Source organism: Coregonus lavaretus (genome assembly GCF_964263955.1).
Source record: "Coregonus lavaretus genome assembly, chromosome: 10".
Taxonomy (NCBI): Eukaryota; Metazoa; Chordata; class Actinopteri; order Salmoniformes; family Salmonidae; genus Coregonus; species Coregonus lavaretus.
The window spans coordinates 12,480,197-12,541,144 of record NC_139997.1 but is presented as its reverse complement, the minus strand read 5'-3'; the positions used below and the strand labels follow the sequence as shown (position 1 = coordinate 12,541,144).

Sequence of the window (60,948 nt, the reverse complement as noted above, 5' to 3'; positions counted from 1 at the left end):
TGTCACCAGCACAAGGTGCACCCGCGTATTGATCATGCTGTTTAATCAGCTTCTTGATATGCCACACCTGTCAGGTGAATTGATTATTTTAGCACAGGAGAAATGCTCACTAACAGGGATGTAAGCAAATTCGTGCAAAAACATTAAGCTTTTTGTGCAATATGGAACATTTCTGGTATCTTTTATTTTAACTCAATAAACATGGGACCAACACTTTACATATGTTTATGTTTTTGTTTAGTATAGTCGACTAGCTTTAGATCAGTAGGGTCTGTATAATATTTTCTTTAGATTAATTTACTTAAGCGCCAACCATGTCTCATTGTGCTCCACCTTACATTTTAGTCATTTAGCAGACGCTCTTATCCAGAGTGCATTCATTTTTCATACCTTATACTATTTATCTTATATATAGTAATTCTCTTTAGTTTAGATTTTTCCCCGATATAGTTATAATTTAACATTATGCAAAGCTGAAAAAAGTATTAATTTCGCATCATACACGTTGCCACTTTTATTTTGAAGGCAAACTCGGAAAAAACGGAAGTCTAAATGTTGCTGCGGTTACACTAATTGGTCTTCGGCTCCATCAACGTGGTACACTTACCGAGGTATAATAAGAACGGGCACAATAATCTCCCCCTTCTTCAGGCACTTCCGGTAAACAGGGCTTGACCATTCTGTACAGTATGTATACCATGTGTGCAATCACATGCATGTACTCATTCACTGTAGGCCTACTGAACGTTATCTGTAGCAAACACAATTGGTGGCATACTTCACATTAGAGTGAACCCCCTGCCATCGGGGTCAACCTCATTACTGGAATCTACATGATTTCTATTCTGACACATTTCACCATGTTGCATCAGACAAAACATAAAATAGTATCTGAATAAAGTGAATCCCTCCATAGTAACATAAGGAAACCTGCATTTTTCATTTCCACTCTTTACACAGTATTGTGTGTATGCAAGCTTTGGTCCTGGCCACTCAAACAACCATTGTCCACTTTTTTAAAGACGTTATTTTTTTTTTATTCAGTTGCTTTGCTAGTAAATCATGTTTTCAACAATTCCCTACATGCATTTCAATTGACTTCATGAAACCTTCCCTGGCACAAGAAATTCCATTTCATAATGTTCTATTGTCAAGTCAACACAGTCTTCACACCTTTCTGAAATGATCAGTCACTCAAATGAACATACTTTGTAGTGTTGGACAAAGGGATAGGAAATGCTTATATCAATTTGTACTGTAGTTTCACAAGGAATCGAGCGCCATCTTTGTAGTCAATTTCACTATGGAAACCATGAGACCACCCAGGGCACTCCTATTGCAGAAGCCTGGAGAAAAACACAATCTCATCGTTAGTGTTAAGAGGGATGTCAGTTGACAGCCGTTTGAAACAAAACATAATAATATATATAATATGCCATTTAGCAGACGCTTTTATCCAAAGCGACTTACAGTCATGCGTGCATACATATTTTGTGTATGGGTGGTCCCGGGGATCGAACCCATTACCTTGGCATTACAAGCGCCGTGCTCTACCAGCTGAGCTAATAGAGGACCACATGCCACCATACTACATTTAAAAAGATACACAATATGCAACAAATAACACTAATAATTGAAAACATTGGAGACTGCACCATCATTCAAGTTGAATAATATTCCCTCCCAGACTTGGACTGGGTCAGATGGGTAATGATTATATCTAATCATTGACCCAGATCAAATAAACCCTATAGGATTACATCAGTGGAGGCTGGTGGGAGGAGCTATAGGACAGGCTCATTGTAATGGCTGGAATAACAGTATCAAACATACGGAAACCATGTTTGACTCCTTTACATTTATTCCATTCCAGCCACAATGAGCCAGTCCTATAGCTCTACTGATCACCAGCCTCCATTGGATCACACACACGAATATACATACACATACCTACAGAGTGCATTGCTGCTCAGCACTGAAGAGACCATTCTGTTGGATCTGTGCCAAAATTGAAATGATGGTTAAAACACAGTATAATCAAAGCCAGTCAAAATATGTCAAATTATAGGCTAATGCACATGTCCTCATAATAATGTAATAATAATCACTGTGGTTCATGATGTGAACAGCAGATACAGATTTTAATCATAGGACAAGAAAATGGCTGCAGTTGACTTCATTCATTCTTCAATACATTGTAAATGAGTGTTCAAGCTGACAGTGTAGCCAGTTTGACATCTTACCACGTGTCCTGTATCATTGTCATCCATCCTGTGACAGTGTATCGAACGACACTGCAGAAAAGGTAAACAAGTTGATGCATTATAATGTAACATGCAACAATCTTGGGTCAAGTATAGTCCAAGTTACCGACCACGTGCGCAGTACAGACTAGACTCCTGGCACAATAGGCCCTTTTCACGATGACGTCATCTAACTTCCGCCTTTCCGCGTAGCAGGTTAACTTCACTTCCGTTCGCCCGTAACCTGAGACTTCTCAACGAAAATACAACTGTTGACCACTAACTAGCAAGCTAGCTACTTGAAGAAATTCCAAAAGGTACGTTTAAGTTAAATTAGTAAAGTTAAGAGTAATAATGTTTACGTATATGCAATGGTTTGTAACTTGCTAACGTTATTGTTAATTCATAATTGTTCACTGCCTTAGTTACTTAAAAGTGGGCTAACGTTAGCTAACAACAACTTAGTACCAGATACCGATAACGTTAAAAGGTAGCGTTACATTGCTGCCTGGCTGTAATGTAACAAGTTTACTTAGCTAGCTATCTAACCCTTTGTTAGGCAGTTAGTTTATTCATGAATGTATAGTAACTCACCTATTCAAATACTGTTGTGCATGATAGCTAGATAAATATTGATTCCTGGTCAAAGCTGAATGTTAATTTAGCTGTTTCTTTTCTCCCGGTGTCTGTATCGCAACAGTATCCCATCCAACACCGAAGCATGGCACAATCTTCGAGAAGATGCTATTGCAGTGTACCATTTTGTTCAAACAACAAACAGAAATTCCCGTATCTGAGTTTTCACGATTTCCCTGTTGATGGAGAAATACGTGCCCGTTGGGTGAGGGCGATCAGGAGAGATGAGGGACCAAGTTTTAAGATTCTTCGTGGGAGCACCTTTGTTTGCAGTCAGCACTTTCCCCCTGAGGATAGATACACATCGGCCAGTGGACGGATCCGTATTAAACAGGGATCAGTGCCGTCTAGATTCCACTGGAATGATTGGGGTAAGGATAGGTAGATCTTTCCCAGTCTTTATTGCCGTCAACAACCCACATCGGTTTGTAAGAATTTCGTTGTGTATTAAGTTTAATGATACAAAATCAGAGCTCAGACTGAGAAACAAACTGATCCACAGTGGAACTTTGTGGAATCATTCTTATTAAATCTGCAACCGCAGCAAAACACAACAAAAAGAAAACTTATCTATCTTAACCTATCTTATCATAATGTTAGAGAACTGTTTATCTGAGAAACCTGAAGCCGATGAGCCTCCTCATTTTTCTTCATGGACCTGTAACATCGCCCTCTCACTGTCACCTCACCGTTAACTACACTTGAGACTGTTTCAATACAGTGATTGGGAGAAAGGGCGCAGCATTAGCCATTAATACATTACTGACTCTTATCTTACGGTCGATACAAACAGCAGTAATATTAAAAAGAGGCTGCAAAACAGAAACTCGTCAGCTCATAACCTTCGCTAGCATAGGGCTAATTTAAGCTAAATAAAGATAAACACATACCTTCATAATCAAACAGGTAACCTTCAACGAAGAACTTGTAGCCTTTATCAAGCTTCGATCTTGAAGTAAGGGACCACTTGTCAGCAAGTCGTTCTACGTCGTTAAGTCGTATTGGTGGCAGATGTGAAAGGGACTGGGTGAACTCCATAATGATGTGCTACTAGCTAAGCGTTCCTAAGCGACACCGGATGTAAACATAACCTGCATCGCGGCAGAACGGAAGTTGTCTGACGTCACGTGAAAAGGGCCTATTTTAAGATAACTATAGTTGTAAAAAAAAAAAAATGTAATCACAGAGATTCATGATGTGAACAGCAAAGATTTAAAATCATTGGACGATGGATAAGAAAATCTATGATATTGATAGCCAATTGGTCAGGACTGGCTATACATAGCTATAGCTAACACATATCATAGCTTGTAGTAGCTAGCTAGCTTGCTATATTACAAGACAAGACAACTCACTGAACTATAAGTCGGAGATATGCCTCAAATTCACTGTTATCTCGCCAACAAGGGCGAGGTCCTTCCTTTTCAAGACATTCTTCAGGTTATTATTTGCATCGGACTTGCCAGATACTCGCTCTTCTACTGATAAAAGCAACGAAAAAAACTCCTCATAATTTGCGCATGCGCATTATATACACAGCAAAGCAATGTGGGGAAAAACACGAGAAAGGCTGGATTTCTCTAAAATATCTAAATATCTTAATAAACACATTTAAAAGTGTTACAATTACAGTAGTGTTAAAGCATAGCTTCAATCACTTACAAATCAACTTCATGTTACTGTCTAAAGCAATCATCGGTATCAGAAATATGACAATATCTGATAGGCCTGTGCTATGTATTTAGTAAAATATGAATGCAATTTAGTGCAAAGATTGATACATTTTTATAGAACTGTATAAATTTAATTTGCTTCATAGTTTGCTTACATTACAGTCACAACATCTTACATAGGCTTTACTCAATATAAATCTGAAAATAATTAAAAGTACTTTAATTTTGGTGATACTGTGTTATAGTCAGGATAACATGAGATAAATAATTCCAGACAGAAAGAGATCTTTACAAGAATGATGACACAAGAAAAAAGACAAACTTGATTTCACCTAAAAAGTAATACAGGCAATGGTCACATAACATACAGGCAATGGTCACATAATCAACCAACCAAAATACAAGTACTACAGGAGTACTTCAGAGCCGTTGCACAGGGGCAGCAGGTAACATTACAGATTTATACAGATCAGTTCAGTACAGAGTCCCTCAGTGAAAAAAGCCTGGTATTGCAAACATCAAGAAGGTACAAAGAAGCATTCTTGTTTTGTCTAGTGTACAGATTATTACAAGATGTCATGGGTTAGGTTACCTGATAGAAGGCTAGGTTTCTCCTGAAATATGTAGATTTGATAGAAACTTTTCTGTTCACAGACAGAGCACAACTTTGCTGTTTAGTTTTATTGATAATATCAATAGCTTTATTATGTTACATTTCTCACTGTTAGAAGACAATCTAAAAACAATTTCCCACCACCTTTCAACATCAGATTGAGGGAGTGAGCTGAGCACTTTCAGAGCAGGGTTCTGTTTGTGCTCAACTATTGGAAGCCCTTTGAAACGTCCCACTTTGTGGGTTGACAATGGATACTAGGGCTGTATTCAATGAGGGGAGACTCAAATGTTGCAAATAGAAATGTAACATATAGTGCAGACAATTCCAATCCTCTACCTGAAATACCACTGTATTGGTTCTACACAATACATTTTTATCTGAACGTTCTGTAACATTGCACACTCCTGAACAGGCCCAAGAGAAATGTGTTTTATTAGGGATGCATCATGCTGTTCAAACACACAGACCAATTGTTGATGCTGTACAGCCATTTTCTAATACTTCAGCATCCAGCAAGATCATCCATACAATAAACAAAGTTCAGTGCATAGGGATGATTACAACTTTGAAAAGGATGTGTGATGTGTATAACATGGTCATTCTCTGACTCTTTTGGATAAGGGCAATCTATAACAACAAACGCCTGCTTTTTGATACATCTTGAATGTGTTTTAATAAGTATGTGTGTGTCTTCAACAACATTGGGGGAAACAATTGACAACGTAGTAAAAGTCCTTCAATGCCCTGAGCAGATTTGGGAACGTAAGGCGAAGGTATCCTGGGGGAAATAAAGCTACAACTAATAACAGTATTTTTAAAAAACAACACCCAAACACACAAGACCCACCCCAATATAAAAACATAGAAAGGGATTGGCTTTGTGAGGGGGAAATGTAGCCTGGCTGGTGTGACCCACATGACTCACAGCGCAGGGAGAGCTGTTGTACACTGGTCTGGAAATAAGGCCATTAATGCAAAATTCACTCAGAAATTGAGCGATGGCTTTGATTGGTTCAATGAAATGTTATTTTTTCCCCTCAGAGGTTGAGACCTCTCGTTGTTTTGAAAATCCAACCGTTGTAATGTAAGTGGCGGCGCTCGGGGCCGTGCATGTGGGTATTTTAGTGAGAATGACACGGAGGAGAACCAACCAGTAAAAGCACAGCCCCCTTCATTATTGACGCATTGTGCCGACATCGAAGAGCCATTCCAGACTCTGAAGTCAGTAACTTTGAGAGTTAGGTGTTAGCCAGAATAGTGGAAATGATACAAAGGGTCTTAAAAACACCACTTTTGTTATTCAAACACTACCCAGATGCTGTTGAACACACACTTGATGGGCAGAGTTACAGTGTGACACACAGAGGCCAAATCTTGTGTTACCTGGTAGCCTAATCCATGATGACGTTGTAAAACACAAAGTTACCATGCCCAATCATCAACTCACTGTAGACTGAAGGCACTCTGCTATGCTAAAATAGTTGCAGTGCTCCGGACATACAGTGATACTATGGCTAGATTCATTATCCAATCGAACAATCTGCCCCTGGCTCTTGACAGTGATCCAACATACATGTGTGTGCGCTATTCTACATACAAGCAAATTGTTATTCACAAAGTTAAAATAGGGGCACCTAGATTCCAATATTCATATTTACCTAATAAAAGTGGACAACTTTCATACCTTGACAATGAGTTTAGAGTACCATAAGCACTTTAGTAGAGCGAATAACTTGGATTTGATATTGTGAAACTTGACCCTACCTGAACGTGTCAAACAGGACTGTATGCTACCCCAAAACCCAGTTTGGTGAAAGTAAATTCAAATACATACTGAATAGTCATTTAAAATGGCAAATAGAATCGATATCCGTGATAAAATCAAAGTGGGAATTTTTAATTTGTTCCTAGACATTTTGCTAAGCTCTGAGCACAAGTTGAAACGGTGGTTGAGGAAAATAAATAGTGGCCGTATCTTGTGGGCTACAGTAAAATCTAGCTACTGTAGAGATATCGGCATCATGATTAGAACCTGGGTTACTACCTGAAGAATGTACAGTCAGAATGTGACTGCTCTTTCCTCCTCTGCATCCAGAATCATCAGAAATGAATAAAACATGTTAATATCACACCAGAGAGAAGGAGAGGGTGAAAGAGAGGGACATATGCAAACAGAGCCATGATAGGATGAAAGAAAAATACATAAGAAAAAAAAAAGAAAAAAACTGTAAAAATACCTATTATCAAAAAGTGTGCATGGTCAGCCTAAAACAACCCCCCTTCCCAAAACACAAACACTCTGTGCTATCCCACTCAATCAGTCAGAGGGTGCACCGAAACCAAGAACTGGTTAAAACCCAAATCCTGGTCCCTCTTTTTGTTTGCTCCCACATGCACTTCTTTCTCTGCCGAGTCTCTCCCACAATCCTTGTTTTTTCAGGCAGGCATGGGGACAGCCCCTCCCTTCAGCCAAGGCTATTCCCACTAACTGAAGAAGGAGCAGCACCAGCTCCATAGCAATGAATGTCCCTTTGTCCTCCCAACGCTAGAGCTCTGAGGGTGGGTAAGCGGTGAGCAGTGCACAGGGCTGTCCTTGCCTCCTGGTGCTGGCTGCTGGGTCTAGCTAGATAATAGTTGATGGGGCAGTCTACTATTCTCCCAATCCAATGTCTATGGGGATAGCTAGCCCGGGAGATAGAGAAACCAAGGACCTCCCAGGGACCACCACCACTCGCCAGTCCCAATGTTTAGCTCTGAAGCTGGGGGAGAGAGGGGGCCACCCTTCCCTTCCAGTCTCCCGGGCACTAGTTCTCTCTGGGATGGGTGAGAGGCAAATAGAGTAAGCCCATGGACCTAGCCTAGCAGTTGATGGAGGGACAGTCTGTCTTGCCCGCCGAGCTGATGATCCTCATGAGGCAGCGTCCAAACTCCTCCAGGATCATCCTCTCTGCGGTGGCCTGGGGCTGCTGGTTCAGCTCTGCCTGCTCAGCCTGCTCCAGCAGACACTCACACGTAACCTCCGCCACCTCCTTCGTCACAAACGTATAGGGCATCCTGGTGGAGAGAGGATGAGGAGATTAGCCACTGTTCTACAACAAGGCGAGAGGGGGTGAGACTGGAGAAGGGGAGGAGAGAGGGGGTGAGGCTGGAGAAGGGGAGGAGAGAGGGGTTGAGGCTGGAGAACGGGAGGCGAGAGGGGTGAGACTGGAGAAGGGGAGGAGAGAGGGGGTGAGACTGGAGAAGGGGAGGAGAGAGGGGGTGAGAATAGAGAAGGGGAGGAGAGAGGGGGTGAGACTAGAGAAGGGGAGGAGAGGGGGTGAGACTGGAGAAGGGGAGGAGAGAGGGGTTGAGGCTGGAGAAGGGGAGGAGAGAGGGGGTGAGACTAGAGAAGGGGAGGAGAGAGGGGGTGAGACTGGAGAAGAGAGGGGGTGAGACTGGAGAAGGGGAGGAGAGAGGGGGTGAGACTGGAGAAGGGGAGGAGAGAGGGGTTGAGGCTGGAGAAGGGGAGGAGAGAGGGGGTGAGACTAGAGAAGGGGAGGAGAGAGGGGGTGAGACTGGAGAAGAGAGGGGGTGAGACTGGAGAAGGGGAGGAGAGAGGGGGTGAGACTGGAGAAGGGGAGGAGAGAGGGGATGAGGCTGGAAAAGGGGAGGAGAGAGGGGGTGAGACTGGAAAAGGGGAGGAGAGAGGGGGTGAGACTGGAGAAGGGGAGGAGAGAGGGGGTGAGACTGGAGAAGGGGAGGAGAGAGGGGATGAGGCTGGAAAAGGGGAGGAGAGAGGGGGTGAGACTGGAAAAGGGGAGGAGAGAGGGGGTGAGACTGGAGAAGGGGAGGAGAGAGGGGGTGAGACTGGAGAAGGGGAGGAGAGAGGGGATGAGGCTGGAAAAGGGGAGGAGAGAGGGGGTGAGACTGGAGAAGGGGAGGAGAGAGGGGGTGAGACTGGAGAAGGGGAGGCGAGAGGGGGTGAGACTGGAGAAGGGGAGGCGAGAGGGGGTGAGACTGGAGAAGGGAGGCTGGAGACAGGGAGCGTGGAGAAAATACATTACAGAAGATGCGTGGAGGAGAGGGGGTGAGTAGAGACGGGGTGAATCTAGAAAGGGGGTGAGGCCGGAGAGGGTGAGTCTAGAGAGGGAGGGAGTCTTACCTCCCTCCTCCGCTGGTGATGGCGGGGGTGGTCCGTGTAAGCAGGTCTGAGATCTGTGATGACAGCTTGGTCTTGGCTGCTGTCTGTTGTTGAACTCTGACCTCAGCTGCGTCGGCCAGGTGCATCAGAGTCTTCCTCTCAGGGCTCTCCTCAAAGTTCTTACAGCCCACACACTTACAGGTAGACGAGCACATGATCTTGGCCTGGCAGAGAGAGAGTCTCAACAAATAAGCAAGTGTGACCAAGAATCGGGTGTGCTACTAGTTGGTTGGAACAAAAGCCTGCACCCACCCCTTCAGGGATAAGATTGGCCACCCCCAGAGTACAACGTTATAGTCACCCGTATAAGGACCACCCTGGACTTGACCAGCCTTTACGACCAGGTCCACCTCTACAAGGCAGTAATCACAACTTTTGCCAGGACCCTGAAGGACGTCACCCTCAACCGCAGCACCTCACACAGCACACAGGAGCAACAGAGCAATGGATACCCTGCCAAGACCAGCGAGACACCCTCCCAGACCTGCGAGACCCCCTCCCGAAGGACTTGCACCGAGAGAACCCACGCCAAGAGGACCGACACCCAGACCACAGAATCACCAGCTGAGACCGCCCCAAACAAACCCTGACCACACCCTATATAGGCCCCACCTGATACATTCAGCAGTTCAACACCTCTTACAAAAACAAGCAGTGATGAAGTCAATAACTCTTCCACTCTGAGCCAGGAGAGACTGACATGCATGTCATTAATGTTAGCTCTCCATGGACATTTAAGGGCCAGCCGTGCTGCCCTGTTCTGAGCCAACTGCAATTTTCCCAAGTCCCTCTTTGTGTCACCTGACCACACTTCTGAACAGTAGTCTAGGTGCGACAAAACTAGGGCCTGTAGGACCTGCCTTGTTGATAGTGTTGTTAAGGAGGCAGAGCAGCGCTTAATTATGGACATACTTCTCCCAATCTTAGCTACTGTTGTATCAATATGCTTTGACCATGACAGTCTACAATCCAGGGTTACTCCAAGCAGTTTAGTCACCTCAACTTGCTCAATTTCCACATGATTCATTACGTAGTGCCACCTAAGAGGCATGTATCAGATGCTCAACATGCTCTGCTCACACCTACTTTAATGGTCCGAGCCTAAACCACACAAACACAACACTAGACACTATGGAACACAAAGCTTTTACTATCGCATCCTGGCATATACAAGGTCTGAGGTCATCTGCCTTTGGCCTAAAGAGCAGGAACCCAGAATTCATCAAAGAAATTGGAAATACAGACATTGTCATCCTACAAGAAACATGGTATAGAGAAGACGGACCCACTGGTTGCCCTCTAGATTACAGAGAGCTGGTAGTCCCATCCACCAAACTACCAGGTGTGAAACAGGGAAGAGACTTAGGGGGTATGCTAATTTGGTATAGAGCAGACCTAACCCACTATTAAATTAGTCTAAAACAAGAAAATGTTACATCTGGTGCAGAGAAAAATGTCCTCCTGTGTGCTACCTACAGTTGAAGTCGGAGGTTTACATACACCTTAGCCAAACACATTTAAACTCAGTTTTTCACAATTCCTGACATTTAATCCTAGTAAAAATTCCCTGTCTTAGGTCAGTTAGGATCACCACTTTATTTTAAGATTGTTAAATGTCAGAATAATAGTAGAGAGAATGATTTATTTCAGCATTTACTTCTTTCATCACATTCCCAGTGGGTCAGAAGTTTACATACACTCAATTCGTATTTGGTAGCATTGCCTTTAAATTGTTTAACTTGGGTCAAACGTTTTGGGTAGCCTTCCACAAGCTTCCCACAATAATTTGGGTGAATTTTGGCCCATTCCTCCTGACAGAGCTGATGTAACTGAGTCAGGTTTGTAGACATCCTTGCTCACACACGCTTTTTCAGTTCTGCCCACAAATGTTCTATAGGATTGAGGTCAGGGCTTTGTGATGGCCACTCCAATACCTTGACTTTGTTGTCCTTAAGCCATTTTGGCACAACTTTGGAAGTATGCTTGGGGTCATTTTCCATTTGGAAGACCCATTTGCGACCAAGCTTTAACTTCCTGACTGATGTCTTGAGATGTTGCTTCAATATATTCACATAATTTTCCTTCCTCATGATGCCATCGATTTTGTGAAGTGCACCAGTCCCTCCTGTAGCAAAGCATCCCCACAGCATGATGCTGCCACCCCCGTTCTTCACGGTTGGGATGGTGTTCTTCGCCTTGCAAGTACCCCCTTTTTCCTCCAAACATAACAATGGTCATTATGGCCAAACAGTTCTGTTTTTGATTAATCAGACCAGAGGACATTTCTCCAAAAAGTACGATCTTTGTCCCCATGTGCAGTTGCAAACCGTACTACTCTGGCTTTTTTATGGCGGTTTTGGAGCAGTGGCTTCTTCCTTGCTGAGCGGCCTTTCAGGTTATGTCGATATAGGACTCGTTTTACTGTGGATATAGATACTTTTGTACCTGTTTCCTCCAGCATCTTCACAAGGTCCTTTGCTGTTGTACTGGGATTGATTTGCACTTTTCGCACCAAAGTACGTTCATCTCTACGAGACCGAACGCGTCTCCTTCCTGAGCAGTATGACGGCTGCGTGGTCCCATGGTGTTTATACTTGCGTACTATTGTTTGTACAGATGAACGTGGTACCTTCAGGCATTTAGAAATTGCTCCCAAGGATGAACCAGACTTGTGGATGTCTACAATTTTTTTTCTGAAGTCTTGGCTGATTTATTTTTGATTTTCCCATGATGTCAAGCAAAGAGGCACTGAGTTTGAAGGTAGGCCTTGAAATACATCCACAGGTACACCTCCAATTGACTCAAATGATGTCAATTAGCCTATCAGAAGCTTCTATAGCCAGGACATCATTTTCTGGAATTTTCCAAGCTGTTTAAAGGCACACTCAACTTAGTGTATATAAACTTCTGACCCACTGGAATTGTGATACAGTGATCTATAAGTAAAATAATCTGTCTGTAAACAATTGTTGGACAAATTACTTGTGTCATGCAAAGTATATGTCCTAACCGACTTGACAAAACTATAGTTTGTTAACAAGAAGTTTGTGGAGTGGTTGAAAAACGAGTTTTAATGATTCCAACATAAGTGTATGTAAACTTCCGACTTCAACTGTATATGCCCCCAATAGAATCTCCATACTTTCATGAAGACAGCTTCTCCATCCTAGATGGGGAGATCAACCATTTCCAGGCCCAGGGACATGTACTAGTCTGTGGGGACCTAAATGCCAGAACCTGACACCCAGCACACAGGGATAAAGACCTACCTGGAGGTGACAGTATTCCCTCCCAAATATACCCCCCTAGACACAACTATGACAAAACAACCAACAAAAACAGGTCACAACTCCTGCAGCTCTGTCACACGCTGGGTCTGTACATAGTCAATGGTAGGCTTTGAGGACACTCCTATGGTAGGTACATCTACAGCTCATCCCTTGGCAGTAGTACTGTGGATTACTTTATCACTTACCTCAACCCAGAGTCTCTGTGTTCACAGTCAGCCCACTGACACCCCTATCAGATCACAGCAAAATCACAGTCTACTTGAACAGAGCAACACTCAATCATGAGGCATCAAAGCCAAAGGAAATGCACAATATAAAAAAAATGCTATAGAAGGAATGAAAGTAGAGTAGAAACCTACCAAAAAAAACAATTAGGCAACAACAGATTCAATCCCTTTTAGATAACTTCCTGGACAAAACATTTAACTGTATTACTGAAGGTGTGAACTTGGCAGTAGAAAGCCTAAACAGTATATTTTACATTTCAGCTTCCCTATCAAAGTAAGTAACAGCACGTTAGAAATCAGCTCAATGTAATTGAAGAATCCATAGAATCTAACCACTTCTGGGAAAATTGGAACACACTAAAAACAAAACACCACGAAGAGTTACAGTTAATTTGGAAAGTATTCAGACCCCTTCACTTTTTCCACATGTTGTTACGTTACAGCCTTATTCTGAAATGGGTTAAATAAATAAAAAATCTTCATCAATCTACACACAATACCCCATAATGACAAAGCGAAAACAGGTTTATGGACATTTTTGCAAATGTATTAAAAATAAAAAAACAGAAATACCTTATTTACATAAGTTTTCAGACCCTTTGCTTTCAGACTCGAAATTGAGCTCAGGTGCATCCTGTTTCCATTGATCCACCTTGAGATGTTTCTACAACTCGATTGAAGTCCACCTGTGGTAAATTCAATTGATTGGACATGATTTGGAAAGGCACACACCTGTCTATATAAGGTCCCACAGTTGACAGCGCATGTAAGAGCAAATACCAAGCCATGAGGTCAAAGGAATTGTCCATAGAGCTCCGAGACAGGATTGTGTCGAGGCACAGATCTGGGGAAGGGTACCAAAACATTTCTGAAGCATTGAAGGTCCCCAAGAACACAGTGGCCTCAATCATTCTTAAATTTAAGAAGTTTAGAACCACCAAGACTCTTCCTAGAGCTGGCCCCCCGGCCAAACTGAGCAATCGGGGGAGAAGGGCCTTGTTCAGGGAGGTGACCAAGAACTCAATGGTCACTCTCCAGAGTTCCTCTGTGGAGATGGGAGAACCTTCCAGAAGGACAACCATCTGTGCAGCACTCCACCAATCAGGCCTTTATGGTAGAGTGACCAGACGGAAGCCACTCCTGAGTAAAAGGCACGACAGCCCGCTTGGAGTTTGCCAAAAGGCACCTAAAGGACTCTCAGACCATGAAATTAAATGATAAAATATACAGACCACAAATTCCAATTGGCTATACTTAAACTCTTTAACATCATCCTCAGCTCTGGCATCTTCCCCAATATTTGGAACCAAGGACTGATCACCCAAATCCACAAAGGTGGAGACAAATTTGACCCCAATGCGTCAACAGCAACCTTGGGGAAATCCTCTGCATTGTCATTAACAGCAGACTCATACATTTACTCATTGAAAACAATGTACTGAGCAAATGTCAAATTAGCTTTTTACCAAATTACCATACAACAGACCACGTATTCACCCTGCACCCCCTAATTGATACAAACTATACGTACCTCGGCCTAAACATCAGCACCACAGGTAACTTCCACAAAGCTGTGAACGATCTGAGAGGCAAGAAGGGCCTTCTACACCATCAAAAGGAACATAAAATTCAACATCCCAGTTAGGATCTGGCTAAAAATACTTGAATCAGTTTTAGAACCCATTGCTCTCCACGGTCTGGGGTCAGCTCACCAACAAAGAATTCACAAAAGGGGACAAACACCAAATTTAGACTCTGCATGCAGAATTCTGCAAAAACATCCTCCGTGTACAACGTAAAACACCAAATAATGCATGCAGAGCAGAATTAGGCCAATACCCGCTAATTATCAAAATCCAGAAAAGAGCTGTTAAATTCTACAACCACCTAAAAAGGAACCAATTCCCAAACCTTCCATAACAAAGCCATCACCTACAGAGAGATTAACCTGGAGAAGAGTCCCCTAAACAAGCTGGGCCTGGGGCTCTGTTCACGAACACAAACAGACCCCACAGAGCCCCAGGACAGCAACAGAATTAGACCCAACCAAATCATGAGAAAACAAAAAGAGAATTACTTGACACATTGTAAAGAGTTTACCCCCACCCCCCAAAAAAATTGGAATGCTATTTGGCCCTAAACAGAGAGTACACAGTGGCAGAATACCTGACCACCGTGACTGACACAAAATTAAGGAAAGCTTTGACTATGTACAGACTCAGTGAGCATAGCCTTGCTATTGAGAGAGGTCGCCGTAGGCAGACCTGGCTCTCAAGAGAAGACAGGCTATGGGCACACTTCCCACAAAACGAGGTGGAAACTGAGCTGCACATCCTAAACGCCTGCCAAATGTATGAACACATATTTCCCTCAGATTACCCAGACCCACAAAGAATTCGAAAACAAATCCAATTTAGATAAACTCCCATATCTATTGGGTGAAATACCACAGTGTGCCATCACAGCAGCAAGATGTGTGACCTGTTGCCACAAGAAAAGGGCAACCAGTGATTAACAAACACCATTGTAAGTACAACCCATATTTATATAATTTCCCTTTAGTACTTTAACTATTTGCACATCGTTATAACACTGTATATAGCCATAATATGACGTCTCTATTCCTTTTAAACTTTTGTGAGTGTAATGTTTACTGCTCATTTTTTATTGTTCATTTCGCTTGCGAGAGAGAGAGAGAGAGAGCGAGAGCGAGAGAGCGAGAGCGAGAGAGCGAGAGAGAGAGAGAGAGAGGGGACCCACCTCGTAACACTCGCAGTAGTTCTTCAGGCAGCCTGATCGTTTACAGTTGCAGCCTTTGCTGTGCCTGCGGTCCGACTCGCCCTCTTTACCTTTCCCGATCTTCGGCTTGAATGCCTCCGGGTTACGGTCCAGACAAGCCTGGGGAAATTATACACTCCTTTTAAAACAACTCTTTACACAAGGAGTCAGATCCAACTGCCAGTTACTTATTACACAAGGCCAAATCATAACACTAATCAAGGAGTACATTTATCACACCAAGCTTTTCTTTCACACAAAAGCCAAGGCAAATAAGGTGAGAGAAATACAGTTGAGTCAAATCTGATTTGTCTCAACTGTATGGTCTCCCGAGTGGCGCAGTGGTCTAAGGCTGTGCCACTAGAGATCCTGGTTCGAATCCAGGCTCTGTCGTAGCCGGCCGCGACTGGGAGACCCATGGGGCGGCGCACAATTGGCCCAGCGTCGTCCAGGGTATGGGAGGGAATGGCCGGCAGGGATGTAGCTCAGTTGGTAGAGCATGGCGTTTGCAACGCCAGGGTTGTGGGTTTGATTCCCACGGGGGGCCAGTATGAAAAAATAACAAAATAATCATGTATGCACTCACTAACTGTAAGTCGCTCTGGATAAGAGCGTCTGCTAAATGACTAAAATGTAATGTAAATGTCTTGTGGCTGCGTCTTGTTCCTCACCTTGATGGCTTTAGCTCGATCTGTCTCGTGTTCCAGGTTGTTGAAGCAGTTAGTACAGTTACAGCTCTGACAGAACTCCCCGTTGGCAAAACAGTCACAGTACCTGCAGAGAGAGCATTCAGACAACATACACAGCTAGAGGTTAGGCCCATCTCAAATGACGTCTACATACAGGAGATTTCTTTTTTAAAGCTGGAATCCTGTTACACATGAACAGTTGAGTAGGTTGAGTTCCCTGTAAGTTAATATAGTACGTACAGTTTGAGACACTGAGACTTGGTGCAGTTACAGGGCTTCCGTGGCCTGAAGGCAGTGCCTGATGTTGATAAGCTGTGGAAGGAGGGAATATGCTTAGAATTAGTCAGTGCATTGAGTTTATATAACATTTCATATCAAAAGGGATTTAAAACCCATCAAAACAAAGGTGCTTTATCACAAACAGTGTTTTTACTGACAAGGACTTATTTTCCACCAAACCACAGATCATATTTCAGCTGGGGATTTCCCCTGTGTGGTGTTGTGCTTACCCATTGAGAGGCAGTCTGGCCTGAGTCTGAATGTCTGTAGGGGTGGAGAACCCAGAGCTGCTGGCCAGAGTCACATATGCCGACTGCTGGAGCTGGAGAAGGGAGAGATAGACGTGTTAGAGCACCGACACACACACACACACACGTTTAAAATGCATTCAACACACATCCCAGCCCTGTACCTGTGTGACGTATTGTGCGGGCAGCACGGCATAACCCATGTTTCCAGAGCCAGGGGCAGGCGCCAGCACGGTGCCCGGGGGTAGGTTGGTGAGGTTAGGCTGAATCTGGGGCAGCGATGTGGCGGGCATGATCAACCTCTGCTGGGTCTGAGTGGTCAGCACCTGGCCCGACGATGTCAAGGGCTTAGGCACCACCTGAGAGAGGGGGAGAACACTGAAGGTTAGTTCAATTACACTGCATGTTGTCGTGGCTGAGTGAATGACTGAGTAGGGGGGCAATTAAATATGTAAGCAAGTAGTGTGTTTGTGTGTGTTTCACCTGCTTCATTGTCTGTGCTGGGACAATGGGGACAGACATCCTGACTTGGGTTGTGTTGACCACCAAGGGCTTGGCTGTGGAAGGAAAACAGGTCATATTAAATACTGTTGCATATGCTCTTGTATATTTATGGCACTGTTTGGACCTAAAATCCTTCCCCTGCCACTCTGTATGGATGGTGAGTTGCGAGTCTGTCTCCTACCTGTCATGGATGAGTTGGTGATGGGGCTGCCGGCCTGTCCCGTGCTGCTGCCCGTGGTGGCAGTGACCAGCCTGACGTAGTGGAAGCGGCTGCCTGGCACCTGGATCTGCTGCACGTTGGACGGAGTGGACAGGGGAAAGATGGTCTTAAACTGGGGGGCGCCCACCCCTCCCACCGTCACAGTCTGCACAGGCTTCATGGTCTGTGAGGAGAGGGGAGAAAATGGTCAAGATCATTTCCAAGAGCATCAGCAGTAGCATGCCTGATTATCAAGGTCTTGGTGATTAGTTGGCTAGTTGAATCAGGTGTTCCAGTGTTTGAATTAAACAAAATGTGCAGTCCTGGGGGTCCTAGAGGACCAAAGTTGAGAAACACTGTTATAGAGGCTAGTTGTACCTGCGCAGTAGAATGGCTGGAGACTACCTTGGCTGGGGAGGTGGCTGTAGACTGTTGTACTAGTATCTGATGTCCAAGGTGGGCCATGTTGAGAGGCAGAGATACTGACTTCTGAGGGGAGTTGGGGACCTGGGAGGCCACCGACACCACCGTCAACTGTCACACAAAGAGAAAACAGAATGATATGTTTACTAATACATGTCAATAGCTCCATGTTGTCATCCAAACACAAAATGGAAGAAAACTCAGGTTCCAACTGCAACTTTTTTTTCTCACTGGCCCGGACATGGTGTAGTTTTTAAATGGATTGGGGTCATGCAGGGCCTATAGGTTGGCATGCTTTCTCTCTATATGCAGCTATTAAATATGCTACATTTGGTTATTATGATATGTATTAAAAACCGGTGTAATATACACTGTGTACAAAACATTATGAACACCTGCTCTTTCCATGACAGACTGACCAGGTGAAAGCTATGATCCCTTATTGATGTCACCTGTTAAATCCACTTCAATCAGTGTAGATGAAGGGGAGGAGACAGGTTAAAGAAGGATGTTTAAGCCTTAAGACATGGATTGTGTATGTGTGCCATTCAGAGGGTGAATGGGCAAGACAAAAGATTTAAGTGCCTTTGAATGGGGTATGGTAGTAGGTGTCAGGCGCACCGGTTTGAGTGTCAAGAACTGCAACGCTGCTGGGTTTTTCACACTGTATCAAGAATGGTCCACCACCCAAAGGACATCCAGCCAACTTGATACAACTGTGGGAAGCATTGGAGTCAACATGGGCCAGCATCCCTGTGGAATGCTTTCGACACCTTGTAGAGTCCATGTCCCAACGTATTGAGGCTGTTCTGAGGGCAAAAAGGGGTGCAACTCAATATTAGGAAGGTGTTCCTAACGTTTTGTACACTCAGTATAATTTATTATTATTATAATAATAATAATAATACGCCATTTAGCAGACGCTTTTATCCAAAGCGACTTAGTCATGTGTGCATACATTTTTACGTATGGGTGGTCCCGGGGATCGAACCCACTACCCTGGCGTTACACGCGCCATGCTCTACCAATTGAGCTACAGAGGACCACTTTTTACCACCAATTTAGCAATGCAAGTCATTACTCTATTCTTTAGAATTGAAATGTATTAACTGCATTCATTTTTGTTTCTAAAGTATGTCATTTTGAGAATAAAAAATGTTTTCATCTCAAAATAGGACGCTGCTCCTTTAAGACAATTGGGTTCAAAATATATGGACCTGGCTACAGTAGGCTAGCCAAGATAAATGCTAAAGTGTCTTTTTGCAGACTATCAACAGCAGCCAGCATATTTGCTAGTATGTTCACTATTGTAGGTTTACTTTTGTAAATCACTTTCCTTAGTTAAAATAAATAAACTGAACGAGTAGATTGATGGGCGCTTCATTTTGCTCAGGACATCTCGCGTGTGCCGTGTGAAGGCATCAACTCATGTACTGCTCGAGTGCTCAAGAAGTTGTGACTCACGGGAGCGTGGTGGTGCTTTAATGAACGGCCAATCATATTGCTCAAATACAAATAACATGACTTTTACGTATGTAGTCTTCAATGGTAGACTGCGACAGATCAGGTAAATGTTGAACTGGAAATCAAAAAGTAGATCCACTGGCTGGAAATGCGTTTACTGGCCCCGGGCGTTAATGTCGGCCCCTGAAACTGCACTGGTTCTCTCTCCCTCGCTCAAAGTGGGGTCAGAGGGATTGAATGGCAGCATGTCCGACCTTGCTGGGCGACTTGAGGGGGGAGATGGCGATCTTGCTGCTAGAGCTGGAGCTGAGGGTCTCAGAGAGGGTGATGGTCCGCGGGGGGGTCACTGGGCTGCTTGTGGACAGGACTCGACCTGGGTGGGTGGGGTTAGGGGAGGGCACAGAATCACAACAATGAGGTCAGAACCAGTTGGGGCAGGGATAAAAGTCTATATACATTTCTATGGCTCAAAGCAGTTATAACACAGGCTGAACTTTCAATGTGGCACATTGCAAACCAACCATTATTTCTATGAAGATGTCAATATGAAGAGCATGTCAGGGGGATTACCTGTAATGACATTGGATACTGATGTCTGGGCAGTCAGACCTTTGTTGTTGACAGCTTTAGTGAAGACGAACTTGATTGGTCCAGCCGACGACACCTGGGTTTTCTTAGCAATCTATTGAGAAATATGTTAATTTACCTTCCATGCACAAACTACAGCTTAGAGATAAAGACCAGACCTATAAAGCCTGCCAACATCATCCACCATAAAAATTGTTTACAGTATTTGCTTCTAAATAAAGTTTTGAATAGGTTTTATTTAATCATTTCAACATTTAGGTTTGGACAACTGCCAATAAAAAAAAATCTGCAAAACTTAAAATGTTTCTGTAAATAGCAATGATGTGGAATTGCCCAGCTCCTTTCACCAACCAAGTAAATGCATGGGACTGTACTTGAAATAAAGATGATCACATATCGTGTTTGTGGAGGGGTGATGGTGGGGGTTACAGTTGGGCATTGATTTCCAACCTTATAAGGCTCTTCATGACAACACATAGCTAAATTAATCTCCACACTACAAAATGTGAGCACAGCAGAGCAAAGGAACTGAATGCCTTTCTGATGAATTGGGAAGAATTCAGACCCTTGAGACAAAAAGGTAAACAAGTCAATAAACAAGTAAACAAACAGGTCTCACCTGTACAGTCTTCAGCTGCTGGGCCTGCAGGGTGGACACCTGACTGGCCGAGCTGACCGCCTGCCCCACCATGATTGGTTTCAGGTCCGTCCTCACCCCTCTTGTCACCACCTTGAAATGCTGCGGGTTGGCTTTGGCCTCCCCCAGACCCTGCACTGAGCCAGGCTTGGAGCCTGTGTGGGGCAGCTGCAGCACAATGGGTTGGCCTGACTTCCCTATGGCCGTCACCATGAACTTCTGGCCCCCTGGAGTAGTGGTGGTGGTAGTGGGGGTGGTGGTGCCTGGGGACCTGGTGGTGTCTGCGCCCGGGGATGAGGCCACCTTGTTTAGGATGATCTGGTGGTTGGCTGAGAGGGTGAAGGGGGCTGAGAGCTTCTGTAAGCCCCCCGAGGTGAGACTGACCCGGGCCAGGCTGCTGGTGGTTTTGGGGGTGGTTGAGGTGAGGGTGGAGGCTGTGGCGGGTCGCAGGGTGAGGGAGGAGGATGAAGCCGTGGAGGGGGTGAGGAGGAGCTGGGTAGCAGAGGTGGTGCTACAGAGGGTGGAACCTGTGGTGGTGGAGGTGGTCCCGGCTTGGGTCCGCTGGGTCGGAGGGGCGTCCGAACACAGGCTTACGATCTCTGGGACAGCGGGCACATCCGTTTCCATGGGGACTGGTGCGTCGTCACTGGGCTGTGATTGGCCAGAGGCTGCAGGGGACTCGGAGGGGGGGTCATCATCCATGACGATGGCCTCTGTGTCCATGATCTCATCAGGGAGGAGGCTGTTCAGCTCTGGCGACACCACGTCCATGTCTGCAGGTTTACACTCAGCTCAACTCAGTCACTGCTGGAGACAGAACACAAAGCATCAGAATGTCAGTCCAATAGCTCCACCAAGCTATTAGATGTGTAAAACAACTTTTCTTTCAGTAGAATGACTGACAGGAAAGTACCAGTACACAAACAATACATATATATATATAGCGGCTCCTTCTGGGATATAAACATGCATTTCTAACCAGAGGTTTTTTGCTTCCTGCTTGGTGCCCATAAACAATTGTTAGGCAACCAAGAACAATTAGAGAAGTATTTTCTATGTAAAAAAAAATACAAACAGTGAGATGCCTAGTGGGATGACTAAACCTGAATGACCAATTCCTGGATATGATGTTGCACACACACACACCACTGCAAAGACAATGAAAGGCGCAAAACCCATCACCATGGATTTGAATGATGTCATTGTCACAATATACAGCCAAAACATGCAGTGTGTGACATTAGTGAATATATTAGATTTATACATCTACTATCAAAAACACAAGCGCAAATACACCAAATAGTTTCAAAGACGGCAATGAATTCATAAGCAATGAAAAAGGTGTTACAGAACACATACACAGACAACGCAACATCAAGTACTTGACCTTACAGGTTAAATTCATAAATAACCTGTTTAGCTAGCTAGCATTAGCAATGTTGCAATGGATTTGTAGCGGTAACTAACAGTGCTATCTATGGTCGCGAACACTAGCTAGCTAAACTCACGACGTTGAATACGCTAACGTTAGTTTAGCTAGCCACCAAGAACAATAACAACATTTGTTTATGCAACGACATTATGATCCTAACTTTGATTGCAACACAACTAGATAAAAAGATGACTTTGCAACAAAATCCGCCTAATCTCGAACGGTGCAAATTAAATAGCTTAGCTAACATGTCATGGATTGCATAGCGGAGGTGTAGATAGCTGGTTAGCTAGCCTTGCTAGGCCGCTTTGGACATCCCAGAAAATAAATATTTGTCCTACCTCCGCCATACGCAAAATAAGACAGATAGGATACTATACAAGTTGAAAAACTATGGGGAGGGGGAGGGGGGGTCGATGTTAATCCCCTCAATTTTCGATAGGATATATGATCGGCCCTGCTTGTTGTTTTCTCAACTATCAAGCAGCCTGTCAAAATCATGAATTTGTGACAGGGACAGCACTGTGAAAACGACCAGCTATAGTTTGCTAGCTACATTTCTATATTTTCAGGCCGGGTTGGATTTCGAAATATCCGCCATTTTCACCTCGTCATGAGTTCAACTAAAGAGATGAGAGGAAGAAAGAGCAATAGATATGAACGCCCATGTCAGGAATCTTGTTTACCAATGAAGTAATGGGGGCACAGTTTGCAATAGATTACCTGGTAGTGCAACACAGTAATAATATTAAGAGTACTCCGCCTTTTGTCACCTACTGTAACAGGCCATATGAACCTGCAAATACTTGCATGATACTCTGTGTAGAACTATACAACTTACGTAAATAACGTCACGAATAATACATCTAAATTCTCTCAAATGTCCACATTTGTAAACAACTGGTGAACTGATATTTTGTGTTTTTGGTAAACCTATTCAAATGTAAAATAAGCACATTCATTAGAACAACGCTTAATACAGTCGTTTGTCACAGAACAAACACCCAGAGACCTAAATAAAATGGGGATATGACTTCCCTTTGGAAGAACGAAACCTTGAGAGGAACCCTCGACGTAATCATCTGACTATTTGACCATCAAAGCCCCAGCTGCTTTCAAGCCATTTCACAAAGCAGACACACAGACTAGACTATGAAGGTATTTTTTCCCCCGTCTAGCCAACATTGAATAGACAGGATTACTACAGTAGCATTAACCCCTGAAAGCTAAACAATGACAGGCCCTGATGGCAAACTGGCCTAGCAAAATCAGAAATTGCTGTCCATCTGTCGGGGTGCTGGAAACAAACTAGAGGGCTGAATTTGCAATTAATTTGATGTCATTATAATCACACAAAGTTACAGGCTGAATAATCAATGTATCTCTCAAACATCAACAAAATAATAATTAGCTATGAAATCTATGCAACGTTGATAATAGTTTCCTTTATTTTACATTTTTTACATTTTAGTCATTTAGCAGACGCTCTTATCCAGAGCGACTTACAGTTTGTGAGTGCATACATTTTCATACTGGCCCCCCGTGGGAAACGAACCCACAACTCTGGCGTTGCAAGCGCCATGCTCTACCAACAGAGCTACAGTGGACTTTATCTGAATGAATGGTGAATAAAGTTAATGAATATTTTCCAACGTCTTCATATCGCTCCAACAACATGAATCCTATAACAGTACTAAACTACGTTAGCTAGTTAGAATAAGGTATTTCCACAGTTTCTGAGTACATAACTACTGACTGTAACGTTACTATATTTTGTATCTTCCTATGCTGCTAGCTAGCTGTCTGCTAACTGGCCAAATGGATATCATCAGCTGTTAACGTTATCTAGCTAGTTAGCAAGCATAGCCAGCAGTAACAAAAATTATTGCCCCTTTCACACAGCAAACAGATTCTTACGTGGTTTGTTTTTTCCCCTTGAAGCAATGATTTTAGTGTCTCGAAACGCCTTAACGCACATACTCCTTCGCCGCTCCGTACAGACGGAGAAACGCAGACGATTGTTCAAAATACCGCGCCGATCGCCATTTCACCCCTAACATCCCATAATAATGTCACGCACTCCTTGACAACCACATGGCGCGTCATTGAACGAACTACTTCCGGCCTCGCTCTCAGCGTGTGATAGATCTACACAACTAGCTACAGGTAACTGACAAAATAAAGGAAACACTTGAGTAAATCAGGGATACAGAGCGAGGCAAATTGTATTAACCTGAGCCGCGGTGCACCTAATGATTTATATATACACTATATTACTATTAGGGGGCGCTGTGTTGAAGCCACCGTGCCTCCATAATTTATTAATGTCTACATTCGTTTTTGCCACAATTATTATACTACAGACACCTTAATGCATACTTTTAAATGATATTATGTGAGCTAAACATGAAAAAAAAAATAGAAAATATGTAAGTATAATTTTTGTCCTTGAAACATGAACTGCTCTTACTAGGGAGTGCTGTTGGCTCCAAAGCCAAAACATAACATCAGCAATTCAGGGTTTATATACACTACCAGTCAAAAGTTTGGACACACCTACTCATTCAAGGTGTTTTCTTTATTTTTACTATTTTTTACATTGTACAATAATAGTGAAGACATCAAAACTATGAAATAACACATATGGAATCATGTAGTAAACAAAAAAGTGTTAAACAAATCAAAGTATATTTTATATTTCAGAATCTTCAAATAGCCACCCTTATTCTACAATGTAGAAAATAGTACAAGGTCTATTCCACGTTGGTTCAACGTCATTTAACTGACATGAAAAAAACATTGATTCAACCAGTGTGTGCCCAGTGGGCCCAGTGGGATACTTTGTATTCCATGTTATAGAGCAGTTTCTCGGGAACACGGAACACTTTATTTCATGTGGATAGGATTTACCATTGCTGAGATTATTTTTGAAGTGATCGGAAAAGGTCAAAAAGGTTGCAGACAGGTCAATGATAATCCGTTATCAATAAGGCACCTAATCACCTGTCTGTAATCTTAAATTCAACACTTTTTGTCCAATATTTCCAGATAGGGTGGTCATATTGTTATGACATCTTCAGGGCTGATGTACAACATAGAGATGATTCATATACAAGTAAAATGTATTAAATGAATATGCGTATTATGCAAATTGTGAGTTAATATGCTAATTAGACAGTACGGAATACATAATTACAGTAACTCCAGCCCAATAATTTAAGGTAGGGTGGTCGTATAATTAACAAATTCCTCAGTGTCCACATCACTAAGGAATTATCATCGTCCACACACACCCACACAATCTTGAAGAAGGTACAACAACGCCTCTTTCCCCTTCAGGAGGCTGAAAAGATTAGGCATGGGCTCTCAGATCCTCAAAAAGTTATACAGCTACACCATTGAGAGCATCTTGACTAGCTGCATCACCGCTTGGTATGGCAACTGCTTGGCATACGACTACAAGGCGTTACAGAATGTAGTGCGTACGGCCCTGTACATCACTGGGGCCGAGCTCCCTGCCATCCAGGACCTCTATACCAGGCAGTGTCAGAGGAAGGCTCTAAAAATGATCAAAGACTCCAGCCACCCAAGTCATAGACTGTTCTCTCTGCCACCGCACGGCAAGCAGTACCAATGCACCATGTCTGGAACTAACAGGACTATAAATTGCTTCTACCCCCAAGTCATATTACTGCTAAATAGTTAGTTAAATAGTTAACCAAATAGCTACCCGGACTATCTGCATTTACCCTTTTTGCACTAACTTTTTTGACTCATCACATACGCTGCTGCTACTGTTTATTAGCTATCCTGTTGCATAGTCACCCTATTCCTAGTTATATGTACATATCTACCTCAATTACCACGTACCCCAGCACATCGACTTGGTACCGCTACCCCGTGTATATAGCGAAGTTATCGTTACTCATTGTGTATTTATTATACAATTTATTATTACGTGTTATTACTTTTCTATTATTTCTCTATTTTCTTTCTATCTGCATTGTTGCGAAGGGCCCGTAAGAAAGTACAGTATTTCACTGTTAGTCTACACCTGTTGTTTACGAAGCATGTGACGAATACAATTTGATTTGATTTTTGACTCGGTACTGGTACCCGGTGTATATAGCCAAGTTATCATTACTCGTTGTGTATTTATTACATGAGTTATTATTTTTCTATTATTTCTCAATTGGTCTTTGTGCATTGTTGGGAAGGGCCCGTAATTAAGCATTTCACTGTTAGTCTACACTTGTTGTTTACGGCACATGTGACAAATAAACATTTTTAGCCTGTGCAAAGTCCTCCCACCGGGGTAACCTGGTGCTTCGGCACAAGTGTGGTTTCGTAGTTAATTAAGTAATTAACATCCCATCATGCTTAGGCTCATGTATAAAAATGCACAGTTGCCCATTATTTTCAATTTGGCTACCATGGCTACAAGAAGAGATCTCAGTGACTTTGAAAGAGGGGTCTCAAAGGAGCATTGAAGCTGTTCTGGCGGCTCATGTTGCCCAACGCGCTATTAAGGCCCTTTATGCTGGTGTTTCCTTTATTTTGCCAGTTACCTGTAGATCAGCAAGGCTGTACAGTTCACAAAAACAACGATTTTGAATATAAATCAATCATTACTTATTTGGTCACATTTAACCACTGATGTAACAACATGTACATACATACAGTAGTCTTAATGTAATTGATTAAATCTCAAAACACTGAATTCGGTATAGGCTAAACACCATCTTTAACGTTCCCAGGCTGGGGCCCTGGGGCCTCTGTCCTCATGGTCTTCCAGGCTCTCTGTACCACACTGCTACTGTGACAGAGATAAAGAGATGGGCCGCGTCTCAAATCAAAACAAATTGTATTTGTCACATGCGCCGAATACCACAAGTGTAGACTTTACAGTGAAATGCTTACTTAAGAGCCCTTTCCCCAAAATGCAGTTAAAAAGTATAAAAATGAACAAAGACAACAGTAACACAATAACATAACACAATAAAATAAACATAATGAGGCTATATACAGGCAGGCACCCTATTCCCTTTATATAGTGAAAAACCTTTGACCAGGGCACATAGGGTTCACATAGGCATGTATTTTGTCCGTCCATACTAGTATGCAACGTTTCTTTAGAAAACACAGACAATACAGGGAATGAGGAGGGTGTTCAAATGTAGATGTGAATTTTTTTTTAAATCAGTATTCTGCTGAAATGCAACAAGACATTTTCACAGAAAGAACACCTGGAAGATGCTTTGGTCAAATTCAAACTATTGTTGTTGCTAGTCAAGTGCACTGTATACTGTAATGCAATACATGTGTTCTTGTTAAAAAATATGACCCTTCCTGAGGCATTATGAATTATGATGATGATGATAGATGATGATGATGATGATGATGATGATGATGATATTGTCCATAGATGCCCCTCATTTGTTCTACTTCATCTAAGGAAGGCCCTAAACATTTTCAAGGACTTCAACTACCCAAGTCATAGACTGTTCTCTCTGCTACCGCACAGCAAGCGGTACCGGAGTGCGAAGTCTAGGTCCAAAAGGCTCCTTAACAGCTTCTACCCCCAAGCCATAAGACTGCTGAACAGTTAATCAAATGGCTACCCAGACTATTTGCATTGACCCCCCCCCCCCCCCCCCCCCCCCTTTTTTTACGCTGCTGCTACACGCTGTTTATTATCTATGCATAGTCACTTTACCCCTACCTACATGTACATATTACCTCAATTACCACAACCAACCTGTAGCCCCGCACATTGACTCGGTACCGGTACCCCCTGTATATAGGCTCGGTATTGTTATTATATTGTGTTACTTTTTTAAAATGTATTTAGTAAATATTTTCTTAACTTAAAACTGCATTGTTGGTTAAGGGCTTGTAAGTAAGCATTTCACGGTTGTATTCAGCGCATGTGACAAATACATTTTGATTCGATTTGATTTGATTTGATCTAAGGGTCTGTCCCAAATAGAACTCTATTCTCTATAAAGTGCACTGCTTTTGACCTGGTCAAAAGTAGTGTACTACATAGGGAATAGGGTACCATTTGGGACATAACCTAAGAGCTAACCTTTTACCTTTCAGCTGGCAATTAGACTCTTGTTGTGCCTTGTCACATTGTTTATGTTTTGGCATGCAGTCATTCTTTTCTCATGTCTGCCATTTAGTTGTTCAGGTACTGTATGGGCTACATCTAAGGTGTGTTGTGTTAAATCACACCTGTGTTAACATGAGAAAATAATGACAGCTGCCAAAGCATAAAAAATGTGACAAGGCACAGGAGTCCAATTAGGTAGGTCATAGTGGGATTGAGTCGCGTCACATGAAAACAAACATGTCTGACTTCAGTGTTTGAGGGTCTACATGACAAAGAAATCAGTACAATTTATCATATTGGACGTGGGGGAAATTGGAAGAGTAGGGGGAGTCGGAGGAGAAATGTCGTCCCTAGACAAGGCAAGAACTTGATGTATGTCAGGAGAAGTGCAGTACTATCATAAGGAGACTTATACTTGGAATACGGAGGAGGAATGGAAGGAAAAAGAGAGGCAGAGGAGGTCTAAGAGAGAGAGGGAGGAAGAGGGTGAACTTGAGTCGGTTAAAAATGGCGGGAAAAGGGAGATGGTTTGTTAAAGAAGAATGGTAGAAAGTGTAAACAGAGTGAGTTGAAGACAGGGGGAGAAATGGAAGTGAATGAGGGCAAAGTATTGGAGGTGGTAGCTGTGGTGAAGTTCTCGGAGCCCGAGGTTTGCACCGAGGGTCAGGATAAAGATGAGTCTGTGACAGTAGGAGTGAAGTTTTTGGAAAAAGTGGACCCTTGCCTTTTGGCTGATCCATTTGTGGTTTCAGGGTTGGTGAAAACAGAGTTGGGTGCTGTGAAATCAGTGAGGGTAACCAGAAGTGGTCTGGTGATAATTGTTTGTGTTTCTGCTGGTCAGAGGGAGCAGGCGCTCCGTGTTAAACAAATGGGGGCAAGAAATGTGAATTGTTTTGCTCTCAAGAAAAGGGCGCCATTGGAATGCGTGATTACTGCGGTAGCGGTAAATGTGAAAGCTGACCAACTGAAGGGGAAGATTCCCCGTTTTTGTGATGCTCGTCGTTTGGTGCGATGCAGACAGGGTGGCGTGAGTGGAGAAACAGAAGAGTCGTTGTCTGTTCTTTTGAATTTTGATGTTGAGACTTTGCCCGACAAAGTGATGTGAGGATATATAAGTTATCCGGTACAAGCTTTTGTGCCGAATACGTTACGTTGTTACAGGTGTCAAGATTATGGGTATGTGGCAGCAGTATGTAGGAGGGAGGTTCCTAGGTGTGAGAAGTGTGCAGAAGGGCATGAGACAAAGGAATGTGTAGCATTGGGGAAAGTAGTGATATGTGTTAATTGTAGGGGTGCCCATGGGGCTGGGGATCCGAAATGTCCGGTGCGAGAGAGGCAGGTTGAGGTTTCCAGGGTTAGAGTAGTGCAGAAGTTGTCATATGCTGAGGCAGTGAAGAAAGTAGAGGAAGATGGGTCAAGGGGGAGGGATCCTGAGAGGAATGGTGTGAGTAGTAGATCTGTACCAGTACAGAGGGATAAACCAACAAGTGATATATGTTTCAGTAAGATTCGATTTTTGGCATTTATAACAATGGTTATGAACTGTACTGCAGGGATGGAACGTAAGTTAAGTGGTGGTGTCGCATCCCTGCAGGCTGTTGGCCTGAAGTAGGAATAAATATATTTAAATAGTGGAGTATGGTAGTTATTATTTTTTTTATTTTTTTTGAGTGTAGTGTTAGATGGTAGGGTATTTGTGGTATTTTTATTTTATTTTTTAAAGCGAAGTATAAGGGAGTTATACTCCAGTCTAGTAGGTGGCGGTAATGCAACATTTATTGGATGCCAACCGCTGTTAAACTTAATCGAAGAAGAAGAAAAGGCGTCTAATTCTTTGGAAAATACAGACGTGAAAAATAACTTTTTATTCAGTAAAACTTTGTTAGAAGTTGCACTGTTACAGTCAAATATTAAAATGTCTCATAGTAATATCAGAAAAGTCTAAAGAGCAAACTAAACTCAGTTTTAGAGACCAACATGAGAGCTGTACAGATCTGTTACTAGTCTTGGAGGACCTTCTAGGCGTTCCCTGTGTAGGGTGGGCAGCATACCCTCTTGTCGGCTGAGAATTCTAGTTGTTGACACTTCGTCGGAGAAAATGGCGACTGGAGTGAGACAGGAGCTTGCACAGCTTATGAATTCAAGCGGATCTCACAAAGATCTCGCTGGAAAGTATGTATTGGCCAAAATGGATGAAAATATATATGCATGGAGATATACATTACTTTAGACCTGAGTGTCATGTTTACAGTTAATTATAAATATGTCAATGAGCAGCCCGCCGATGCTAGCTAGCTAGCTAGCTAGCAACAGCTATTAGCATCACACTGCGGCTAGCATAGGTAGTTAGACGTTTTACCGGTATGTAGCTAACTACCGGTATGTTAGCTAATATTAGTTAGCTAGCTAGCTAGACAGTGTCTGTGGATAAAAGTATTGCCAAATGTATTGTGTTGTCAACAGTGTGCACTGGTCGATTAGCTACAGTTAATTTTATTAACGTCAGCTAGCTATGGCTTTTAGTAATGTAGCTAGCTAGCTTAAGATAGCTAACCCATTTAGCTAGCTAACTGTAGTTGGCTTTTGATTTGATGTGTGTATTGATTTGCATTTGGTATTGCAGGCTTGCTATTCCATTTCCATTGTCATTTCAGAAAGTGCCTTAGTGAAAATAATTGTCAATTCTTAAGTCATGAATATAATTTCTCATTTAAGATAGCTAGCTAGCTAATACACCCCTTGTTTTATCAATTGTAGATATCGACAGATTCTTGAGAAGGCCATCCAATTCACAGATGCAGAACAATTGGAATCATTAAAAGCATTCGTTGAAGCAAGTACGTATCCTGTATAAAGTAAAGGATAGAATAAGTCCTGCTTACCATTTACTAACCTGTTACATAAAGTCCCCCTTTTCCTTTGTACAATCATTACTCATAAATCACATTACTGTAAATCCTTTCTAACTGTAATACTCTCCTGTCCTGCAGTGGTCAATGAGAACGTCAGCTTAGTGATCTCTAGACAGCTGCTGACAGACTTCTGCACAAACATACCCAGTCTTCCTGACAGCACAGCCAAGTCAGTTTACCACTTCACACTAGAGAAGATACAGCCCAGGGTCATCTCATTTGAAGAACAGGTGAGTACTGTAATCATTTCCTCGGGGGCCTGAGTATCTGCTGGTTTGACCTTTTGTCTGGCACTTGATTGCTCACCAAGTGCACAGTGCACACACCTGGTTTCCCAGATCTAGCCTAGACACTGGTTTGAAATAAATAATACAAATGTCTACCCTATGTCTAAATCCCATGTCTACCCCCAGGTGGCCTCCATCAGACAGCACTTATCCACCATCTATGAGAAGGAGGAGGACTGGAGAAACGCTGCTCAGGTTCTAGTGGGCATTCCTCTGGAGACAGGACAGAAGTAAGTCAATTTAGTCCAGTGTTTCCCAATCTATTGCTGGGCGATCCGCCGGGAGTGTACAATTTGGTTCTAGCTGAGCACTAACACGTCTGATTCAACTAATCAACCCTCTTGTCCTCTTGTTCAGGCAGTACAATGTAGACTATAAGTTGGACACGTACCTGAAGATTGCCCGTCTGTACCTGGAGGATGATGACCCTGTTCAGGCCGAGGCCTACATCAACAGAGCCTCTCTGCTCCAGAACGAGTCCACCAACGAACAGCTACAGGTACACTACAAAGTGTGCTACGCCAGAGTGCTGGACTACAGGAGGAAGTTTATTGAGGCGGCTCAGAGGTACAACGAGCTCTCCTACAAGTCCATCGTCCATGAGACCGAGCGTCTAGAGGCCCTGAAACACGCTCTCCACTGCACCATCCTGGCATCAGCAGGTACCTGACACTGTTATTACATTGGTTTGTCTATTGTCTGTCACGACATCGTGAAAGGCGTGTAGTCAAAGCCACTCTAACTGTGTCATTACTTTTTTGGCTCCAGTTTTTTGTTGCACTGTATTTAGACTGCAAGGTAGTAACAGTAAAGTTCAATCTCCCTCTTCCTTTTCCCTTCTCGACCTCTCTCTCTCCTCCCTCTCTCCTCTCTCTATCATCTCTCTCTCCTCCCTCTCTCTATCCTCTCTCTCCTCTCTCTCTCCCTCTCCTCTCTCTATCCTCTCTTTTATCCTCTCTCTATCCTCTCTTTTATCCTCTCTCTATCCTCTCTCTTTCCCTCTCTCCTCTCTTTCTCCAGGCCAGCAGCGCTCCCGTATGTTAGCTACCCTGTTTAAAGACGAGCGCTGTCAGCAGCTGGCGGCCTACGGCATCCTAGAGAAGATGTACCTGGACCGCATAATCAGGGGGAACCAGTTGCAGGAGTTTGCTGCCATGCTCATGCCCCACCAGAAAGCCACCACGGGGGATGGTCAGTCTCCCACCTCAGCCTCTCTCCATAGTCCTTAGTTATTTCATTGATTGTGTAATAAGAAAATATGCTCAGCTGCATTACTGTGGGCTTCTGTTTCTAGGCTCCAGCATATTGGACAGAGCCGTTATTGAACACAACCTACTGTCTGCTAGCAAACTTTACAACAACATCACGTTTGAAGAGCTGGGGGCGCTTCTGGAGATCCCTCCCGCTAAGGTAAGATGGATTTCAACGTACAAGACCCAACAGTACTTTCACAGGCGTACGTTTTTTTCCGGAGGGGTGTAGGTAGGTAGGTCTAGGGTTTTGGTAATGCGTTCCGTGACTTATTGTATTTGTAAATGGTGAAAATCAGGCCCGTTTTAAACTATTCTTTCATTTGTTACCAAGAGTGACAGTTTGCCTGTAGGCATATCATCTTATTCCTCAAGACATTAACTATCTGATGGAGAAAATCACTTTTCAGGGAAAGATGTTAGGGATGTAATTTATGATTAATGTAGTGTTTGAGGGCGTAACCAAAACCTTTAGTATGGGAGGTTGAAGTAAAAAAAAAATATATATATATATATATATATATATATTTTATGGGATTTTCACAGACATACAGTATTTATCCCAAAATATAAACGCAATAATATTTTGAGGTCTGTTATTATGAAAGTTGAAGTGTGAGTTTTAAAAGCAGCAACATTACATAGAAGGCTTGAATTTTGAATATATATGTTGTTGTGCAGGACGATTATCTCCATGGTGAGGTCCCTGGTTACAGATGCAGTCTGGTAGGGTACAAAATCACTACTTTACTAATGAATGAGGTGTGAAACCAAAAATGCAGAACTAAAATACAGTGAAATAAAAGCCTTATTTGGCTCTGTCGCTCTCTCTCTCTCTCAATTTCTCGGTTGAAGACAGAGGGAACAGGAGCGGAATGTGCACTCCCCTTATAATACCGGTAGTCTCCTATTGTTCATCTCAAGTGCTCAAAGCTGATGTTTTTGTTAACGTAAAGGGTGTCCTTGTCATTCTAAAGACTCATATTGTGTCATATTTAAGGAACTAGGCTACTTCAGATAATGGGATTGGGGATACAGTACTCATAACCATGTGAAAATGTAGAGCCCTATTTTAATATTTCGGTTATTCTTATTACCCAGTCATTCATCGCATGCCTATCTTATATCCCACAGTATGTGTTTCTAGTACAGAACGTTTCTGTCGCTATTCTCCCCAGTATTACTTTTTCAACTGTGCTGAATTGAAAATATTGTAGAGCTAGCTATGTGAACTACTCATTGGTTTATGTGTTAATGCACTAGGCTACAACGTCCATATAAGGAGTAAACCTATGAGATATTTGTTGTTGAAAGAATGTGAACGGCATGTCTAGTTACAGTGGACTTGGTGTACATATTGAATTGAAAAGTGGGATGGAGTTAGTCAATTATAACGGGAGTGAGACGCTATACTACATTTCTCCATTGGGCTGGGTGAGACCAAAATACATGAATTTGTAGGTAATGCATACCTTTACTGCTGACACATACAGGTAACTGCCAAAATAAAGTAAACAACAACATAAAAGGTCTTAATAGGGTGTTGGGCCAGAACAGCTTCAATTTACCTTAGCATAGATTCTATAAGTGTCTGGAACTCTATTGGAGGGATCCGAGAACATTCTTCCACAAGAAATTCCATCATTTGGTGTTTTGTTGATGGTGGTGGAAAACACTGTCTCAGGCACCGCTCCAGAATCTCCCATAACTATTCTATTGGATTGAGATCTGGTGATTGAGACACATACCCTTTAAACCCCCTATGCTCCTTTGAGACCAATCTTTCAAAGTCACTGAGATCTCTTCTTCTAGCCATGGTAAAACAATGGGCAACTGGGCATTTTTATACACCCTAAGCATGATGGGATGTTCATTTCTTAATTAACTCAGGAAACATACGTGTGGAAACACCTGCTTTAAATATACAGTACCAGTCGAAAGTTTGGACACACCTACTCATTCAAGGGTTTTTCTTTATTTTTACTATTTTCTACATTAGAATAATCATGTAGTAACCAAAAAAGTGTTAAACAAATCAAAATATATTTGAGATTCTTCAAAGTCGCCACTCTTTGCCTTGATGACAGCTTTGCACACTCTTGCCATTTTGATTTGTTTAACACTTTTTTGGTTACTACATGATTCCATATGTGTTATTTCATAGTTTTGATGTCTTCACTATTATTCTACAATGTAGTAAATAGTAAAAATAAAGAAAAACCCTGGAATGAGTAGTTGTGTCCAGGGATTTGACTGGTACTGTATACTGAACAAAAATATAAACGCAACATGTAAAGTTTTGGTCCCATGTTTCATGAGCTGAAATAAAAGATCCCAGAAATTTTCCAAAGGCACAAAAAGCGTATTTCTCTCAAATGTTGTGCACAAATTTGTTTACATCCCTGTTAGTGAGCATTTCTCCTTAACAAGATAATCCATCCACCTGACAGGTGTGGCATATCAAGAAGCTGATTAAACAGCATGATCATTACGCAGGTGTGCCTTGTGCTGGGGACAATAAAAGGCCACATAAGCCGCCTCCAACGTCGTTTTAGAGAATTTGGCAGTATGTCCGACCGGCCTCACAACCGCAGACCACGTGTAACCACCCAAGACCAGGACCTCTACTTTCGGCTTCTTCACCTATGCGATCGTCTGAGACAAGCCACCCGGACAGCTGATGAAACTGAGGAGTATTTCTGTCTGTAATAAAGCCAGTTTTGTGGGGGAAAACTCATTCTGATTGGCAGGGCCTGGCTCCCCATTGGGTGGGCCTATGCCCTCCCAGACCCACCCATGGCTGCTCCCCTGCCCAGTCGTGAAAACCATAGATTAGGGCCTAATGAATTTATTTTAATTGACTGATTTCCTTATATGAACTGTAACTCAGTAAAATCGTTGAAATTGTTGCATGTTATGTTTATTTTTGTTCAGTATGCTTAATTTATTCAAATGTTTCCTTTATTTTGGCAGTTACCTGTACATGTTGGCTGTATTGTGGTGAAGTTTTACAGTAATGTACACAGACTAACTAGCACCTAACAACACTTCATACTCGTATTGGCCTGAAATGAATCTGACCATGTTTCACTGGCCTGATCCAGAAACAACCCCTAGCATCTACCGGTAACCCCTACCCACTTCATGAGGATCTGAAAGGATTGTATGATAAGCCAGCGATTCTCAACTGGTGGGTTGCGAGCCAAATTTGGGTCGATGGGTCACTGGTGTCTGAGTAAAGAAACAAAACTACAACCAGGTAGAAAGTGTGTAGAAATGATCATGAACCTACATTAATTCAATTTTTAGATTCAATTATATATTTGTTTTATTGACAACGAAAAAGGTGGGAATGTTGTTCCCCAATATAGCATAACATTTTTGTTTTCAGATTGCATTTTGGCCCCAAAAAATTGTGATTTGAATATTGGGTCACGACTGAGACAACCTGGTTCATTTTACATTTTAGTAATTTAGCAGACGCTCTTATCCAGAGCGACTTACAGTTAGTGAGTGCATACATTTTTCATACTGGCCCCCCCTGGTGTTGCAAGCGTCATGCTCTACCAACTGAGCTACACGGGGCCCGAAGCAAAACCAGTTGAGAACCACTGCGCTAAGCAATATGGCTAAGGGGCAAGGGGCTAGGGTTGTTTCTGGCCAGGGCTGTTCTATTAACTTGTTGCAGACATGTTCCTATGCAGTAGTTGGTAGTGTGAGTGTGCCAGGGCGATGCCAGTGAACTGTCCCTGTGTGTCTGTTCCCAGGCTGAGAAGATCGCCTCCCAGATGATCACAGAGGGACGCATGAACGGCTTTATCGACCAGATAGACGGAATCGTCCACTTTGAGAGTGAGTAGTTAGGAGTTAGCTGTGCCCAGACTCCTCTATTTACAGAAGGCTATGCCCTCTGCCCAGTTAGCTCTAGGAGGATGAAATGCCTCTCTCTAGGCTAGGGCCTGGTTACTTTCTGTCAGCACAAGATTCCATGGTTCCTTTTTAAGTTTCTGCTTTTCTAGCTAATGTAATCCTAGGCTCTTTTTTAAATTTTTTATTATTAAAACATTATTGTGTTGTTATTCCTTTTCAATAAGATACTAACCCTCTCTCTTGCTCCCTCTTTCTCCATTGCTCACCGTCTCTCAGCACGGGAGCCCCTGCCCACCTGGGACAAGCAGATCCAGTCTCTATGTTTTCAGGTGAACAACCTGCTGGAGAAGATCACTGCTGCTGCTCCTGAGTGGACAGCCCAGGCCATGGAAGCTCAGATGACCCAGTAGACTGACTGATACCCCCTGGCCCGGAACATCCCACATGACCCCCCACACCAGGGCACACCCCCTGGCCCGGAACATCCCACATGACCCCCCACACCAGGGCACACCCCCTGGCCCGGAACATCCCACATGACCCCCCACACCAGGGCACACCCCCTGGCCCGGAACATCCCACATGACCCCCCACACCAGGGCACACCCCCTGGCCCGGAACATCCCACATGACCCCCCACACCAGGGCACACCCCCTGGCCCGGAACATCCCACATGACCCCCCACACCAGGGCACACCCCCTGGCCCGGAACATCCCACATGACCCCCCACACCAGGGCACACCCCCTGGCCCGGAACATCCCACATGACCCCCCACACCAGGGCACACCCCCTGGCCCGGAACATCCCACATGACCCCCCACACCAGGGCACACCCCCTGGCCCGGAACATCCCACATGACCCCCCACACCAGGGCACACCCCCTGGCCCGGAACATCCCACATGACCCCCCACACCAGGGCACACCCCCTGGCCCGGAACATCCCACATGACCCCCCACACCAGGGCACACCCCCTGGCCCGGAACATCCCACATGACCCCCCACACCAGGGCACACCCCCTGGCCCGGAACATCCCACATGACCCCCCACACCAGGGCACACCCCCTGGCCCGGAACATCCCACATGACCCCCCACACCAGGGCACACCCCCTGGCCCGGAACATCCCACATGACCCCCCACACCAGGGCACACCCCCTGGCCCGGAACATCCCACATGACCCCCCACACCAGGGCACACCCCCTGGCCCGGAACATCCCACATGACCCCCCACACCAGGGCACACCCCCTGGCCCGGAACATCCCACATGACCCCCCACACCAGGGCACACCCCCTGGCCCGGAACATCCCACATGACCCCCCACACCAGGGCACACCCCCTGGCCCGGAACATCCCACATGACCCCCCACACCAGGGCACACCCCCTGGCCCGGAACATCCCACATGACCCCCCACACCAGGGCACACCCCCTGGCCTGGAACATCCCACATGACCCCCCACACCAGGGCACACCCCCTGGCCCGGAACATCCCACATGACCCCCCACACCAGGGCACACCCCCTGGCCCGGAACATCCCACATGACCCCCCACACCAGGGCACACCCCCTGGCCTGGAACATCCCACATGACCCCCCACACCAGGGCACACCCCCTGGCCTGGAACATCCCACATGACCCCCCACACCAGGGCACACCTGGCCTGGAATACCCCACACACCATGGCACATCTCACATGGCACCCTACTCCCTATTCACTATGGAGGGTACCATTTTGGACGAAGCCCCTAAGTGTTTACCTTAGAGATTTTGGCTGGGTGGCTGGGCTAAGTGCGAAGGTTTGCAAGATCGAACTGTACTGTAGACTGCACACACGAAATTGTTCAGTTGAAACCAGCTGAAGCCAAATTCTGATGTATTTTGGCAGGGTGTTAATAGAGCTTAGCCGTGCGCCCCACCTTAGTAGTGGTAGGGGAAACACTGCCCACTCCATCCCACATTCTATTTCCCTCTCTCTCACTGTCTCTCGCCCATTTAAGTGTGAGACAAGTTCCAATCTGTTGGTTCTCTAGCATGTTACTCAGAAGAAGACTGCTGTGGATTATATTTTGAGTTTACCATTCATCTTTATAGGACTAATAAATGGATACTTGAATCCATAGGCTCATCAAGTTACCAGTGGTTGCATATATACTTTGATTTAATGTAATACAAACCAGAGAATGCAAACACTGATGTCCCACGACGAAGGTCTTAGTGATTCAATTTGAAATGTGAAAGACACACAGGCAATGCCTACCGACACTTCATTTGTTGCTGTATTCTTGTACAACGATTTTGTTACATTTTGTTTGGAAACATTTTGTCAGACCTGGAGTGCAACTTCAACAAAGAGATGAATAAAAGTTTTTAAAAATAAGTCAGCGTACATTTTTTATTTATTCTGAATAATCAGCTCTTTTTCATCACAATTTGTGTTTCAGCCATGGTTTATACTGCTGAATTTGCCATGTCCGACTTCTTCAGCAAGGTCCATCTTTGACAATAAGTATTTTCTTCCTGGTTTCTCTGCAAGAGAAAATATGAATTGCAATTTACTTCGACCCTGTCAGTATAAATTACATTGTACTCTCACCAGTTTGATTGGAATACAGCAGGATAGAGATACTCATAGCCTATGGGTGATTAATTGCATGTTGTAAAACATAAGGCTTTACAACTAGATTTAGCTATGTCTTTTTCCATCTACAGTCCCTCTTTATAATCAGCATCCAGGATCCAAACAACTTGTTTTATAACAACAATGACTGATAGTGTTTCTTTGTTGTACACACTCGTTGGTGACTCACTCCGTTGGATCCATACACCGGCTCAAAGTGAAAGGGACAGCCAGGCTGCTGAATTTTTATTTTATTTAACCTTTATTTAACCAGGTAAGCCAGTTGAGAACAAGTTCTCATTTACAACTGCAACCTGCCAAGATAAAGCAAAGCAGTGCGATAAAAACAACACAGAGTTACGTATGGGGTAAACAAAACAAAGTCAAAAATACAACAGAAAATATATATACAGTGTGTGCGAATGTAGTAAGTTATGGAGGTAAGGCAATAAATAAATAGGCCATAGTGCAAAAATAGTTACCATTTCGTAATTAACACTGGAATGATAAATGTGCAAAATATGATGTGCAAATAGAGATACTGGGGTGCAAAATAAATAACAATATGGGGATGAGGTAGTTGGGTGGGCTAATTTCAGAATGGCTGCGTACAGGTGCAGTGATCGGTAAGCTGCTCTGACAACTAACGCTTAAAGTTAGTGAGGGAGATGGTCTCCAGCTTCAGAGATTTTAGCAGAGAACTGGAAGGAATGGCGGCCAAAGGAGGTGTTGGCTTTGAGGATGACCAGTGAGATATACCTGCTGGAGCGCAGAGTACGGGTGGGTGTTGCTATGGTGACCAGTGAGCTAAGATAAGACGGGGATTTGCCTAGCAGTGATTTATAGATGACCTGGAGCCAGTGGGTTTGGCGACGAATATGTAGTGAGGGCCAGCCAACAAGAGTGTACAGGTCACAATGGTGGGTAGTATATGGGGCTTTGGTGACAAAACGGATGGCACTGTGATAGACTACATCCAATTTGCTGAGTAGAGTGTTGGAGGCTATTTTGTAAATGACATCGCCGAAGTCAAGGATCGGTAGGATAGTCAGTTTTTCGAGGGCATGTTTGGCAGCATGTGTGAAGGAGGCTTTGTTGCGAAATAGGAAGCCGATTCTAGATCTAACTTTTGATTGGAGATGCTTAATGTGAGTCTGGAAGGAGAGTTTACAGTCTAACCAGACACCTAGGTATTTGTAGTTGTCCACATACTCTAGGTCAGACCCGCCGAGAGTAGTGATTCTAGTCGGGTGGGCGGGTGCCAGCAGTGTTCGGTTGAAGAGCGTGCATTTCGTTTTACTAGTGTTTAAGAGCAGTTGGAGGCTACGGAAGGAGTGTTGTATGGCGTTGAAGCTCGTTTGGAGGTTTGTTAACACAGTGTCTCGGGCCAGATGTATACAAAATGGTGTCGTCCACATAGAGGTGGATCCGAGCGTCACCAGCAGCAAGAGCGACATCATTGATATACACAGAATAGGGTCGGCCCGAGAATTGAACCCTGTGGCACCCCCATAGAGACAGCCAGAGGTCCAGACAAAAGGCCCTCCGATTTGACACATTGAACTCTATCTGAGAAGTAGTTGGTGAACCAGGCGAGGCAGTCATTAGAGAAACCAAGGCTATTTAGTCTGCCAATAAGAATGAGGTGGTTGACAGAGTCGAAAGCCTTGGCCAGGTTGATGAAGACGGCTGCGCAGTACTGTCTTTTATCGATCGCGGTTATAATATCGTTTAGGACCTTGAGCGTGGCTGAGGTGCACCCATGACCAGCTCGGAAACCGGATTGCATAGCGGAGAAGGTACAGTGGGATTCGAAATGGTCGGTGATCTGTTTGTTAACTTGGCTTTCAAATACTTTCGAAAGGCAGGTCAGGATGGATATAGGTCTGTAACAGTTTGGATCTAGAGTGTCACCCCCTTTGAAGAGGGGGATGACCGCGGCAGCTTTCCAATCTTTGGGGATCTCAGACATTACGAAAGAGAGGTTGAACAGGCTAGTAATAGGGGTTGCGACAATTTCGGTGGCTAATTTTTAGAAAGAAAGGGTCCAGATTGTCTAGCCCAGCTGATTTGTAGGGGTCCAGATTTTTCAGCTCTTTCAGAACATCAGCTGTCTGAATTTGTGTGTGGGGGGGGGGGTAAGTTGCAGCGGAGGGTGCAGAGCTGGTGGCCGGGGTAGTGGTAGCCAGGTGGAAAGCATGGCCAGCCGTAGCAAAATGCTTGTTGAAATTGGAGTTAGGGCTACAGGATGCAAATTTCTGTTTGAAAAAGCTAGCCTTTGCTTTCCTAACTGATTGTGTATATTGGTTCCTGACTTCCCTGAAAAGTTACATATCGCGGGGGCTGTTCGATACTAATGCAGTACGCCTCAGGATGTTTTTGTGCTGATCAAGGGCAGTCAAGTCTGAGGAGAACCAGGGGCTATATCTGTTCTTAGTTCTGAATTTTTTGAATGGGGCATGCTTATTTAAGATTGAGAGGAAAGCACTTTTAAAGAACAACCAGACATCCTCTACTGACAGAATGAGGTCAATATCCATCCAGGATACCCGGGCCAGGTCAATTAGAAAGGCCTGCTTGCTTAAGTGTTTTAGGGAGCGTTTGACAGTGATGAGGGGTGGTCATTTGACCGCGGACCCTTTACTGACGCAGGCAATAAGGCAGTGATCGCTGAGATCCTGGTTGAAGACAGCGGAAGTGTATTTAGAGGGTAAATTTGTCAGGATGATATCTATGAGGGTGCCCATGTTTACAGATTTAGGGTTGTACCTGGTAGGTTCGTTGATAATTTGTGTGAGATTGAGGGCATCTAGTTTAGATTGTAGGTTGGCCGGGGTGTTAAGCATATCCCAGTTTAGGTCACCAAGCAGTACGAACTCTGAGGATAGATGGGGGGCAATCAGTTCACATATGGTGTCCAGGGCACAGCTCGGGGCTGAGGGGGGTCTGTAGCAAGCGGCAACAGTGAGAGACTTATTTCTGGAAAGGTGGATTTTTAGAAGTAGAAGCTCAAACTGTTTGGGCACAGACCTGTATAGTAGGATAGAGCTCTGCAGGCTATCTCTACAGTAGATTGCAACCCCACCCCCTTTGGCAGTTCTATCGAGACGGAAAATGTTGTAGTTGGGGATGGAAATGTCTGAATTTTTGGTGGCCTTCCTAAGCCAGGATTCAAACACTGCTAGAACATCAGGGTTGGCAGAGTGTGCTAACACAGTGAATAACTCAAACTTAGGGAGGAGGCTTCGGATGTTAACGTGCAAGAAACCAAGGCTTTTATGGTTACAGAAGTCAGCAAATGATAATGCCTGGGAAGTTGGAGTGATACTGGGGGCTACAGGGCCTGGGTTAACATCACCAGATGAACAGAGGAGGAGTAGAATAAGGATACGGCTAAAGGCTTTAAGTACTGGTCTTCTAGTGCGTTGGGTACAGAGAAAAAAGGGGCAGATTTCCGGGCGCTGTAGAATAGATTCAGGGCATTATGTACAGACAAGGATATGGAAGGATATGAGTAAACCTAAGCGTTGGGTAATGATGAAAGAAATAGCATCACTGGAGGCACCGATTGAGTCGGTCTCCGCGTGTATGGGGGGTGGGACAAAGGAGCTATCTAAGGCAGGTTGAGCTGGGCTGGGGGATCTACAGTGAAATAGTACAATAAGAAATAACCGAAACAGAAATAAGCAAGGCATATTGACATGGGAGAGACGCATAAAGCAATCACAGGTGTTATTCGAGAGAGCTAAGACAACAGCTGGTAATGGCGACAAAGTTTGGGCTGAGGCTAAACATAAACAGGATGCGGTACCGTATAAAGGAACAGTCCAGCAGGCATCAGCTGTATAGCTGAGTTATCATAAGGTCCGGTGAACAGCAATAGGAGAGTTCGGAAGTAGTTCGGGGGCTGCTACAGCACTGGCGAGCAAGAGGCCACGGCTTGCGTGTGCTAGCGGGCCGGGGCTAGCAGATGGATAGTTGTAGCACGCCGGCTAAAGGAAAGATGTTGTGAGCTTTGTCTTTCCTCACAGATTAACTTCTTAAAGTTCGCCCCCTGCACATCTGATGGACAAAACATTGGCATTGATGTAGTGACACAACATTAACAATACATACTAAAAGTACATTTCAATGGTGAAGAAGTATGCTTACTTGAGAGGCAAGGTATGATGAGAAGAAGGAGAAAAGTTGTTTTTCCAGGCATACTGACGACTACAGTAGTCCGCTATGGTGTGTTTCTCCTAGTAATAAATGTCTCTATACTCTATTAGTGTTTTGGGAAACTTCAATGACCTCATTTCTGGTCCCCCTTCTGTTCTATTAACAGTGACACACAGTTTTGGCTCTAGTCTGTAAACAAAATCTCAAACAGTAGCACCACAGATATCCAAGCTCTTATGAAGACCAATGTTGAATATTTCTCTGGGTCAGGTTGGTTTTGTCTCTATTGTTACAAGCACACTCCCTGGTGATTCATTCAGCTAGCTGTTATGGTGTCCCTTCAAGGCAATATTCAGGAGAAGGACAAACAACAGTTTACTTGTGTATTTATTGAGTATATAACTTCAGTGGAACACAGATCACACATAACAGAGGGGAACACTTCAAACAGACCTGCATGGTAGGGCTCCGTTTGACAAGTCAATGATAAATGTATCTCTAATGGGCTCTACAGCTTCATCCTGTCCAAGCATGTGGTTTCCATAGTTTATCACTGACTTTATCTCTTCGACAAACCCTGAGTAGCTAGTAGGCCTATAGTAATCATTACCAGGTTAACCAACATGTGTACAGTGCTTCACCCTGGCCTGAGGTGTGTTGGAGTTATATTACTGCTCAGAATATATTTTACTGATGATATACAGTTTCTAGGAATTACTGAATAATCAAGCCACAATGTATGTCACATTTTAGCATTTCAATAGCGTTCATATTAACAAATTACGGTCAGTAAAAAGCACTTATTGCTTTGTATTTCTTACATCAAGAAAATATAACTCAAAAGTAAGAACATATTTAGGATACCGGAATTCGATCTCAGATCTTTTTCTTCAGGTCTCTGACGCCATCTAGAGGACATGAATACCACGACACACTTTCTTATTTAATTTTTTTGCCTTTAAAACGCTTTACCTACTCTACTGTATGAGGATGTACCATACCACAAAGTACTACAATTACTCACTGTCTTACACTTGTAGTCAAACATGACTTTATACAGTAAGGTTAAAGTGTCAGTAGGTCTAAGGCTACGTAATCAGGTATGGTGCCACTACAGTTTCCACAGAACTACCGGGTACTCAATGTATTGCTCTGTGAAACATTATCAGACTTGTGGTTGTACCTTAGGTCAGAATTTCCCCTGCTCCTTCCGTAGATCTATGTCTCTCTTCAGCTGACAGGTAGAGCACAGCCTACACCACAAGACGGCACAGAAGTCCCCACACAGGGAGCCCTGGACACCAAACCAAACAAGACACTTAGTCCAGGACAGGAGAGAGGCAGGGAGTGCCTCATCATACATACATCAGAGCCTGTCCATCTGGTTAGAATGTTTCATGTGACAGAATAACAGACCTAGAGCAGCGTATGACTGTTACAGTAGAAGCTAAGGGAAAGGAACTGTATCTGGTGCGGTACATGGTGCGGTACATGGTGCGGTACATGGTGCGCATGGCCATGGTAGGCCCACACAGACAACACTCATTCATATCACTGGCGATAGAGCAGCCCAGACATGGGAAGCACCAATAACCATAACAATCTAGGAGAGAGAGGGGGGTGGTGAGAGAGAGGGGGGACAGATAGAGAGACAATGAGAGCGAGGAACCATCAAATGAATATGGTAATTTGTCGTTTGCTAGAATGTGCTGTGTTTCCACCTCAAATGCCACAATCAAACCTGAATCTAACCTTTATTAAACTTGTTCTCACAGCATTTGGAAAGGACAGGAGGCTGATACTAACAGCGTTGGTGTCAACACAATTACATAGACTGCCTTGTTACTTACTGCACAACAGTGTCCTCATCAGCTCACATAAGGAACACCTTTGCATAGACAGTATTGCGTGCATATGGTACTGTGGGTGTACTGTGTACATGTGATAGTGATCAGTAGAAGTTACCTCTCCCTACTACAGTGACTGTGTCCTGGGCCTTCTACTACGGTAGAACATTCAAATCACTCCATTTGTTTGTATTGAAATGCAGAGTCAAATGGAGCCTTCTTTCAGCCAGTGTAAGTAATGAATCCACTGGTGCCAAAATTGTCTGATTGTGATAATGAAATGTAGATATATACCATAGATATAGAATTTATATATATGTAGTATACATAGTACTTCACAAATAAGTCAATACAATAGGTCACCATGTGGTTCCAGGCTTTATAATGTTATAAACTTTAGTACTGCTATGTAACCTCATTCAGTGTCTGGGTTCTATCTGTTGTGGTCAGCCCTGGGTTCAAATATACTGAACAAAAATATAAACACAACATGCAACAATTTCAAAGATTTTACTGAGTTACAGTTCACATAAGGAAATCAGTCAATTCACCTGTGTAATTAATGATCATGCTGTTTAATCAACTTCTTGAATTCCACACCTGTCAGGTGGATGGATTATCTTGGCAAAGGAGAAATGCAAACTAACAGGGATGTAAACAAATTTGTGCACAACATTTGAGAGAAATAAGCTTGTTGTGTTTATGGAACATTTCTGGGATTTTTTATTTCAGCTCATGAAACATGGCACCAACACTTTACATGTTGTGTAGATATTTTTGTTCAGTATAGTTAAGAGGTTCACTACTATTCACTACTCAATTTTCCCATCAGAGTTGTGTTTCCATCAAGTTGACTTGTTGCAGATAAAAGTCTGTGCATAAATACATAGTGCACTTAAAAATAACTTTTGAGGTTCAATTCCCATTTAAGTTCAATGGGTTTCCATCGCATTTTCAACTGTAGGCCTACTGTCACTTATTGTGATATTGTGTAGCTATAGTGAATGTGCCCACTCTGGTATGGGCACGTGCACTCTAGCCAACAGCTACAGCTTAGGTATAGCCTACTACATGATGATATTACTATAGACAAAAGTGCGAGATTGTTTTTATTGGTCAAATGGCAGCCAAGCATCGATCATCATGCCACCAGAATAAGACCATCAATATTTATTGAAAGGAGTGTCAACCTAATCACTGTGCACTTTCACCACCCTGTGAAGTTCATCATAACTTGTTTCATCTGTAGCCTAATCAACTGTATGCTTTCCCATGATGTCTTGACATTTTTTATCCGACATGTAGGCTACTTTACTCGCATAAAAAGGCTAGATGGAAACCTTCTTAATATCAAACCATTTTGAAGATGCTGGATTTATATTTTGGATGAATGTGTGCTATATTGAAGCGTTAGGTTCTCAAGGAATAGCCGCTCGGAATTTCCTGAATAACTTGGCCTGCCGGGAGTATTTGTATTTATTAAGGTTCCCCATTAGTTCCTGCCAAGGCAGCAGATACTCTTCCTGGGGTCCAGCAACATTAAGGCAGTTATATACAATTTAAAATATTACATGACATTACATTTCATTACACTTTTCACAACACATTAAGTGTGTTCCCTCAGGCCACTACCCTACTATCACATATTTACAATGCAACATTCATGTGTACGTGTGTGTAGAGTCTTATCATGTGTATGTGTGTCTGTACCTGTGTGTGTGTCTCTTCACAGTCCCCACTGTTCCATAAGGTGTATTTTTATCTGTTTTAAAAATCTGATTCTACTGCTTGCATCAGTTACCTGATGTGGAATAGAGTTCCATGTAGCCATGGCTCTATGTAGTACTGTGCGTCTCCCATAGTCTTCTCTTGACTTGGGGATTTTGAAGAGACCTTTGTTGGCATGTCTTGTGGGGTGTGCATGGGTGTCCGAGCTGTGTTCTAGTAGTTTAAACAGACACCTCGGTGCATTCAGCATGTCAACACTTCTTACAAAAACAAGTAGTGATGAAGTCAATCTCTCCTCCACTTTGAGCCATGAGAGATTTACATGCATGTTATTAATATTAGCTCTCTGTGTACTTTTAAGGGCCAGCCGTGCTGCCCTGTTCTGAGCCAATTGTAATTTTCCGAGGTCCCTGTTTGTGGCACCTGACCACACGGCTGAACAGTAGTCCAGGTGCAACAAAGAGGACCTGCCTTGTTGATAGTGTTGTTAAAAAGGCAGAGCAGCGCATTATTATGGACAAACCTCTCCTCATCTTAGCTACTGTTGTATCAACATGTTTTGACCATGACAGTTTACAATCCAGTGTTACTCCAAGCAGTTTAGTCACCTCAACTTGCTCAATTTCCACATTATTTATTACAAGATTTAGTTGAGGTTTAGGGTTTAGTCAATGATTTGTCCCAAATTCAATGCTTTTAGTTTTTGAGATATTTAGGACTAACTTATTCCTTGACACCCATTCTGACTGCAGCTCTTTGTTAAGTGTTGCAGTCATTTCACTCGCTGTATAGTGTTGAGTCATCTGCATACATAGACACACTGGCTTTTCTCAAGGCCAGTGGCATGTCATTAGTAAATATTGAAAAAAGTAAGGGGCCTAGACAGCTGCCCTGGGAAATTCCTGATTCTACCTGGATTATGTTGGAGAGGCTTCCATTAAAGAACACCCTCTGTGTTCTGTTAGACAGGTAACTCTTTATACACAATATAGCAGGAGGTGTAAAGCCATAACACATACGTTTTTCCATCAGCAGACTATGATCGATAATGTCAAAAGCCGCACTGAAGTCTAAGAAAACAGCTATTATTATCCATTTCTCTGAGCCAATCATCAGTCATTTGTGTAAGTGCCATGCTTGTTGAATGTCCTTCCCTATAAGCATGCTGAAAGTCTGTTGTCAATTTGTTTACAGTAAAATAGCATTGTATCTGGTCAAACACCATTTTTTCCAAAAGTTTACTAAGGGTTGGTAGCAGGCTGATTGGTCGGTTATTTGAGCCAGTAAAGGGGGCTTTACTATTCTTGGGTAGCGGAATTACTTTTGCTTCCCTCCAGGCCTGAGGGCACACACTTTCTAGTAGGCTTAGATTTAAGATATGGCAAATAGGAGTGGCAATATCGTCCGCTATTATCCTCAGTAATTTTTCATCCAAGTTGTCAGACCCCGGTGGCTTGTCATTGTTGATAGACAACAATATTTTTTTCACCTCTTCCACACTCACTTTACGGAATAAAAAATTACAATGCTTGTCTTTCATAATTTCATCAGTTATACTTGGATGTGTAGTGTCAGTGTTTATTTCTGGCATGTCATGCCTAAATTTGCTAATCTTGCCAATGAAAAAATCATTAAAGTAATTGGCAATATCAGTGGGTTTTGTGATGAATGAGCCATTTGATTCAATGAATGATGGAGCTGAGTTTGCCTTTTTGCCCAAATTTTCATTTAAGGTGTTCAGAGCTTTTTACTATCATTCTTTATATCATTCTTTATCATTTCTTTATCATATCATATGATTTATATTTGTTTATCTATGTGGCCACATTATTATAGGAGGACTTGGGAGAATGATGATTTGCAACAGACAGCGCATTCAGTATCAGAAGTAAAAATGCAGCCAGACTGGCCTGGTACTGTGCCTTTCTGTGTCTTCGATGTTCTGGCCTCTCCAGATAGAGAGATAGCTCTCCTATCAGCTATCCCTATTTTGTCTTGTGGATTCATATTGAAAATTGATGCAGTTTTGAATACTTTTATGTGTAATATAATTTCTAGTTAGCCTATTGCAGATCTGGACAAACGATCCACCTACCACTATTGTCACTATTAACATTTTTTGTCATTTAGCAGACGCTCTTATCCAGAGCGACTTACATTTTATTTGTTGTTTTTTCATACTGGCCCCCCGTGGGAATCGAACTCACAACTCTGGCGTTGCAAACGCCATGCTCTACCAACTGAGCTACATCCCTGCCAGCCATTCCCTGTTATTTTCTGATTAACAAAGAAATATTTGTTGCATATTGACAACATAGGTGTATAGTTACCAGAAGGAGAGGTCAGTGCAGGTGCATCAAAGCTGGGACCGAGAGACTGAAAAACAGCTTCCATCTCAAGGCCATCAGACTGTTAAATAGCCATCACTAGCCGGCTACCACCTGGTTACTCAACCCTGCACCTTAGAGACTGCTGCCCTATATACATAGACATGGAATCACAGGCCACTTTAATAATGGAACATTAGTCACTTTAATAATGTTTACATACTGCTTTACTCATCTCATTTTTATATACTGTATTCTATTCTACTGTATTTTAGTCAATGCCACGCCGACATTGCTCGTCCTAATAGTTATATATTTCTTAATACCTTTCTTTTACTTTTAGATTTGTGTATTGTTGTGAATTGTTAGATACTACTGCGCTGTTGGAGCTAGGAACACAAGCATTTCGCTACACCCGCAATAACATCTGCTAAATATGTGTATGTGACAAACAAAATTGGATTTGATTTGATTTTACTGTAACTACCTGTCAGTTCAGGAGGGAGAAAACAAAGGAAAAGTTGACTATTTGCTACCTCGCTGATATGCATGAAATGAAGAAAAATACTGGATGTACAAAAAGATATACAGCCACTGTTAGTTGAGTTAGAATTTCAGTCCACTTACATGGTCCCACAGAGGCCAGTCTGGAAGTCTGATGGAGCGTAGCTAGTTGGTTGGTTAATTACAACAGCCATGCTCTCTCTATGGAAGACAATGTGGCACAGGTCATCATTCAGTACAACCTAAACAAAGGCTCTTAGGTGTTCTGTTAAATTATTGTTCCTAAATGGTTCCTACAATTGTGGTACTATTACAATATTTTCAATTCCCTAACCGTCAAACCATGCAAGAAAAGCTACCAATAGCCCAAGCAAAATGTCAAACCCATGGAAAATGACAAATGACAAATGCATATTTGTCATGAAACCATGATAAAACCTGAAAAATGCCTACATTGTCAAAACAGTTGCTATAGTTATTACTCTACCTTCAAACAGGATTTCTAGCCATTTGGTAACTTGTTGTGAAGTAAAACTCACCGGTATTAGGTAGTTCAGCCAAAGGATGAATCCTCAGTGGTAGCAGGTGGAAAACTGAGTGAGGAGTCTGGGGACATCTTTTTACAGTACCAGTCAAAGTTTGGACACACCTACTCATTCCAGGGTTTTTCTTTATTTTTACTATTTTCTACATTGTAGAATAATAGTGAAGACATCAAAACTATGAAATAACACTACCTCTTTAAGGAATACCTGGAATAGTATAAAAGAATCCTTCTTCCCCCACCCCCCATAAAAAATAAAAAAAGGTGGTTGTCCCACTGGCTATCATAAGTTGAATGCACCAATTTGTAAATCGCTCTGGATAAGAGCGACTTACAAATGATGTAAATATGGAATCAGGTAGTGATGTAAATGTAAATGTAAATATGGAATCAGGTAGTAACCAAAAAAGTGTTAAACAAATCAAAATATATTTTATATTTAAGATTCTTCAAATAGCCACCCTTTGCCTTGATGACAGCTTTCACACTCTTGACATTCTCTCAACCAGCTTCATGAGGTAGTTACATGGAATGCATTTCAATTAGCCTCATAGAGGATCTAGATACAGTCAGGGAAAAAAGTATTTGATCCCCTGCTGATTGTGTACGTTTGCCCACTGACAAAGACATGATCAGTCTATAATTTTAATGGTAGGTTTATTTGAACAGTGAGAGACAGAATAACAACAAAGAAATCCAGAAAAACACATGTCAAAAATGTTATAAATTGATTTGCATTTTAATGAGGGAAATAAGTATTTGACCCCTCTGCAAAACATGACTTAGTACTTGGTGGCAAAACCCTTGTTGGCAATCACAGAGGTCAGACGTTTCTTGTAGTTGGCCACCAGGTTTGCACACATCTCAGGAGGGATTTTGTTCCACTCCTCTTTGCAGATCTTCTCCAAGTCATTAAGGTTTCGAGGCTGACGTTTGGCAACTCGAACCTTCAGCTTCCTCCACAGATTTTCTATGGGATTAAGGTCTGGAGACTGGCTAGGCCACTCCAGGACCTGAATGTGCTTCTTCTTGAGCCACTCCTTTGTTGCTTTGGCTGTGTGTTTTGGGTCATTGTCATGCTGGAATACCCATCCACGACCAATTTTCAATGCCCTGGCTGAGGGAAGGAGGTTCTCACCCAAGATTTGACGGTACATGGCCCCGTCCATCGTCCCTTTGATGCGGTGAAGTTGTCCTGTGCCCTTAGCAGAAAAACACCCACAAAGCATAATGTTTCCACCTCCATGTTTGACGGTGGGGATGGTGTTCTTGGGGTCATAGGCAGCAGTCCTCCTCCTCCAAACACAGCGAGTTGAGTTGATGCCAAAGAGCTCGATTTTGGTCTCATCTGACCACAACACTTTCACCCAGTTCTCCTCTGAATCATTCAGATGTTCATTGGAAAACTTCAGACGGCCCTGTATATGTGCTTTCTTGAGCAGGGGGACCTTGCGGGCGCTGCAGGATTTTAGTCCTTCACGGCATAGAGTGTTACCAATTGTTTTCTTGGTGACTATGATCCCAGCTGCCTTGAGATCATTGACAAGATCCTCCCGTGTAGTTCTGGGCTGATTCCTCACCGTTCTCATGATGAGATCTTGCATGGAGCCCCAGGCCGAGGGAGATTGACAGTTCTTTTGTTTCTTCCATTTGCGAATAATCGCACCAACTGTTGTCACCTTCTCACCAAGCTGCTTGGCGATGGTCTTGTAGCCCATTCCAGCCTTGTGTAGGTCTACAATCTTGTCCCTGACATCCTTGGAGAGCTCTTTGGTCTTGGCCATGGTGGAGAGTTTGGAATCTGATTGATTGATTGCTTCTGTGGACAGGTGTCTTTTATACAGGTAACAAGCTGAGATTAGGAGCACTCCCTTTAAGAGTGTGCTCCTAATCTCAGCCCGTTACCTGTATAAAAGACACCTGGGAGCCAGAAATCTTTCTGATTGAGAGGAGGTCAAATACTTATTTCCCTCATTAAAATGCAAATCAATTTATAACATTTTTGACATGCGTTTTTCTGGATTATTTTGTTGTTATTCTGTCTCTCACTGTTAAAATAAACCTACCATTAAAATTATAGACTGATCATTTCTTTGTCAGTGGGCAAACGTACAAAATCAACAGGGGATCAAATAATGTTTTCCCTCACTGTATATATATATAGAGAGAGAGAGAGAGAGAGAGGAGAGGGGGGGGGGGGGGATTCCCTTTGATCAAAGATTCTCCTGATTTACATTTAAACTCTGAAGTTTTGCAATTTAGGCAGGAATTCAATAAAATCTACAATGAGGAAACCTCAGACTAAGAACACATAAAATGCCTCAAATTAATAAGGCAATAAGTATAGGCGAAATAAAGAGGACAATATGCATTTCTGAGATTAATTAATAGAGCTAACGATGAAAGTTAATAATGGATGAAAGTTGCTATATAGTTTATGAACACTGGATGGCGCAACAATCCTTGAAATAGTTATGTGTTAAATCATCAGATGAAGCGTGTGAAAGAGTGTGAAAGTGTGTCAATGTGTGAGTTCGTGTGTGTGTGTGCGTGGCGTCAATATGCATGTGTTTGTGAGCGTATGTAGTGTGTGTGTGTGTGTGTGTGTGTGTGTGTGTGTGTGTGTGTGTGTGTGTGTGTGTGTGTGTGTGTGTGTGTGTGTGTGTGTGTGTGTGTGTGTGTGTGTGTGTGTGTGTGTGTGTGTGTTGGAGTGTCAGTGTAGTATGTGCATTTCATCTTATCCAAGGTAAGAATAAATACAGTCTAGGGCAGGCTATTAAAGCTTACCAATTTCACTAGACTTTATATGTTAGCTAGGTCTCCACACATTTTTAAAAATATTTGTTTTACACCTGTGTTTATCTTTGTTGGAAGAAATACTTTTTTAAGTATGCCACATTTTCTTACTGTGATTGTTGGCAAATACTGTCAATTATAATACACTTTGCGCTGATAGTTCTTGAACCCTATTTCTATCCCCCCAGTCCTCCTCCCCCTGCACGTGATAATAGATCGGAACATGCGCACACATGGTTAGAATGGGCACATCTGCAATGACGTAAACTGAACCGCCCAGCCTGAAAAAGCTGCCAATTTGAAGCAGCTCAGAACTTGGCTATGGTTCCAGACCGGGTATACTGTATTAAAGGGGGGTATACTTCAACTCAATTTAGCTGTGTTGCATGCACTGTCCTAGACCTAGACTATTTGCTATTATTATGCAGAATACTACCTGCGTTATCCAAAAGTAACAACTCAGCAAACACACCAAATCTATAAATTAGGTGTCATTATTCTTGGGCATAGACTATTTTCTGCAAAGAGAGTTGTATTTTAGCCTGCGCTCCACTCTGTTTTCTTAAGGGGAGCGAGCCGCTGCAGTAGCGGGATGAGAGTCCAAGAAAAAGAGAAGAGAATGGCATAAACCGAGAAGAGATGGACAGAGGAGAGAAGTGATCTGGCTTCCACGGAACTCAGTGCAGACGAAGTCTATTGTCTGCACACTGTACTCTACTCTCCACAGTTGGGTTTTGCCGCTGCCAATGAAAATCAAGACGGTAACTATCTGCTCGTAGTCTATCAGCACTCCATAGACACAACTCATGCACGTTTAACGGAGACACCGCAGATTCCTCTTCTTTAAAACCTGTAGGCTATCCATCTTTAGAAAATAACAGAAAATGCAATGACTTATCTTTCACATTGTAGACTACATATTTTGGAAAAACTATTTTGTGATTTTAACAAAACGAGAAATAGATAAAAAGTAATAAATTAAAGCTTATAGGCACTTACAACTCCTAACACTGACAGTGTTTGGCGAGTAGCCTAAATGGTTAAAGTTGCAAACTTGCATCCACTATTTCCTAGATTAGCTGAAGCAGTGAAAAGTCACTTGTTTTTATTTGAGCGATCGGTTGGTCTGTCGGTAGGTGTAGTCTGATGTATTCGGGCCGAGTGCCAACTGTCTGGGTCAGACGGAGTGGCCAAGTAGATTTAGCGCTGCTGTCTGGATATGTGCAGCTATGTTGGTTACACAGCCTTTAGAGAAGGTACAACACGCCGCTTCCAACACTATGGATTCTGTCCGCAGACAGATACCCACCCATACTGTCTTTACGCACATCCGATAGATCAGAGGTGATTGGTGGAATTTACGCATCATTTTCACTAGGACCTAAACGTAGAACCTCGCCTGCACTTGGTTCTAACAGTTTGGCATGCAGTTTATGGGCTGTGTGAGTGACTGACCTTCTCTTTCTTGAAGAATATCCCGTAAGTGATTTGAAATACAATTTTATTTATTTATTGATTGATTAATTGATTGATAGGTTAATGGATAAATGTGTGCATTATTACATGTTTATGACATGATAATTACACCTTTACTTCTGCGTTATTTACACACAAAAACACACACACACACACACACAGAGGGCTTGCTGAGACCAACATTGATCTGTTGATTTGCTCCTGGCTGCAGAGAGCATCAGTGGGATAGCGATGTCAACCTGTTATAGAGACAGGTGCTGTGTTGACTGAGTGGGCTGGCGGACATCAGCACATGCTGCTTTTGTACTTGATCAATGGGTTGTTGTTGTTGACTTGCTGTTGAATGTCTGAGAGGCTGTCTTCTCCTTAGGCTGTGGAGATGGTGTGGTGTCATAAACACCCTTAAACACACACCCTGGCCCCGGGTTTAGCTTCCGCATTGTCTCCGTGCTGCTCTGCTGTTTGTTGCTACTTGGCTACCTGCCAAACTATTCACGTTTTACTTTTAATAAACGTTTAATCAATCTCTGTGTTCAACAAATTTACCAACTTTTTAGTTTTGTCCTCACTCATCTTTTTTCGTTAAACTTTTTCACCCCGGACGTTTATCCCGAGACAGAAGAGTCATTTTCCTGTGCGTTTTAGCTGCCAACTTTACGTTATTTTCCGTTTTTCCATCGCAACTTTTTTTCCCTTATTCAACTTTTTCACTCCGGACGCTTTATCTGGACATGGCTCATCAACATCTTCAACAGCCGAAGCTAAGTAGTAACATTAACATGATGTCTTTTAATTGCAGTCGCTGTACTCATAATATACAGGAGAATTCTCGCCTTACGGCGAGAATAGCTGTGCTACAAGCCCAGCTTCAGACGCAATCGTTAGGCAAGAGTATTATCAGTGTAGGAAAGGAAGAAACAGCGTCTGTGCCACCAGTAAGTACAGACAGTAACGTTAGTATAACTCCCCCCGCACAGTCCCTGCAGCCGGACAACTTTCTCATGGCTTCTGGAGGGAAATACTGTTGGAATGCTCAACCGGTGTCGCTCATTCAGCCGACAGAAACCTTCAACCGGTTTTCCCCATTATGTAGCGAGTCGGAGTCTGAGTCTGAGTCTTCTCTAGTCTCTACTCCTCCCGTTACGGGGTCTGAGACGCCGAAGGCTCCCACCATTAGCTCTGACAAATTGAAAACCCTAGTCATTGGCGACTCCATTACCCGCAGTATTAGACTTAAAACGAATCACCCAGCGATCATACACTGTTTACCAGGGGGCAGGGCTACCGACGTTAAGGCTAATCTAAAGATGGTGCTGGCTAAAGCTAAAACTGGCGAGTGTAGAGAGTATAGAGATATTGTTATCCACGTCGGCACCAACGATGTTAGGATGAAACAGTCAGAGGTCACCAAGTGCAACATAGCTTCAGCGTGTAAATCAGCTAGAAAGATGTGTCGGCATCGAGTAATTGTCTCTGGCCCCCTCCCAGTTAGGGGAAGTGACGAGCTCTACAGCAGAGTCTCAGCACTTAATCGCTGGTTGAAAACTGTTTTCTGCCCCTCCCAAAAGATAACATTTGTGGATAATTGGCCCTCTTTCTGGGACTCACCCACAAACAGGATCAAGCCTGACCTGCTGAGGAGTGACGGACTCCATCCTAGCTGGAGGGGTGCTCTCCTCTTATCTACCAACATAGATAGGGCTCTAACTCCTTTAGCCCCACAGTGAAATAGGGTGCAGGCCAGGCAGCAGGCTGTTAGCCAACCTGCCAGCTTAGTGGAGTCTGCCAATAGTATAGTCAGTGTAGTCAGCTCAGCCATACCCATTGAGACTGTGTCTGTGCCTCGACCTAGGTTGGGCAAAACTAAACATGGTGGTGTCCACCCTAGCAATCTTATTAGGATAAAGACCTCCTCCATTCCTGCCATTATTGAAAGAGATCGTGATACCTCACATCTCAAAATAGGGTTACTTAATGTTAGATCCCTCACTTCAAAGGCAGTCATAGTCAATGAACTAATCACTGATCATAATCTTGATGTGATTGGCCTGACTGAAACATGGCTTAAGCCTGATGAATTTGCTGTGTTAAATGAGGCCTCACCTCCTGGTTACACTAGTGACCATATTCCCCGTGCATCCCGCAAAGGCGGAGGTGTTGCTAACATTTACGATAGCAAATTTCAATTTACAAAAAAAAAAATGACGTTTTCATCTTTCGAGCTTCTAGTCATGAAATCTATGCAGCCTACTCAATCACTTTTTATAGCTACTGTTTACAGGCCTCCTGGGCCATATACAGCGTTCCTCTCTGAGTTTCCTGAATTCCTATCAGACCTTGTAGTCATAGCAGATCATATTCTAATTTTTGGTGATTTTAATATTCACATGGAGAAGTCCACAGACCCACTCCAAAAGTCCTTCGGAGCCATTATCGACTCAGTGGGTTTTGTCCAACATGTCTCTGGACCTACTCACTGCCACAGTCATACTCTGGACCTAGTTTTGTCCCATGGAATAAATGTTGTAGATCTTAATGTTTTTCCACAAAATCCTGGACTATCGGACCACCATTTTATTACGTTTGCAATCGCAACAAATAATCTGCTCAGACCCCAACCAAGGAGCATCAAAAGTCGTGCTATAAATTCTCAGACAACACAAAAATTCATTGATGCCCTTCCAGACCCCTTCTGCCTACCCAAGGACGTCAGAGGACAAAAATCAGTTAACCACTTAACTGAGGAACTAAATTTGTCCCAGACCTGCTGTTTTAAACTCTAATGATCGGCTATGAAAAGCCAACTGAGATTTATTCCTGATTATTATTTGACCATGCTTGTCACTTATGAACATTTTTGAACATCTTGGCATGGTTCTGTTATAATCTCCACCCGGCACAGCCAGAAGAGGACTGGCCACCCCTCATAGCCTGGTTCCTCTCTAGGTTTCTTCCTAGGTTTTGCCTTTCTAGGGAGTTTTTCCTAGCCACCGTGCTTCTACACCTGCATTACTAGCTGTTTGGGGTTTTAGGCTGGGTTTCTGTACAGCACTTCGAGATATTAGCTGATGTAAGAAGGGCTATATAAAATAAAATTGATTGATTGATAGCAGGCAGCTGGAGGATGGTATTTCTGTCATGGAGTGTACTGTTGGTCATTTGGCATCTTTTTTCTCTATGGCTAATTGTAATTTATAGATTAAACGTTTAGCCTATGTAGGATGTAACAAGCAGTAGACTAGTTGTTTTGTAGCAGGTATGCTTATTTACCTATAAAATGATGTATTCACAGGTATGCAGATGGATTGGTCAAGATAAACTTCCAATATAGATCTAGATCTATAGTGGATGTGTTTGAATAGACTGACTGATCTACTGCTGGATTCTAGCATCATCACCGCCCATGATGAGTGGCTGACATGAGCTCAGAGGGAAACGCCAGTGAGGTCTGGAAGTGTCAACTGCCCTCAGGAGGAAGCTGAGTGTCTCTGAGACATTCTCTGGATGAGACCTGGATGAGACGGGAAGAGAAGGAGAAGTATTGAGAACAGGTCCCACACAGAGGACCTAAAACCATGGACTTGTTATGGTGCCAGGCACGCCGGACTGATCGTGTGTTCCTAGTCCGTCAGTAGCACAACCACCCCCCTTACCCCTCCTCCCCCCAACCCCATGTCAGACCTTTCTCTAAATGATGGAAATTTTGTGGAAGACGCTGACTTGGATATTGATATTGAGCCTGGTGGTGGTCATGGCTTCCTCTGAATTTCAAAGACTTTCGCACAACTCACAAGGTAGGACTGCGCATTGCTTAATAACCTTTTACTGCAGTGGGCTAAATCAGGGTCACACAGAGTGATTCATGGTAGTCTTAAATAGATCTACTTTGAAACAAAAGGATACACCTCAAACAAATGGTTATGGGCTTTAAAAAAATAAGACACCTGTACCATGTCAGACATAGAGTTGAAATGTATTCCATTTTGAGTTTGCATCCCAATATTACACTTTATATACATCCCAGAAGATTGCAATATATCAAAACTGTTTGACATAGAAATACCGGATTTTCTTTGTTGAAAAAAAAAACACAATCTTTATTAATTATATTAATAACATTCCACCCATGAGGAAAGGAGTTTGTGCACATCTCCCTAGGTACTAGAAATGCTCTCCTTAAGAGAAAGTGATTTCTCTAAGCAGTGAGGCAGGTGTAGGCATGGTTGCTGCACATGGTCAGTGGTCAGTCAGTCAGTGAGACATCTGTAACGTCTGGTGGTCCTGACCTCACTATTGTTTTAGAGGGATGAACCTACTACACTGTAGATCACAACCTGCTAGCTCTGGCACACTGTGAGGTCATATATGTCCTGTCACTGTCTGAGTTCCACCATAGACATACACTGACATTCTACTTTCTATGAGTCCTACTATCTATAGTGTGTATCCTGTATGTATTCTGCAATGGCTAGATCCCCCTCATTTGTCTCTTCCTTCGTCTCTCCTCCTCCGATGGCTCGTCCCTCCATCCCCCCATTCATTATTTTCTGTAAAAGATGAGTACCTGTCCTACCTGCGGCACTACCAGCTGACTGTGCCAGTGCGAGTGGACGAGAACGGGGACTTCCTCAGCTACACTGTGAAACACCACAGGCCCGGTCGCAAGAGACGAACCGCAGACGCCATCAACACCACCATCGGCCCAGAGCCAACAGACCACGCCGAACAGGACCCGGCCCAGTCCCGGCTCTTCTTCAGACTGTCGGCTTACGGAAAGCACTTTCACTTAAACCTGACCCTCAACCCCCACCTGGTGTCCAAACATTTCACAGTGGAGTACTGGGGGAGAGAGGGCCTGGAGTGGAGACACGACATGGTGGAGAACTGCCACTATGTAGGATACCTGCACGATCAGTACAGCTCCACCAGAGTAGCGCTCAGTAACTGTAAGGGTTTGGTGAGTACCATGGGATGTGTTTGGTTTGGGTGTGTGTTGGAAGGAAGCTACTGTATGTAGTAGCCAATCAGGGTATTGGAATGTGTGCTGAAAGGATGGAAGAGAGGACAACTTGATCTTTCTGTTTCCAAGTAGAACAACCACCACCACCCTACTCCCCTTCATGGGTTTCTGTGACTTTAGTTTTGAGTATGTCTGAGTGTATTTGTGTATATTTGAGTGTGTTTGAGTAGTACTCAAGGACCTGTTTTGTGAGGAGGCCGGGAGGCCCCCATTGACCAGTCTTCTCTCTGTCTGAGTCACAGAGAGTTAATACTATGCCGTCTCTCTGCTCTGCTCTGCTCTGCTTACCTCAGACAAACCCACAGCTCTACGGAATTAGACAGAGTGTAGTTTGCTAAATAGCATGTTGGCCTCCCTCCACCTGGCACAGTGACACTGTTAGGATAGGGCATAGTAGGAGAAGGCGGATGGGGAAAGCTCTCTACAGGATCATCAGAGCTTTAGTCACAGCCAGCCAGAAAGCCAGTCAACCCACTATAAAGAACCTAACATGCAGCCAGACAGCAGCCAGCCAACCAGCCAACCAGCCAGCCAACCAGCCAGCCAGCCAGCCAGCCAGCCAGCACACCAGCAACCAGCCAGCCAGCCAGCCAGCCAGCCAGCCAGCCAACAGCCAGCCAACCAGCCAGCCAGCCAGCCAGCCAGCTAGCCAACCAGCCAGCCAGCCAGCCAGCCAGCCAGCCAACAGCCAGCCAACCAGCCAGCCAGCCAGCCAGCCAGCCAACAGCCAGCCAACCAGCCAGCCAGCCAGCCAGCCAACCAGCCAACCAGCCAGTCAGCCACCATAGGGTACCCCACACCTATCCTTCTCAATGGACTGTGACAGTAAGCATGCAGGGCTGTTTTTCTGTTTGTTTACTAAACAGTCAGTACCAACTCTCTTGTTTTGGGCACGCATCAAACTTCTCCTCAGGTTTCAGTTTCCCCAGATAAACTAATGCCCAGTCCCAAATCAACCCCTAGAGGTTGGATGGATGAGTGCAGGCAATATGGTAATAGCTCCACACAGCCCTAGGCTAGGACTATATGATAGTGTCAGATCTATGTGACGTGTCTGTTTGGAGGTTAGGGACTAGACAAGGGGGTTATGAACTGGGCTTGACTTTCTCCAGTGAAAAAATAAAGAAAGGGATTGTGTTGCTTTCTGGGGGCCTTAACGAGGCAGCTAATCAAAGCTTAAGTATTGTTCCTCCTAAAGGTGTTGATCTTAGACTAACAGACTGGCCAGACTGTTTTTGTTAAAACTCACCACTGACAGACTGGCCAGACTGTTTTCATTAAAACTCACCACTGACAGACTGGCCAGACTGTCTTCATTAAAACTCACACTGACAGACTGGCCAGACTGCTTTGTTAAAACTCACCGCTGATGGACTGGA

The 60,948-nt window shown here is 43.5% G+C and overlaps 2 protein-coding genes and 1 long non-coding RNA gene across 8 annotated transcripts; 1 reads left to right on the top strand and 2 right to left on the bottom strand.

Annotated features, from left to right (window-relative positions):
* Positions 1–1,033: 1,033 nt before the first annotated feature.
* LOC311135576 lies at positions 1,034–4,377 on the bottom strand. 3 transcript variants are annotated; one of them, XR_014613789.1, is made up of 4 exons: positions 4,235–4,377; positions 2,244–2,294; positions 1,951–1,998; positions 1,034–1,346 (listed from the first exon to the last, which is right to left on the bottom strand). It is a non-coding gene; the product is annotated as an uncharacterized lncRNA (long non-coding RNA). The 3 variants fall into 3 exon arrangements; XR_014613790.1 differs by having other exon boundaries at positions 1,955–1,998; XR_014613788.1 differs by having other exon boundaries at positions 1,034–1,998.
* Positions 4,378–4,664: 287 nt separating this feature from the next.
* On the bottom strand, positions 4,665–22,597 carry LOC311135602 (protein lin-54 homolog). 2 transcript variants are annotated; one of them, XM_084169613.1, is made up of 14 exons: positions 22,355–22,597; positions 20,657–21,481; positions 20,020–20,131; positions 19,704–19,822; positions 17,941–18,096; positions 17,545–17,746; positions 17,343–17,416; positions 17,024–17,218; positions 16,842–16,933; positions 16,573–16,644; positions 16,315–16,417; positions 15,626–15,763; positions 9,310–9,512; positions 4,665–8,222 (listed from the first exon to the last, which is right to left on the bottom strand). In XM_084169613.1, the coding sequence occupies exons 2-14, from the start codon at positions 21,443–21,445 to the stop codon at positions 8,027–8,029; spliced, it is 2,451 nt and encodes an 816-aa protein (XP_084025739.1). In that variant the 5' UTR covers positions 21,446–21,481; positions 22,355–22,597; the 3' UTR covers positions 4,665–8,026. The 2 variants fall into 2 exon arrangements, with proteins under 2 accessions (XP_084025739.1, XP_084025740.1); XM_084169614.1 differs by lacking the exon at positions 22,355–22,597 and having other exon boundaries at positions 17,968–18,096; positions 20,657–22,324.
* A 7,703-nt stretch (positions 22,598–30,300) lies between these two features.
* On the top strand, positions 30,301–38,926 carry LOC311135658 (COP9 signalosome complex subunit 4-like). 3 transcript variants are annotated; one of them, XM_084169681.1, is made up of 10 exons: positions 30,305–30,393; positions 30,979–31,058; positions 31,212–31,363; positions 31,547–31,650; positions 31,778–32,082; positions 32,441–32,611; positions 32,715–32,830; positions 33,352–33,396; positions 36,438–36,522; positions 36,817–38,926. In XM_084169681.1, exons 1-10 carry the CDS (start codon positions 30,320–30,322, stop codon positions 36,948–36,950), a joined length of 1,266 nt encoding a protein of 421 aa, XP_084025807.1. In that variant the 5' UTR covers positions 30,305–30,319; the 3' UTR covers positions 36,951–38,926. The 3 variants fall into 3 exon arrangements, with proteins under 3 accessions (XP_084025808.1, XP_084025807.1, XP_084025809.1); XM_084169682.1 differs by lacking the exon at positions 33,352–33,396 and having other exon boundaries at positions 30,301–30,393; XM_084169683.1 differs by lacking the exon at positions 30,979–31,058 and having other exon boundaries at positions 30,314–30,393.
* The last annotated feature ends 22,022 nt before the right edge of the window (positions 38,927–60,948 follow it).

Bases quoted from the DNA above. Each gene is read 5' to 3' on its own strand.
- LOC311135602 (XM_084169613.1), bottom strand. From the start codon at position 21,445: ATGGACGTGGTGTCGCCAGAGCTGAACAGCCTCCTCCCTGATGAGATC. The intron at 18,097-19,703 runs GTCGGACATGCT...TTTGTGTGACAG, and splicing joins CCCTCAAGTCGCCCAGCAAG to TTGACGGTGGTGTCGGTGGC. The intron at 16,645-16,841 runs GTAAGCACAACA...CTCCTTCCACAG, and splicing joins GCCAGACTGCCTCTCAATGG to CTTATCAACATCAGGCACTG.
- LOC311135658 (XM_084169681.1), top strand. From the start codon at position 30,320: ATGGCGACTGGAGTGAGACAGGAGCTTGCACAGCTTATGAATTCAAGC. The intron at 32,831-33,351 runs GTAAGATGGATT...GTTGTTGTGCAG, and splicing joins TGGAGATCCCTCCCGCTAAG to GACGATTATCTCCATGGTGA. The intron at 36,523-36,816 runs GTGAGTAGTTAG...ACCGTCTCTCAG, and splicing joins CGGAATCGTCCACTTTGAGA to CACGGGAGCCCCTGCCCACC.